General features: G+C 44.6%; 1 protein-coding gene across 1 annotated transcript; it reads left to right on the top strand.

Annotated features, from left to right (window-relative positions):
• The first annotated feature begins 28,730 nt into the window (after nt 1–28,730).
• LOC149438073 (uncharacterized) lies at nt 28,731–67,594 on the top strand. The gene is made up of 12 exons (XM_089660292.1): nt 28,731–28,902; nt 35,630–35,662; nt 44,670–44,795; nt 48,138–48,244; nt 51,905–51,971; nt 54,894–55,064; nt 58,776–59,380; nt 59,724–59,727; nt 60,732–61,417; nt 63,892–64,213; nt 64,683–64,765; nt 67,547–67,594. The coding sequence occupies exons 1-12, from the start codon at nt 28,731–28,733 to the stop codon at nt 67,592–67,594; spliced, it is 2,424 nt and encodes an 807-aa protein (XP_089516418.1).
• The last annotated feature ends 4,495 nt before the right edge of the window (nt 67,595–72,089 follow it).

The raw sequence follows: 72,089 nt of genomic DNA, 5'->3' as shown, positions 1-72,089 counted from the left end.
GCAGCATGAGGAGGCGGTACGGGGGCCCATGGCAGATTACGGGCCTGGCAGCAGCAATGGGAGGCCCGTAATCTGCCAGCACCCTATGACAAAATGGAACCCACCAGCAGTGTGAGGAGACCTGAAAGTGGCACATGGGAGAGTGTGGCGATGGAGACATGGGCCCCATGGCCACGCTTGACTTTCTGGCCACATAGTAGACATACGGCTACGTTTACTTCCTCGGGCGGCTTGACGAAATATTGCCACACCGCCGAGTAGGAAACTTTGCCCCCGATACTCCTCACTGGCTGACTGCTACTTCCTCCGTGCACACCGGCACCACTACTGGCCGTGGTGGTAGGCTGCAGTGGAGCTGGTGCTCTACTCCGTGGCCGTTTGCCTCCACTGACACTGCTGCGACCCTGCTGCCTCCTGGGCAACCCATCGACTGTTTTGCTCGCTGCAAAGCTGGCACCCTCTTCTCCTGATGATGCGGAAGCAATAGCCTGATGACGACGAGGCTGCCAAGTGCGATCAGCCTCATCATCATCAATTAGGGTCTCCGCCTCACTACTAGCCCCCTCGGCTGCGTGTGGGTCAGGAGACAGACCTGTCTCTAGACCGGCTACCGAGCCACTCTCCTCGCCAGTACTTCTTCGCCTGGCTGCTGAAGAGGCGGATGTCTCCCCCCGTTCCTGACCGCCCTCTGTTAGCACTTCCTCACTGTACAGTGGGGCTGAGCCCACAGCATGCGATACTTCGCTTGGTGAAGGAACACCAAAGGACAGGGGCAGGTAGAGGACACGTGATTTCAGTGGGCTTGCTCCCGGGCCATGCCAACTAACGGTTGTGTCTGACGTACCCACCGACCGTTGGCTGTAGGTGTCAGAGGTGACCTGGGAAGAGGAAGATGACCGAGCCAACCAATCGATGACGGCAGGGTTGTCGGTGGAGACACGACCGCTGGATGACACCGGGAGCACTGGCCTCTGGCTGCGACTAGTGCTGCCTCGACCCCTTCCTCTGCTGCCACGTCTACTCGCTCCTGAAACAATGCCTCCTCTGCCACTCCTCTGCATGTTGTCTGACATACTCTTTAATTCAACGATTCTGTGTCCCTGAGTAACAATTCTGTGTCCCTGAGTAACAATTCTGTGTCCCTGAGTAACAATTCTGTGTCTGTCCCTGAGTAACAATTCTGTGTCTGTCCCTGAGTAACAATTCTGTGTCCCTGAGTAACAATTATGTGTCCCTCAGTAACAATTCTGTGTCTGTCCCTGTGTAACAATTCTGTGTCCCTCAGTAACAATTCTGTGTCTGTCCCTGAGTAACAATTCTGTGTCCCTCAGTAACAATTCTGTGTCTGTCCCTGAGTAACAATTCTGTGTCCCTGAGTAACAATTCTGTGTCCCTGAGTAACAGTTCTGTGTCCCTGAGTAACAATTCTGTGTCCCTCAGTAACAATTCTGTGTCCCTCAGTAACAATTCTGTGTCTGTCCCTGAGTAACAATTCTGTGTCCCTCAGTAACAATTCTGTGTCCCTCAGTAACAATTCTGTGTCTGTCCCTGAGTAACAATTCTGTGTCCCTGAGTAACAGTTCTGTGTCCCTGAGTAACAATTCTGTGTCCCTCAGTAACAATTCTGTGTCCCTCAGTAACAATTCTGTGTCTGTCCCTGAGTAACAATTCTGTGTCCCTCAGTAACAATTCTGTGTCCCTGAGTAACAATTCTGTGTCTGTCCCTGAGTAACAATTCTGTGTCCCTGAGTAACAGTTCTGTGTCCCTGAGTAACAATTCTGTGTCCCTCAGTAACAATTCTGTGTCCCTCAGTAACAATTTTGTGTCCCTCAGTAACAATTCTGTGTCTGTCCCTGAGTAACAATTCTGTGTCCCTCAGTAACAATTCTGTGTCCCTCAGTAACAATTCTGTGTCCCTCAGTAACAATTCTGCGTCTGTCCCTCAGTAACAATTCTGTGTCCCTGAGTAACAGTTCTGTGTCCCTGAGTAACAGTTCTGTGTCCCTGAGTAACAATTCTGTGTCCCTCAGTAATAATTCTGTGTCCCTCAGTAACAATTCTGTGTCCCTCAGTAACAATTCTGCGTCTGTCCCTCAGTAACAATTCTGTGTCCCTCAGTAACAATTCTGTGTCCCTCAGTAACAATTCTGTGTCTGTCCCTGAGTAACAATTCTGTGTCCCTGAGTAACAATTCTGTGTCCCTGAGTAACAATTCTGTGTCCCTCAGTAACAATTCTGTGTCCCTCAGTAACAATTCTGTGTCCCTCAGTAACAATTCTGTGTCTGTCCCTGAGTAACAATTCTGTGTCCCTAAGTAACAGTTCTGTGTCCCTGAGTAACAATTCTGTGTCCCTCAGTAACAATTTTGTGTCCCTCAGTAACAATTCTGTGTCCCTCAGGAACAATTCTGTGTCCCTCAGTAACAATTCTGTGTCCCTCAGTAACAATTCTGTGTCTGTCCCTGAGTAACAATTCTGTGTCCCTGAGTAACAGTTCTGTGTCCCTGAGTAACAATTCTGTGTCCCTGAGTAACAGTTCTGTGTCCCTGAGTAACAATTCTGTGTCCCTCAGTAACAATTCTGTGTCCCTCAGTAACAATTCTGCGTCTGTCCCTCAGTAACAATTCTGTGTCTGTCCCTGAGTAACAATTCTGTGTCCCTCAGTAACAATTCTGCGTCTGTCCCTCAGTAACAATTCTGTGTCCCTCAGTAACAATTCTGTGTCCCTCAGTAACAATTCTGTGTCTATCCCTGAGTAACAATTCTGTGTCCCTGAGTAACAGTTCTGTGTCCCTGAGTAACAATTCTGTGTCCCTGAGTAACAGTTCTGTGTCCCTGAGTAACAATTCTGTGTCCCTCAGTAACAATTCTGTGTCCCTCAGTAACAATTCTGTGTCCCTCAGTAACAATTCTGTGTCTGTCCCTGAGTAACAATTCTGTGTCCCTCAGTAACAATTCTGTGTCCCTCAGTAACAATTCTGTGTCCCTCACTAACAATTCTGTGTCTGTCCCTGAGTAACAATTCTGTGTCCCTGAGTAACAATTCTGTGTCCCTCAGTAACAATTCTGTGTCCCTCAGTAACAATTCTGTGTCCCTTAGTAACAATTCTGTGTCTGTCCCTCAGTAACAATTCTGTGTCCCTCAGTAACAATTCTGTGTCCCTCAGTAAGAATTCTGTGTCCCTCAGTAACAATTCTGTGTCTGTCCCTGAGTAACAATTCTGTGTCCCTGAGTAACAGTTCTGTGTCCCTGAGTAACAGTTCTGTGTCCCTGAGTAACAGTTCTGTGTCCCTCAGTAACAATTCTGTGTCCCTCAGTAACAATTCTGTGTCCCTCAGTAACAATTCTGTGTCCCTCAGTAACAATTCTGTGTCCCTCAGTAACAATTCTGTGTCTGTCCCTGAGTAACAATTCTGTGTCCCTCAGTAACAATTCTGTGTCCCTCAGTAACAATTCTGTGTCTGTCCCTGAGTAACAATTCTGTGTCCCTGAGTAACAGTTCTGTGTCCCTGAGTAACAATTCTGTGTCCCTGAGTAACAATTCTGTGTCCCTCAGTAACAATTCTGTGTCCCTCAGTAACAATTCTGTGTCTGTCCCTCAGTAACAATTCTGTGTCCCTCAGTAACAATTCTGTGTCTGTCCCTGAGTAACAGTTCTGTGTCCCTGAGTAACAGTTCTTTGTCCCTGAGTAACAATTCTGTGTCCCTGAGTAACAATTCTGTGTCCCTGAGTAACAATTCTGTGTCCCTCAGTAACAATTCTGTGTCCCTCAGTAACAATTCTGTGTCCCTCAGTAACAATTCTGTGTCTATCCCTGAGTAACAATTCTGTGTCCCTGAGTAACAGTTCTGTGTCCCTGAGTAACAATTCTGTGTCCCTGAGTAACAGTTCTGTGTCCCTGAGTAACAATTCTGTGTCCCTCAGTAACAATTCTGTGTCCCTCAGTAACAATTCTGCGTCTGTCCCTCAGTAACAATTCTGTGTCTGTCCCTGAGTAACAATTCTGTGTCCCTCAGTAACAATTCTGTGTCCCTCAGTAACAATTCTGTGTCCCTCACTAACAATTCTGTGTCTGTCCCTGAGTAACAATTCTGTGTCCCTGAGTAACAGTTCTGTGTCCCTGAGTAACAATTCTGTGTCCCTGAGTAACAGTTCTGTGTCCCTGAGTAACAATTCTGTGTCCCTGAGTAACAATTCTGTGTCCCTCAGTAACAATTCTGTGTCCCTCAGTAACAATTCTGTGTCTGTCCCTGAGTAACAATTCTGTGTCCCTCAGTAACAATTCTGTGTCCCTCAGTAACAATTCTGTGTCCCTCACTAACAATTCTGTGTCTGTCCCTGAGTAACAATTCTGTGTCCCTGAGTAACAATTCTGTGTCCCTCAGTAAGAATTCTGTGTCCCTCAGTAACAATTCTGTGTCCCTCAGTAACAATTCTGTGTCCCTTAGTAACAATTCTGTGTCTGTCCCTCAGTAACAATTCTGTGTCCCTCAGTAACAATTCTGTGTCCCTCAGTAACAATTCTGTGTCCCTCAGTAACAATTCTGTGTCTGTCCCTGAGTAACAATTCTGTGTCCCTGAGTAACAGTTCTGTGTCCCTGAGTAACAATTCTGTGTCCCTGAGTAACAGTTCTGTGTCCCTGAGTAACAATTCTGTGTCCCTCAGTAACAATTCTGTGTCCCTCAGTAACAATTCTGTGTCCCTCAGTAACAATTCTGTGTCTGTCCCTGAGTAACAATTCTGTGTCCCTCAGTAACAATTCTGTGTCCCTCAGTAACAATTCTGTGTCTGTCCCTGAGTAACAATTCTGTGTCCCTGAGTAACAGTTCTGTGTCCCTGAGTAACAATTCTGTGTCCCTGAGTAACAATTCTGTGTCCCTCAGTAACAATTCTGTGTCCCTCAGTAACAATTCTGTGTCCCTCAGTAACAATTCTGTGTCTGTCCCTCAGTAACAATTCTGTGTCCCTCAGTAACAATTCTGTGTCTGTCCCTGAGTAACAATTCTGTGTCCCTGAGTAACAGTTCTTTGTCCCTGAGTAACAATTCTGTGTCCCTGAGTAACAGTTCTGTGTCCCTGAGTAACAATTCTGTCTGTCCCTGAGTAACAATTCTGTGTCCCTCAGTAACAATTCTGTGTCCCTCAGTAACAATTCTGTGTCCCTCAGTAACAATTCTGTGTCTGTCCCTGAGTAACAATTCTGTGTCCCTGAGTAACAGTTCTGTGTCCCTGAGTAACAATTCTGTGTCCCTGAGTAACAATTCTGTGTCCCTCAGTAACAATTCTGTGTCCCTCAGTAACAATTCTGTGTCTGTCCCTGAGTAACAATTCTGTGTCCCTCAGTAACAATTCTGTGTCCCTCAGTAACAATTCTGTGTCTGTCCCTGAGTAACAATTCTGTGTCCCTGAGTAACAGTTCTGTGTCCCTGAGTAACAATTCTGTGTCTCTGAGTAACAATTCTGTGTCCCTCAGTAACAATTCTGTGTCCCTCAGTAACAATTCTGTGTCTGTCCCTGAGTAACAATTCTGTGCCCCTGAGTAACAGTTCTGTGTCCCTGAGTAACAATTCTGTGTCCCTGATTAACAATTCTGTGTCCCTAAGTAACGATTCTGTGGCCCTAAAGTCTCTTTGGCCCTAACTCTGTCCCTAATACAGAGAGGTCTGTCTCTCTTGAATGACCGGAGGCTAATGGAGAATTCTAAGATGGCCGCAATTTATAGCTCGACCATTACACAGTGCTGGCTGGCTGGCTGCTGATTGGCTAATGCGATCACATGTCATGAATGAATGCATTATGGGTCAGCGCGCCTTGTTTGCGCGCCTTCCCAGAGATCCCCACTCCGTCGCCACACATGTCGCCGCCATTTTTGGAAAATTTCGATTCGCGCATCCGAAGTCTGCTAATTTTCGGATTTCCCAATATTCAAAACAAATTCCACTTCGCCATGTTCGATTCGCTCATCTCTATTGATAACATTCATACAAATGGGACATACCTGGCCCAACTGGGTCCTGGGGCTCGTGGGAACTGGAGGACACTTCCCCCTCCTCCAAAGAGTCCTTGTCCTCCTCCTCCTCCTCCATCCATTGCTTCCCGGGGGGCTCGGGAGTGCAGCCACTCCCTTTCAGAGTGCCATGAAACTTGAAAAAAACGCAAGCAAAAGAGCTCCACATGTCAGTATAATTCGAGGCTTTGTAAATTTAATAGTTTACTACACACACAATGTTGAAACCAAGCCTTACATTCTCTCAGACTTGAAGCACAAGGTGCAGACTAACTCCAGATAAGTTTGGATAGTGTATGACCCTAGGGAGCCATGGAATTCAAAGAAAGTCGAACGTGAAATTCTGGCTCCTGAATATCCAAATAGAAGAGGGTGTGCACATGAAAATGAACAAAGTTCAATCTTTATGTTGGATATTGTAAGGGGTTGTGGTGTTAATAGCCACTATACCCTTAGCTGTAACCTTTTCAAAGGTTGACACAAGGGAAAGGCCTTAACCATTCAAAGACACACAACTCGGAACACTTGCCAAACACTAAGAGCTGAGAAGCTCCTCGGAGATAGGCTCTCCCACCCCCCCCAGAGATAGGCTCTCCCACCCCTCTGCTAGTGTATTTTGGGGGCACATATCCTATGTCGGTAGGTCATTGGAAATTTAGGCAAAAGGCCACAGTTTCTTGCCTTCATGCATTCGCAGCATGAAGGCCCCACTTTTTGGCATCCTCCTCAGGCCCCAAAAATACTGACCTGCTGCCAATTATTCCATGCTGTGCTAGAGAGCAGAACTTGGTCTCAGAAAGGTATGGATGTGTACAGGCCAGGGGCGGACTGACCATTTGAAAACTCGGGCACGGCCCGGGGTCAGTAGGGGGCAGGGGCGGACTGACCATTTGGAAACTTGGGCATTGCCCGAGGGCCCGGGGTCAGTAGGGGGCCCCATGAGATGCCCCTGGTACCTTTTTCATAGGCTTTTTTGGGCAAGGATACAGGGGCCCTATGATCCCCTATTGCCCGGGGGCCCCATTAGTTGTCAGTCCGCCTCTGGTAGGGGGCCCCATGAGATGCCCCTGGTACCTTTTTCATAGGCTTTTTTAAGTTTGGGCAAGGACACAGGGGCCCCATGATCCCCTATTGCCCGGGGGCCCCATAAGTTGTCAGTCCACCCCTGGTACAGGCCTACACATATTGAGCTAATAACTGCCTAGCCACTACACTAGGATCCACATTGGAAGCTGTATTCCCAAAACTGCTTGAGCATGTGTGATAAGGAAGCAAGCAATAGTACTTAAACTATTACTAAACCCACAACAGTCAAAGCAGTCTAAATATGCAGTAAAGCATCCTTGTTATACTCGCTGTGTAACCTAAGGGGTTAATACACTGTCTTGTGTAAAAAGGCTGTTTGATCCTGTCTTCTCTGCAAAAATGAACATACACAATCACTTAGTATGAAGATCTATTCACAAAACAGGCTCCAGATCAAAATATCAATAGAACAAGACATAGGTGAAAAAATGAGCCCCTCCCACCTCTACAAATCCCCCACACATACATTGCTCAGCAGGTTTGTCAGAAAAATGCATTGGAGTCTAAATAAGCAGGCAAAATTGAAGCAAGAGCAGATTTAAAACAAAACGATTGACGTGTGTTAGGCTTACAATGCAAAGAGAAAAAACAATCATTGTACAACAACACATAGTACAACACACAATCATTGTACAACAACACACAATCATTGTACAACAACAACACACAATCATTGTACAACACACACAATCATTGTACAACACACACAATCATTGTACAACACCACACAAACACAATCATTGCACAACACATACAATCATTGTACAACACACACAATCATTGTACAACACACACAATCATTGTACAAAACACACAATCATTGTACAAAACACACAATCATTGTACAACACCACACAAACACAATTGCACAACACACACAATCATTGTACAACACACACAATCATTGTACAACACCACACAAACACAATCATTGCACAACACACACAATCATTGTACAACACACACAATCATTGCACAACACACACAATCATTGTACAACACACACAATCATTGTACAACACACACAATCATTGCACAACACACACAATCATTGTACAACACACACAATCATTGTACAACACCACACAAACACAATCATTGCACAACACACACAATCATTGTACAACACACACAATCATTGCACAACACACACAATCATTGTACAACACACACAATCATTGCTCAACAACAATCATTGTACAACAACACACACAATCATTTCACAACAACAATCATTGTACAACAACAATCATTGTACAACAATCATTGTACAGCACACACAATCGTACAACACACACAATCATTGTACAACAACACAATCATTGCACAACACACACAATCATTGTACAATAACAATCATTGTACAACACACACAATCATTATACAACACACACAATCATTGTACAACAACACACAAACACAATCATTGTACAACACACAATCATTGTACAACACACACAATCATTGTACAACACACACAATCATTGTACAACACACACAATCATTGTACAACAACACACACAATCATTGCACAACAACAATCATTGCACAACAACACACACAATCATTGCCCAACAACAATCATTGTACAACAACACACACAATCATTGGACAACAACAATCATTGCACAACAACACACACAATCATTGCACAACACACTCAATCATTGCACAACAACAATCATTGTGCAACACACACAATCGTACAACACACACAATCATTGTACAACAATCATTGTACAACACACACAATCGTACAACACACACAATCATTGTACAACAACACACACAATCATTGCACAACAATCATTGTACAACACACACAATCGTACAACACACACACAATCATTGTACAACAACACACAATCATTGCACAACACACACAATCATTGTACAATAACAATCATTGTACAACACACACAATCATTATACAACACACACAATCATTGCACAACAACACACACAATCATTGTACAATAACAATCATTGTACAATATCATTGTACAACAACACACACAATCATTGTACAATAACAATCATTGTACAATATCATTGTACAACAACACACACAATCATTGTACAATAACAATCATTGTACAATATCATTGTACAACAACACACACAATCATTGTACAATAACAAACAATCATTGTACGATAGCACACAAACACTTTACAAGGCAAAAAAAAAGACCATTTCCAGCCCACTTCCAAACACAGCCTGAGTGGTTTCTGGGGCAATTCAGCACAATATCTCTTCCTCCCCAAACTACCACAAGGACTTGGTACAAAATCACCCGGCCTAGTAACAGGCCAAATCTCCCACTACTGAAGGTCTATATATAAGCTAGGTTGTATCTGGAGATCGCCTAACAAGGCCCCAGCCCCAATTAGGCCACACCCACCACTGTCCTTCATTTGGTCAGGGAAAGTGTTTGCACCTGATGAATCCTCCTCCCACCTTGGCAGGGGCGGACTGACAACTCATGATGCCCCCGGGCAATAGGGGATCATGGAGCCCCTGTGTCCTCGCCCACACTCAAACCACACCCAAAAAAGCCTATGAAAGGTACCAGGGGCATCTCATGGGGCCCCCTACTGACCCTGGGCCCTCGGGCAGTGCCCGAGTTCCCCAATGGTCAGTCCGCCCCTGCACCTGCATTAACCCTTGGTATACAGGCCCCACAAATCAGAGTCAGACAGAAATCCACAGTGAAATGTACGTGTGCAGCATACAACAGAACATTGAGCAGGGATGTGAAAGGGAACCCCAATTGGATCCTTTATTGCTACTATGGTCACAATTCCCTCCAGATTATCGCAGGAGTTAAGGCAGTCACATGACCACATCTCGCATGCAATACTGAAAATGACAATTCGATTTGGCTAGTATGCGGCATTTCCCATAAATCTGCAAAACACTCCAGAAATCAAACATTACACCCCGGTCACATCAAAGCTGATTTACAAATCATGCGACTTACAGTAAAGTTGACCATTTCAATGCAATTTGTAAGACATCTGACACAGATCTCTATGCATGTACTATACATGTACTACTATAGAAACCAGTGTTTGAAACCCACCCATGTGGCCGCTCTAATAGCAGACAATAGGGTGCGACTTTGCATACGATTTGCAACTCACATGTTGTGCAAATCACATGACAAGTCGCACTCAATGTGCCCGCTATTGAAGCGTTCATAGTGTTGTGGTTCAAACTTGGTCGGAGCCGCAAGAAATAATAAAGTAATGAACACACTACTTTTCATGCGATTTGCAGAGAGATCTGTGTCAGATGTCTTGCAAATTACACTTGAAATCACCATGTCCCCCGACTTTGAAATCATGCGACTTCAATGTAAGTCACATGATGTGACTGTAGTGTAAATAACACCACTTAGAAATCTGCTTTAATGTGACCGGGGTGGCCCCCAGTAGCATTGTTTGCGATTTGGCATGCAATTGGCATAACAGGCGACTTGCAAATCATAGACCAAGTCGCACCCAGGGGCGGACTGACCATTTGGAAACTCGGGCACTGCCCGCGGGCCCAGGGTCGGTAGGGGGCCCCATGAGATGCCCCTGGTACCTTTTTCATAGGCTTTTTTGAGTTTGGGCAAGGACACAGGGGCCCCATGATCCCCTATTGCCCAGGGCCCCATGATTTGTTAGTCCGCCCCTGGTTGCACCCTATTGTCCACTGTAGGCTCCATTCACATCCAATTGGATTGTGAACTCGTGCAACTTCACTGTAAGTTGGGCAATTGCCACATCGGATTAGATGTGACAGTGGTGTTAGCCCCCAGTAACATTGTGTGCAATTTGCCATGCAAATGGAAAGTTGCTGGCCATGCCAATCGCATGATGAGTCGCATCCAGGGTGTGCAATTTCAGGTGCGATTTGTGAATTGACATCCTACATGATATCGGATATAATGACTGTGAATGTGAGGGGATTAACATACGCCATTTGTTGCAGCGCCATTTCAAAGGTGGTTCTTGTTGAACTTTTGGGCCATTTAGTAGCAATTTCACATCTAGACTCCAATAGAAATCGCAATGCTAAACACAATTGAAATCACGACTAGTTTGAAAATCTCTAGAAAACGGTGAAATTGGCAACTTAAAGGGCAATTTTCAATTACATCTAGTGTGAACGAAGCAGGCAAATCAACAAAGGAAATAAATCTTTGAAGGCGTGCGGTACCTGCCTGCTGGGATAAGTGTCTGCTATGCATTTGGGGGGATTTCCACGCCAGTATTTGTAACAGTTTTGATTTGTGGATTCCCCACCCAAGCCTTTTCGCTTTCTCTCACTCTTCTGTATTTCTCTCTTTATCACTCTTCTGTATGTGTCTCTTTATCACTCTTCTGTTTGTATCTCTCGCTCACTCTTCTTTGTCTCACTGGCTCGCTCTTCTCTCGCTTCTCTCACTCTTCTGTATGTCTCTCTTTATCACTCTTCGGTATGTATCTCTCGCTCATTCTTCTTTGTCTCACTGGCTCGCTCTTCTCTCACTCTTCTGTATGTCTCTCTTTATCACTCTTCGGTATGTATCGCTCGCTCACTCTTCTTTGTCTCACTGGCTCGCTCTTCCCTCTCATTCACTCACTCTTCCGTATGTCTCTCTTTATCACTCTTCTGTTTGTATCTCTCGCTCACTCTTCTTTGTCTCACTGGCTCGCTCTTCTCTCTCATTAACTCACTCTTCTGTATGTCTCTCTTTATCAATCTTCGGTATGTATTTCTCGCTCACTCTTCTTTGTCTCACTGGCTCGCTCTTCTCTCTCTCGCTCTTCTGTATGTCTCTCTTTATCACTCTTCGGTATGTATCTCTCGCTCACTTTTCTTTGTCTCACTGGCCCGCTCTTCTGTCTCATTCACTCACTCTTCTGTATGTCTCTCTTTATCACTCTTTGGTATGTATCTCTCACTCACTCTTCTTTGTCTCACTGGCTCTCTCTTCTCTTGCTCTTCTGTATGTCTCTCTTTATCACTCTTCAGTATGTATCTCGTGCTCACTCTTCTTTGTCTCACTGGCTCGCTCTTCTCTCTCAATCACTCTTCTGTATGTCTCTCTTTATCACTCTTCAGTATGTATCTCTCGCTCACTCTTCTTTGGCTCACTGGCTCGCTCTTCTCTCTCATTAACTCACTCTTCTGTATGTCTCTCTTTATCACTCTTCGGTATGTATCGCTCGCTCACTCTCCTTTGTCTCACTGGCTCGCTCTTCTCTCTCTCTCACTCTTCTGTATGCCTCTCTTTATCACTCTTCGGTATGTATCTCTCACTCACTTTTCTTTGTCTCACTGGCCCGCTCTTCTCTCTCATTCACTCACTCTTCTGTATGTCTCTCTTTATCACTCTTCGGTATGTATTTCTTGCTCACTCTTCTTTGTCTCACTGGCTCGCTCTTCTCTCTCTCTCTCACTCTTCTGTATGTCTCTCTTTATCACTCTTCTGTATGTATCTCTCGCTCACTTTTCTTTGTCTCACTGGCCCGCTCTTCTCTCTCATTCACTCACTCTTCTGTATGTCTCTCTTTATCACTCTTCGGTATGTATCTCTTGCTCACTCTTCTTTGTCTCACTGGCTCTCTCTTCTCTTGCTCTTCTGTATGTCTCTCTTTATCACTCTTCAGTATGTATCTCGTGCTCACTCTTCTTTGTCTCACTGGCTCGCTCTTCTCTCTCAATCACTCTTCTGTATGTCTCTCTTTATCACTCTTCAGTATGTATCTCTCGCTCACTCTTCTTTGTCTCACTGGCTCGCACGTCTCTCTCTTCTGTATGTCTCTCTTTATCACTCTTCGGTATGTATCTCTCGCTCACTCTTCTTTGGCTCACTGGCTCGCTCTTCTCTCTCTCACTCACTCTTCTGTATGTCTCTCTTTATCACTCTTCGGTGTGTATCTCTCTCTCAGTCTTCTTTGTCTCACTGGCTCGCTCTTCTCTCTCACTCACTCTTCTGTATGTCTCTCTTTATCACTCTTCAGTATGCATCTCTTGCTCACTCTTCTCTCTATCAGCTCTTTGCTTGATAAATCCTTCACAAAAGGGGGTGGAGTGTAAACCAGCATTATCAAATTATTAGTAGTCCAGGCCCTTATCTCACCCCATTGTATGACATTCACATAAGGTGCAGCTTTGAAGGTGTTTGAACAGACAAGGCCTCATTCTAATTCACATTCTAGGGATCATTTAGACAGAAAGCAAAGATGTTGCCAGAACACCTATGTGAAGACAGCCACACAGTGAGATCATGCTACTACTTGCCATGGTTGGGATTCAAACCAACAACCCTAGTGCTGTGAGGCAGCAGTGCTAACCACTAATCCACAGAGCTGCAATGCTAATCTGTCTGTATTTCTGTGGTGTGAATCCACCCTAAGTCCCTGGGCAAGGTCAGTGTAACCAGCCAGATATCTCCGATGTGACACAAATGTTGTGCTATGTTGCCAATTCAGATGTATGTTGGTTCTATGTATCCCAATACACAGGATTACAATACTAATACAATACTAATTGGCATCACCCCTACAGGAGACGTGTTATTACACGAAGCGCGTCTAGGAGGAGCCTCTGCACGCTTTGACGTCACACCACCGGATCAGGAGGTCCGGTGGCCATCATTTTTATCCACTGGTCAGTGTATTCAAGAGCTCATTTACACTATACTTGTATAGGTTATTATCACCCTGTACGTTTACTGTTTACCATAATGATATATACCCTAATAAATACATTTCACAATACTACCTCATGAGCGTTTTCATCTCTATTACCTGGCACTGAGCCTCCACATCTCAGCCCAGCATTGTAGGAGTCCGCCCAGGTTGGATGATTCGGGATATAGGTCCAGACCATCATCTCTGGCAGCCGTCACCCCATTAACCACCAGAGGACACCTTTATCATCAGGCCGCACCTTCACAGGACCTTCGGCTTCATGGAATTTCTATGTGCACATTAAATTGCACTTCCGGTGAGTGGGCAATTTTTCTACACCTTCATGTTGGAATGTTGGAATATACCCATTTGGATTGAAGTCATATATACTCCATCACTGGAATATACCTATCTGGACTGATACCATATCACCTCGGACTGTTTGTCATTTAGTCTATAGGACTTTTTTTACTTTTTGTCATATTTATGACAGTGTGTTTTATTTGTATAGCGCTGCACACCCCATTTTTACGTTATATTCTTAGAAAGGCTCTGTGGTTCCTTTTTGTGCACTAGCAGCTTTATAAGGTGCGCTCGCTAACTCACATATTAATACTAATACAGGCGTACCTTGGTTTACCAACGCCTCGGGGAACGTCATATTTGGTGTACAAATGCCAAACCATTAAAATTAATTGGCCGGTTTACAAATGTTTGAATAATTTGGTTCACATTACAAAGTGTATGTCGGTGCTGATTTTTCAATGCTAATGCCAGCATTTTTTTGTCCTTCACTATAGTTCACAAGCTTAGATGTCACTTTCCCCGAAGTTACAGAACAATTTCTTCATTTTAATTAACTAAAAGTCAACCTTGTTACCTTTAAGGAAATAAACTCAAACAAAACTTTCTCTTTTACCTGAATTTCTGAGCTATAGTGAAGACCAAAAAAAAGCCAGAATTACATTTAAAAACCAGCACCATAATAATAAATATAAACTGCGTGGGGTCCCCCCTCCCATCCACACCAAGCCCTTCGGGTCTGGTATGGACATTAAGGGGTAACTCTACGCCGAAATTAAATAAAAAACAGCATGGGGTTCCCCCCAAAATCCATACCAGACCCTTATACGAGCATGCAGCCTAGCAGGTCAGGAAAGGGGGGGGATGATCGAGCACCCCCCCGAACCATACCAGGCCACATGTCCTCAACATGGGGGGGTGCTTTGGGGCAGGGGGGCTCCCCCCCAAAGCACCTTGTTCCCATGTTGATGGGGACAAGGGCCTCTTCCCCACAACCCTGGCCAGTGGTTGTGGGGGTCTGCGGGCGGGGGGCTTATCAGAATCTGGAAGCCCCCTTTAACAAGGGGGTCCCCAGATCCCCCCCCACGTGAATGAGTATGCGGTACATGGTACCGCTACTCATTCACAAAAAAAGCAAAAGCGTAGTGTAAAAAACCACAGTACAGGGTCTTTGACAAGTCCTTTAATAAAAGAATGTCCTCTGAAGTAGATCCAACGTCAATCACGGTGTCCCGCGGCGGCGACCCGAAAAAAGAAAAAAAAAAGTTCCGCTCCCAATGGAGGCGCACCAGCCTTATGCAATGAGTCTCGCTGACAGCTCTTAAATAGGTAATGTGCAGGATACCCGGGGACATCAAGCATGTGATCCCACCCCATATGACATCAATGATGTCACATGGGGCAGGGTCACCCGGATGATGTCCCCAGCTGGCCCCGCCCCTTAGCTATTTAAGAACTGTCACCCTGGCTCACTGCATAAGGCTGGTGAGCCTCCATGGGGATCTGAAATTTTTTTTTCTTTTTTCGGGTCGCCGCCGCGTGACACCGTGATTGACGTCGGATCTACTTCGGGGGACATTGTTTTATTAAAGGACTTGTCAAAGACCCTGTACTGTTTTTTTACACTACACTTTGTTTTTTTTGTGAATGAGTAGCGGTACCATGCACCGAATGCTCATTCACTTGGGAGGGGCTGGGATCTGGGGGCCCCCTTGTTAAAGGGGGCTTCCAGATTCTGATAAGCCCCCCGCCCGCAGACCCCCACAACCACTGGCCAGGGTTGTGGGGAAGAGGCCCTTGTCCCCATCACCATGGGGACAAGGTGCTTTGGGGGGGAGCCCCCCTGCCCCAAAGCACCCCCCCATGTTGTGGGCATGTGGCCTGGTATGGTTCAGGAGGGGGGGGGTGCTCACTTGTCCCCCCCTTTCCTGACCTGCCGGGCTGCATGCTTGGATAAGGGTCTGGTATGGATTTTGGGGGGGACCCCACGCTGTTTTTTATTTAATTTCATCGTGGAGTCACCCCTTAATATCCATACCAGACCCAAAGGGCTTGGTATGGATGGGAGGGGGGACCCCACGCAGTTTTTTTTTTTTTTTTTATTGCACACATTTATTTTTACATTCAGCTGTCAAAATAAATATTATCTAGACCTTCGAAATAAGTAAAATCATTACAGAAATAATTATAAAGGATAAGAAACAAAAATAGAATCAATAGAACTAAGGAAATCAAATTAGAATACATAAAGATATGCTGAGTGCTGTTTTTTCGAACACAGGAGATGCGACCGAGTGCCGGCTGTCAGAGGACTCCACACACAGGAGACGTGACCGAGTGCCGGCTGTCAGAGGAATCCAGCCAGAGATTTACTATTGAACAACGTCTAAAAAGAAAGCGCCCACGGAAGACGTCTAAAATGTGTTCTGCACATGCGCATTTATATCGGCCATAGACCATGGAAAAGCGCCTAGTTCTTTACTGTGACGACTAGCTTTAAAAAAACGATTTTTTACACATTTTAAAAAATTTTTGAAATGTCAGAAGTCCTGATATTTGGCAAAGCAAATTTCAATGAGAATATGTCTCTGCAGTGATTTTCCATGGTGTTAGACATGCTTCTTAGCAAGTCTGCTTTTTGGGTCTGATTCCTGGACTGTGTCTAGTTAGTAAATTGGATTTGGCGTCTACTTGTTGACGCTTTCTTTAGTAAATGTCTTCGCCATCTAAAAGTAGACGGTCGCTACTAAAAAGTAGACGCTAGCCCACGGAAATGCGCCTAGGCACAATAGTAAATCAGGGTCATAATGTCTACATCTAAGATTTAATGTACTGTATATATAACAAGATCATGGTTGTAACACCCATGCAAGAAGCGAGAATGAAATGAAAACAGGCAGAGTCTATATATGGGATGCCTCTAATTCTACTGCCCCCCCTTATATTCTCCCTTTACGACATCACAATTGCCTTAGGTAGCACAGAACATGACATCATATATTGTCTGTGTGACAGACCCAACTGGGACAGGGGCTTTTGGACCACAGGCTAGCCCTTTGCCTACTGACCATGGGCCCTGGCATCTGAGTGAGCTCTATTCTTTGGGAGATGTGTGCCTGGGGTAGTAGTTTCACTTTAGATTCAAGTCCATGTCTCCCCGAAACGCACAGACTCTGAGAACTGGAGAACCTGGATACAGATTTGGGGCTTCTGCGCCCAAACCAGCATTGACTGCTTCAACCCCCTCCCCCCCCCTGGGTCAGTAGGGGGCCCAATGAGATGCCCCTGGTACCTTTTTCATAGGCTTTTTTTAGTTTGGGCAAGGATACAGGGGCCCCATGATCTCCTATTGCCTGGGGGCCCCATGAGTTGTGAGTTGTCAGTCCGCCCCTGGCTCAAATCAACATGATGCTGAAGCCTCTTGCTATAATCTGTTTATTAAGGTGTTATGTGTTTAATGAACAAAACATAAACAGCATGAATTTGCAGATCTTCCAATGGTGAGGTATGCAACAGAAGACATGAACCAACGCGTTTCGCAGAGAGTTTCCTCAGGGGATCAATTTCTTGGTAACACAAATTGCTAATCAGCCAATCACATGGCAGCAACTCAATGCATTTAAGCATCTAGACGTGGTGGAGATAACTTGCTGAAGTCGTCTTCAACAAGCTTTAGAATGGGGAAGAAAGGAGATTTAAATGACTTAGAATGTGGCATGGTTTTTGGTGCCACACGGGCTGGTATTTCAAAAACTGCTGATCTACTGGTATTGTCATGCATAACCATCTCTAAGGTTTACAGAGAATGGTCTGAAAAAGAGAAAATATCTAGTGAGCGGCAGTTGTGTGGAGGAAAATGCCTTGTTGATGTCAGAGGTCAGAGGAGAATGGGCAGACTGGTTCCAGATGATAGAAAGGCAACAGTAACTCATGTCAGTATGGACCACAATCTCTGAGGAATGTTTCCAAAACCTTGTTGAATTTATGCCACTAAGAATGAAAACAGTTCTGAAGGAAAAAGTGGGTCCAACCCAGTACTAGCAAGGTGCACTTAATAAAGTGGCTGGTGAATGTATTTTAGATTTATTTACATTTTACTGAGATTTGGAGTTACTTATTGATATTTCACGTAAAGTGTGCCATTAATCCCATGGCATCAGTAGAGTCCTTTTCTGAAATCTGACCTAAGAAAATCAGGCAGCTTGGTTACGTCTTCAATGATGATTCCTTTATTACACGGTAGGATCCAGCCCAAAAAGAGGAGGCTGATGCGTTTTATCTGTAAAGCCTTAGTCATGTTGTACTGCGACTAAGGCTCTTTTTTTTAGCTGAAACCTATTAGCTTCCTTTTTTTTGGACTGGATCCTACCATGTAAGCTAATGAAAGTACTTTCCCTGAAGATATTATTGAGTTGCCACCTTTTCTATGGTTGGATTTCTATTTGAAGAGTTAACAACAACCCTTGCCTGTGCACTGGTGATTTTTTGACTTAGGCTAGGAAGCTGAGGATGAGCACTGCCCTTGGGCCCCAGGTGCTTGGGGGGCCCATGATCAGGGCCAAGACAAGGGGACAAAGTGGGAGTTTTGCTAGGGGAGGGGCTCTGGCCATTTGGCCACTCATGAGGCTCCTTTTTGACAGGAGTAACTGCAATGTCACTCCTGTCAGAAGGAGCAGTGGCTGGCTTCTGCTGAAGAGAGGATTCAGCTTTCTCTTCCCTCGTGCAGGGAGCGGAAAAGAGTTGGTGCTGAGACTGAGAACTCCCCTCAGTCTCAGCACGGGAGAGGAAGGAGAAGCTGGATTTATTGCAGGTGGGAACATCATTTGTGAACTGTGAGTACAAGGGCAAAGGTGGGAAAACAACTCTGATGTAAGGGAATACTGTGATGGGGCAAATGTACAGTATATAGGCACTGTGATGGAGAAACCTGATATAAGGGGGCACTATGATAGGGACACCTGATGCAGGCTGCTAGGGATCCGAGTATGTTACTTGGCCCAGGGGGCCATTTTGCTTTTAAGACGGCACTAAGGTTCAGTGCTGCTGTCTTTCCTCATCTATAGCATTTGATTGGATATAGGTTGTGCTATACCTCTCCACCAAAACTGATGGCCTATGAGCAAGCCAACAGTAAACTGTTTATCTAACAATTCGAAAGTAAATAAAAGCAATTGAAAACAACAGAAAAATAATAGCAATTTAAGAGTGAATAGCGTAATGATTGATTCACTGTCAAAGCCAGTTATTGCTTCATTGAATAGGGAAATCATAATTGTTTCTTATTAAGCAGCCTTCATACCTGACATTCCGGTATACTGTGCTATGTTGCTCATCTGAATTAGACAGTTATGTAGTGTGATAGATCATACTTATAGTTGCAATGTTTTATTATATGAGGAGAATGCCATTTCCTCCCTGAACGGTGTCTGTGATAGGTCATCAGATGGGACAACCTCCTTTATAAAAGAGACCACTTACCTGCAATGTCTGTCATTCATCTGTGACTACTGGGAGGACAATACTGGACATATTCATAGGGAGGCAGGTAAGTGGATGTTAACCGACTAACATATCTTTAGATATTTGTTATGTACAGTACTTGTTCCATTGACAATATTTTACATCTACTGACCCAGTTCTTTCCATCTGCTACAAACTCAAAGTTCCTCAACCATGAGCTTCGTAGATCCTCTATTTTCATGGTATACAATATTTGTGCTAACTAGTCTCCAGTACTATACTAATTATCAAGACTTCTCTGAGGACAACTTGATGTACAAATATAACATACTTCCTTAATAAGACACTTTTATGGAGTGAGGCATGAACTGATCTACTATCACATCAGGTCCTCCTTGCCATCCCACACAAGGATGAATGACATAAAAGTACAAGGATTGGTCAAGGCATTAGTTCTAACCAAGGCTGCCAGCTAGACTGTCAGCCTTTTAGATCCACCCATCTGCCAATGAGGTTACGTATTCTTCTTCTCTCCATTTTGTGAACCACTCCTTCCTTAGCTTTTGGGCTTCTTTCCACCCTCTCTCACTTTTTTCAAGACTCAGCTCAACACACATTTTCTGTGGTTATGACCTGGTTTTGACTTTCTCAATGGCCTTTGAAATCCTGGCCATAGAGATAAAATGTCCATTCCTGTTATATAGGTATATATATATATGAACCTTGTTGATCTCTTTGAAAACCAATGAACTTCCCATGCTTTCATTAGGATGGGTGTTGTTTTTGCAAATGGATGTTACCAATGACTGTAATTACTTCACCGGAATATACTCTTTGGCCTTTGGGCCAAATGTATCCATATCTCTTCTCAAACAAAGTATTTGTGGAATTAAAAGTACAAGGATTGGGGGGGGGGTTTAAAAAAGCAGGAAGGTTAGTAAGCAATAGCAAGTGACAATTTGAGAAAGTCATCAGTGTGGATGTCTACCTGTCCTAAATGTCTTCTTGGAAAAACTGATTTATTTCAGTGCCCAATAGTAGAGACATTCTGGCAACATATTACACAATTTATGACCTGGAGCTCTGGGGGTTCATGTTTGCTAAGTGGTACTGCACCGGGACAAGCTGTCCAGCATATTAATACCTTGAACCTTGGGAATTGACGTGCATTATCTGGTGGAACCCTCTGAGGTTTTGAGTTACCAGATTGAATAGGTTTAATAAAGGCATACCCAACTATACTGCAGATGCATAAAGATGCATGCCTGAGATTCTCAAGACAATATATATTTGGGTCAGCAATATTCTGGAAGAAATATAAACCTGACATATACAGGTATACGGGCAGCACAGTGGCTAGATGGTTAACAGTTCCGCCTGGCAGTCAGCCTTTTAGATGCACCCATCTGCCAATGAGGTTACGTATTCTTCTTCTCTCTATTTGTGAACCACTCCTTCCTTAGCTTTTTCTGTGGTTATGACCTGGTTTTGACTTTCTCAATAACCTTTGAAATCCTGGCCATAGAGATAAAACGTCCATTCCTGTTATATAGGTATATATATACCTTGTTGAGCTTTTGAAAACCAATGGACTTCCCATGCTTTCACTAAGATGAGTGTTATTTTTGCAAATGGATGTTACCAATGACTGTAATTACTTGTTACCAATGACTGTATATACTCTTTGACCTTTGGGCCCAATGTATCTATACCTCTTCTCAAGTAAAGTATTTGTGAAATTAAAAGTAGAAGGATTGGAAGGGGTTTAAAAAAAATCAGGAAGGTTAGTAAGCAATAACAAGTGACAATTTGAGAAAGTCATCAGTGTGGCTATCTACCTGTCCTAAATGTCTTTTTGGAAAAACTGATTTATTTCAGTGCCCAATAGTAGAGAAATTCTGGCAAAATATTACACAATTTATGACTCGGAGCTCTGGGGGTTCATGTTTGCTAAGTGGCACTGCACCGGGACAAGCTGTCCAGCATATTAATACCTTGAACCTTGGGAGGTGCCTTGCCTCTTAAGAGAAGTTAATGACAATTGACTGTGCATTATCTGGTGGAACCCTCTAAGTTTTTGAGTTACCGGATTGAATAGGTTTAATAAAGGAATGCCCAACTATACTGCAGATGCATAAAGATGCATGCCTGAGATTCTCAAGACAATATATATTTGGGTCAGCAATATTCTGGAAGAAATATAAACCTGACATAGACATGTATACGGGCAGCACAGTGGCTAAATGGTTAACACTTCCGCCTGGCAGTACTAGGACCGTTGGTTCAAATACCACAGCGCCACCTGCCTGGTGTTTGCATGTTCTCCCTGTGCCTGCGTGGGTTTTCTCCCACACTCCAGACATGCTGGTAGGTGTATTGGCTCCTGTCTAAATTGTCCCTAGTATGTGTATGTATGAATGTGAGTTAGGGACCTTAGATTGTACACCTCTTGAGGGTTAGGGACTGATGTGAATGTACAATATATATGTAAAGTGTTGAGTAGATTGATGTTGCTATATAAGTACCTGAAATAAATAATATACAATATCTGAGAGGTTATCATATTGAGGACATCATTGTTGATCCAGGTAATATCCGATTGCCTCTCAGGGGATCAGGAATTAATTTTTTTCCCCCGCAGGAGCAAATTGGATCGTGCTTTGCTGGTTTTTTTTGCCTTCCTCTGGATCAACTGTGGGTGTAGGATTATAACTTTTTTTTTCTTTTCTTTTTTTTAATGGTTGAACTAGATGGACTTTTGTCTTTTTTCAGCCAGACAAACTACGTAACTATGTAATTGTCTAATGCCCTTCACCTAATATTTTGAGAATGATCCTGGTCGGTTTGGCCTTCTGGCATTCTGCTCGGTGCCCACCCAGGGAGCTTTCTGCATATGTGTCACATGTTATTAGATTGTAAGCGCCCAGGATCAGGGCCCTCCTAACCTTCTTGTATTTTTGCTGTATTGTCTCCCGTTATATTGTACAGCGCTGAGCAAACTGTTGGCGCCATAAATCCTGTATAATAATAATAAGTTACCACTGAAATCTTTCCTCTTCTGTCCTGATGAAGCAATAATGGGAAACTCAATGACTGATGAGGATCATCGTGCTGTAATAATCCTGTATAATAATAATAAGTAACTGCTGCGTATTGTACTTTTATGGAACTACAGGGAATTAATTGCAGTTGAAATTTGATGTACTGTAGCGGTACTGATTTTATGACCTACAATAGGTCTGAATGTGTTTTTTAAGATATTATGATGCAATAAAATTTGTCATACTTTTTAACTACATGAGCAGTTGACAGCAAAGAGGAGGACAGAAATCCTCCTACAGATCCTGCTTCTCTCTGTGCAGCCCTCTTCTCTGAATCCACTGGTCTCAACATGTTGCAGATTCCAGCAGTTGACTCCAGCTCTCCTCTGCTCCTCCTCCAGACCCTTACATCACATGTTAAGAGACCTCCCCACCATCAGAAGTCAAGAGTCCCCCACCCTCCCTTACTGTACATTCAATGTCAAGAGACCTCCCCACCACCAGAAGTCAAGAGTCCCCCACCCCCCCTTACATCAGATGTCAAGAGCACCCCACCCCCCCTTACATCAGGTGTTAAGAGACCTCCCCACCATCAGTAGTAAAGAGTACCCCACCACCCTTACATCAGATGTCAAGAGACCCCCCCTTACATCAGATGTTAAAAGACCTCCCCACCATCAGTAGTAAAGGGTACCCCACCCCCCTTACATCAGATGTCAAGAGACCTCCCCACCACCAGAAGTCAAGAGTCCTCCACCCTCCTTTACATCAGATGTCAAGAGACCTCCCCACCATCAGAAGTCAAGAGTCCCCCACCCCCCCTTACATCAGATATCAAGAGACCCCACACCATCAGAAGTCAAGAGCACCCCACCCTCCCTTACATCGGATGTCAAGAGACCTCCCCACCATCAGAAGTCAAGAGCACCCCACCCTCCCTTACATCAGATGTCAAGAGACCTCCCTACCATCAGAAGTCAAGAGCACCCCACCCTCCCTTACATCAGATGTCAAGAGACCTCCCCACCATCAGAATTCAAGAGTCCCCCACCCTCGCTTACATCAGATGTCAAGAGACCTCCCCACCATCAGATGTCAAGAGCACCTCACCCATTCCCCTTACATCAGATGCCAAGAAACCTCCCCACCACCAGAATTCAAGAGTCCCCCATCCTCCCTTACAGCAGATGTCATCAGATGGCTGCAGGTCGAAACACAGGATCTGTAGGAGGAATTCTGTCCTGTGGGGATGGGGATGGGGGGGTGCAGCAGCTCCAGTAGAGGAGCAAGGGCCACATGAAATGGCCTGGCGGGCCGGATTCACCCCTTGGGCCTTTTGTTTGGCACACGGTACAATATGTAAAAGTTACAGGGTACTTTGGGATGGCGCAAATTAAGTGTAGCAGTTTATTCTTTGTAGTGTTCAGAACTTAACATGGCGAGCTTTCCATTATTACCTTTTTATTGTTGCATTCAAAGTGTGTAATTAGCTAACTAGGTTTTTGTTCGTTCATTATAGTTGTCTCTTTATGCCTCCTAATGTTGCATCAATATTTTTTTTTAGTCTTTTATGGATACTGTTTTAGGCAGAACTTTTATGTTAGATGGGACAGCTAACTATATCTTATTGCAATAATTCTTTGTGTTTTTTGTTATGAAAATAATAATGAAAAGGAAATAAATGATATAATTAAAAAACAGTACCACGAGCAAAAGTGACATAAAATATAGTGTAACAATGGCATTAAGACATATTTTTTGTCCCCCCTTTCCCCCATAACATAGATTTATTATTTGTTGATCCTACCAGCAGATGTTATTTTTCCACTTCCTTTAACAGACCAAGCTGTCCAGCAGAAGCAACAGTTACAGGGGTTGGGATAAACCATTTAACACTGCCAGGGTTTATTTTTAAAATAATGAAAAAAGTCCAAGTAAAGAGTATTCAGAAGAATACTCTTTATTTGAACTTTTTAAAAAATACATATAAAATTATAAAAATCAAATAATGAAAAAAGTCCAAATAAAGAATATTCTTCTGAATACTTTTTATTTGGACTTAAAAAAAATATATAAAATTATAAAAATCAAATATTGAAAAAAGTCCAAATAAAGAATATTCTTCTGAATATTTTTTATTTGGACTTTAAAAAAAAATATATAAAATTATAAAAATCAATTAATGAAAAAAGTCCAAATAAAGAGTATTCTTCTGAATACTCTTTATTTGCACTTTTTTTTTTAAAAGAAATATATAAAAGTATAAAAATCAAATAATGAAAAAAGTCCAAATAAAAAGTTTTCAGAAGAATACAATTGAGTTTTTTCTTTCTCTTTTGGAAACATAGTTACATAGATGGTCTGGCAGAAAAAAGACAAAAGTCCATCCAGTTCAGCCATAGAAGAAAAAAAAAGTTACAATCCTACACCCACAGTTGATCCAGAGGAAGGCAAAAAAAAACCCAGCAAAGCACGATCCAATTTGCTCCTGCAGGGAAAAAATTTCCTTCCTGATCCCCCGAGAGGCAAAAGGATATTCCCTGGATCAACGTCACCTATAAATGTTATATCCATTTATATTCTGTGTATCCAAGAAAGAATCCAGGACTTTCCTACAGCAATCCACTGAGCTGGCCACAACCAACTCTTGAGGGAGTCTATTCCACATTCTCACAGCTCTTACTGTGAAGAAACCTTTCCGTGTTTGGAGATTAAATTTCTTTTCCTCCAGATGTAAAGAGCGCCCCCTTGTCCTCTGTGATGACCTCAGGGTGAATAGACTTTTTTGAAGCAATCCACTTGAACAACTCTTCAAGGATGTTTCATTTTGACTTGTATTTATTTATTTCAGGTACTTATATAGCGCCATCAATTTACGCAGCACTTTACATATATATTGTACATTCACATCAGTCCCTAACCCTCAAGGGGTGTACAATCTAAGGTCCCTAACTCACATTCATACATACACATACTAGGGACAATTTAGACAGGAGCCAATTAACCTCCCAGCATGTCTTTGGAGTGTAAGAGGAAACGAGAGTACCCGGAGGAAACCCACACAGACAGAACATACAAACTCCAGGCAGGTGGTGCAGTGGTTGGGATTTGAACCAACAACGCTAGTACTGCTAGTACCATTTAGCCACTGTGCTGCCCAATAGTATGGTGAGTTGTCCACAAACCTATGTGCAGGACAGAGAATCGATCTGTGATATCAACTCCAGGGAGCACCTTGTGTCTAAATATTACCTAATGAAGGGAATGTTTAGACTCTTGAAAGGTGTATTCCAGCCACCCTTGAGACCCTTGTGAGTAGGAAGAATGTCCAATAGTATGGTGAGTTGTCCACAAACCTTTGATGATATGTTCAGGACAGGGAATCTATGTGTGATATCCACTCCAGGGAGCACCTTGTGTCTAAATATTACCCGATGAAGGGGATGTTTACTCTTGAAAGGTGTATTCCAGCCACCCTTGAGACCCTCGTGAGTAGGAAGAATGTCCAATAGTATGGTGAGTTGTCCACAAACCTATGTGCAGGACAGAGAATCTATGGAGAATCCAGGGAGCACCTTGTGTCTAAATATTACCTGATGAAGGGAATGTTTAGACTGTTGAAAGGTGTATTCCAGCCACCCTTGAGATCCTCTTGAGTAGGAAGAGTGTCCAATAGTATGGTGAGTTGTCCACAAACCTTTGATGATATGTGCAGGACACGGAATCTTTGTGTGATATCCACTCCAGGGAGCACCTTGTGTCTAAATATTACCCGATGAAGGGAATGTTTAGACTGTTGAAAGGTGTATTCCAGCAACCTTTGAGACCCTTGTGAGTAGGAAGAGTGTCCAATAGTATGGTGAGTTGTCCACAAACCTTTGCAGGACAGGGAATCTATGTGTGATATCCACTCCAGTGAGCACCTTGTGTCTAAATATTACTCGATGAAGGGAATGTTTAGACTCTTGAAATGTGTATTCCAGCCACCCTTGAGACCCTCATGAGTAGGAAGAGTGTCCAATAGTATGGTGTCCAAAGTAAATTTGATTTACTAAACTATATGGCTGCTTGGCTCCTCCCCTCAACATTCTTTTATATCCAAATAGAACACTTGGTTACTTTATATCACTTTGAATATGTAAGACTTAGGTGTCTACCACAGACACTGAGTATATTTAGAACATGGTGGAACCTTGAGGAACGCAGTGAAGATGGAATACATCATTGCCGTATAACTGGCTATATAAATATTGGCAGGCGATACTTTACATAATCAGCACTAATCAGCTGGAAAAGCACAACACATTCGTATCTGTGCCATGAGCTCTAATTAACTGGGAGCTGCTTTGAATATAATTCTCTATGAAGGTGTGATAAGAAATCCTACCTGTCAATGAGTCACACACAACATGAATACACATTTATCAGCCACAGAGAAAGTCCTCCACATGTGTGGTATTTTTCTTTAAGTAACATTTTTATTTTCTCCACAGCAGTGGTGGAACTACCAGGGTCGCAAAGGTCGTACTTGCGAACGGGCCCTGGCATTCCGCCACTGTGGGGGGGGCCCAAGTTGACAAAAAGGGGGTCTTCTGCAGAACATATGAAAAGGTCCTGCCTCCCTCCTGTGTCCTTGTAGAAACTTAGAAAAGTGATGGCAAGAAAAGGCTGAGTGGTCCATCTACTCTGCTCATTTTTTTCTTTTTTTTGGGGGGGGGGGGGGGTTGTTTTTGTTTTGTTGTTTTTGTTAACTTTTTTGTCTGAGTATAGATCTATACTTGTTCCAGGCATGTTTGAAGCTATTTATTGTTGACTGGCTCACTACCTCTGCTGGAAGTTTATTTCAAGTATCAACTACTCTTTCAGTAAAATGGTACTTTCTGAGATTAGTTTTGGACTTTCCTCCAGTTAGTTTATGGTCATGTCCCCGTGTTCCTGATTTTGGTTTCATGTTGAAATACTGCCCTCCTGAACCTTATTTGCCCCCTTGATGAATTTAAAGGTTTCAGTCATGTCTTCCCTTTCCCTTCTTTCCTCCAGACTGTACATGTTAAGTTCCTGAAGTCGCTCTTGATATGTTTTATTCCCCAGACCTGAGCCATTTTTGTTCCCCGTCTCTGGACTCGTTCTATCTTATCAATATCTTTTTGTAAGTGAGGTTTCCGGGATTGGACACAGTATTCTAAATGAGGTCTAATTAAAGATTTATATAGAGGAATCCGGACCTCCTTCCTCCTGCCGGTGACCCCTCGTGTGATATAAAGATCTATATAGAGGAATTGGAACCTCCTTCCTCCTGCTGGGGACCCATCTAGTGATCTAAAGATCTATATAGAGGAATCAGGACCTCCTTCCTCCGGCTGGTGACCCCTCTAGTGATATAAAGACCTATATAGAGGAATCCGGACCTCCTTCCTCCTGCTGGTTATCCCTCCAGTGATCTAAAGATCTATATAGAGGAATTGGGACCTCCTTCCTCCTTCCGGTGACCCCTCTAGTGATATAAAGATCTATATAGAGGAATCGGGACCTCCTTCCTCCTTCCGGTGACCCCTCTAGTGATATAAAGATCTATATAGAGGAACCAGGACCTCCTTCCTCCTTCCGGTGACCCCTCTAGTGATATAAAGATCTATATAGAGGAACCAGGACCTCCTTCCTCCCACTGGTGACCCCTCTAGTGATATAAAGATCTATATAGAGGAATCAGGACCTCCTTCCTCCTGCTGGTGACCCCTCTAGTGATATAAAGATCTATATAGAGGAATCAGGACCTCCTTCCTCCTGCCGGTGACCCCTCTAGTGATATAAAGATCTATATATAGAAGAATTGGGACCTCCTTCCTCCTGCCGGTGACCCCTCTAGTGATATAAAGATCTATACAGAGGAATCAGGACCTCCTTCCTCCTGCCAGTGATCCCTCCTAGAATTCTATTCACAATGAGCAATAAAGATTTATATTGTTAATGTGATAGGAGCTTGATCTATATTCTTTTTTTTTTTAAAGGGTAAGTTCCACTTTCTGCTCTCCCTCCCTTCTATTTTTGGCACTTTTTTTGGGGGGGGGGGGGGTTTGACAGGTACCTGCTCCCACTTCTCATTGGATTTCTGTTTCAAATCCACTGGAAGTGCTCCCTGCTGTCCTCAACCTTCTAGGACATGTCACAGGTACCAGAAGGCTACAGAACCATTCACAAAGTGCAGTCCGGCTCACACATACCCAGTGGGAAGCCAAATGTGAAGCTGCAAGGAATCGCAGTGGCTGCCCCAAGTAAACATGCTGGCTCCGGGGACCCGAAGACTGCCGAAGAACCAGTTCAGGTGAAGACAGGTAAGTGTCCCTTTATTAAAACTTAGCAGCTACAAATACTTCATCAGGGCTAAAAAGAACATAAGATTTTCATTTCACTCTGACATCAACACAATATCCCCTCAAAGGAGTCATACTGAATCCAAACAGTCAATCATAAGATTATCAAAAAAAAAGTACCAAAAAAGTACAAACGTTTTTTTTTTTTTTTTTTTTATACCCTTAATAAGGTATAAAAAAAAAAAAAAAACTTTTGTACTTCTCTCTCTCTCTCTCTCTCTCTCTCGCTATACAGTTGCAAGAAAAAGTATGTGAACCCCTTGGGATTACGTGGAGTTTTGCATGAATTGGGCATAAAATGTGCTCTGAACGTCATCTAAGTCACCACAATAGAAGAACACAGTCTGCTGAACATAATACTACACAAACATTAGATGTTGCCATGGTTTAATTGCACATAACATGTAAACATTCACAGTGCAGGGAGGAAAAAGTATGTGAACATTTGGACTTAATAACTGGTTGACCCTCCTTTGGCAGCAATAACCTCAACCAAACATTTCCTGTAGTTGCAGATCAGACCTGCACAACGATCTGGAGTCATTTTGGACCACTCCTCTTCACAAAACTGTTTCAGTGTAGCAATATTCTTGGGATGTCTGGTGTGAATCGCTCTCTTAAGGTCATGCCACAGCATTTCAATCGGGTTGAGGTCAGGACTCTGACTGGGCCACTCCAGAAGGCGTTTTCTATGCTGTTGCAGCCATTGTTTTGTTGAATTACTTGTATGCTTCGAGTCATTGTCCTGTTGCATCCCCCATCCTCTGCGGAGCTTCAGTTGGTGGACAGATGGTCGTACGTTTTCCTGCAAAATGTCTTGATAAACTCTGGAATTCATTTTCCCATCAATGACAACAATCCGTCCAGGCCCTGAGGCAGCAAGGCAGCCCCAAACCATGATGCTCCCTCCGCCATGTTTCACAGTGGGGATGAGGTTTTGATGTTGGTGTGCTGTGCCTTTTGTTCTCCACACATAGTGTTGTGTGTTCTTCCCAAACAACTCAATCTTGGTTTCATCTGTCCACAGTATATTTTGCCAGTAGTGCTGTGGAACATCCAGGTGCTCTTTTGCAAACTTCAAACGTGCTGCAATATTCTTTGTGGACAGCAATGGCTTCCTCCGTGGTGTCCTCCCATGTACTCCATTCTTGTTTAATGTTTTCCTTATTGTAGATGTGTCAACAAAAATGTTAGCATGTGCCAGAGATTTCTGTAGGTCTTTAGCTGACACTCTGGGATTCTTCTTTACCTCATGCAGCATTCTGCGCTGTGCTCTTGCAGTCATTTTTACAGGACGACAACGCCTAGGGAGAGTAGCAACAGTGCTAAACTTTCTCCACTTGTAGACAGTCTGTCTTACCGTGGACACATGAACATCAAGGCTTTCGGAGATACTTTTGTAACCCTTTCCAGCTACATGCAAGTCAACAATTCTTGATCGTAGGTCTTCTGAGAGCTCTTTTCTGCGAGGCATGGTTCACATCAGACAGTGCTTCTTGAAACCAGTAAACCCAAAACAGGTGTGTGTTTTTTAAGGGCAGGACAGCTGTCAGCAACACATCCAATATCATCACACTGATTGGAGTCAAGGTTGGCTCACTCCTGGCTCCAATTAGCTCTGGGAGAAGTCATTAAGCTAGGGCCCCACATACTTTTTCCTCCCTGCACTGTGAATGTTTACATGTTATGAGCAATTAAACCATGGCAACATCTAATGTTTGTGTAGTATTATGTTCAGCAGACTGTGTTCTTCTATTGTTGTGACTTAGATGACGTTCAGAGCACAATTTATGCCCAATTCATGCAAAACTCCATGTAATCCCAAGGGGTTCACATACTTTTTCTTGCAACTGTATATATATATTTATATACACTGCATGGTGAAATGCATTTTTTTATATATTACAAAATATATGAAAACTATTTTTAAAAATATATATTTTTTATATATGTTCTTCAGATTTTGCATATAAAGTCAGATTTTTTTTGTTTTAAACCATTGTTTTTAACTTTTTAAAAATGCAAAAAGGGTACTTTTAGGGTCATTATAAATGGTACAAATTATACAATTAAATACTTTTTTTTATCAACACTAGCTCTGTTTTTTTTAAGTAAAGTGTTACTAAACCCACAACCAGGGGTGGACTGACCATTTGGAAACTCGGGCACTGCCCGAGGGCCCGAGGTCAGTAGGGGGCCCCATAAGATGCCCCTGGTACCTTTTTCAAAGGCTTTTTTGAGTTTGGGCAAGGACACAGGGGCCCCATGATCCCCTATTGCCCGGGGGCCCCATGAGTTGTCAGTCCGCCCCTGCCCACAACATAGCAATGCAGTAAAGAATGCCTGTTATACTCACTGTGGAACCTAAGGGGTTAATCCTCTGCATTGTGTAAAAAGGCTATTTGATCCTGTCTTCTCTGCTCCTCCTTTTGTTGAAATGACCACCTGATACAGACTGAATTCATAGTCACATACACATGCTCAGTTTGGTGTGTATTGCTAGAGAGGTTTTTCTTTTTCTTTGGAGAGTACATGTAATCAGCACAGGGCCAATCAGCACTGTACAGGCAGAGGTCAGGGGTTCTGCATCCTCCTAGAGCAGAAAGAAAACTCCTCCTACAAGCTTTAACAAGCTTTAACAAGCGTTCTGCTGAAGTCACAAGACTGCTATATACTGCTGATGAGAAAAGGTATTTAGCAGTTTATATTTACTAAAATAATTGCATTTCCATGTTCTGTGTACTGTGGGAGACCGAATATAGTGAATGCAGGGTCTGGAGAGACCAGATATAGTGAATGCGGGGTCCGGGGAGAGCGGATATAGTGAATGCAGGGTCTGGAGAGACCAGATATAGTGAATGCGGGGTCCGGGGAGACCAGATATAGTGAATGCAGGGTCCGGGGAGAGTGGATATAGTGAATGCAGGGTCCGGGGAGACCGGATATAGTGAATGCAGGGTCCGGGGAGAGTGGATATAGTGAATGCAGGGTCCGCGGAGAGCGGATATAGTGAATGCGGGGTCCGGGGAGAGCGGATATAGTGAATGCGGGGTCTGGGGAGACTGGATATAGTGAATGCAGAGTCCCGGGAGAGCGGATATAGTTAACGCAGGGTCCAAGGAGACCAGTAATAGTGAATGCAGGGTCTGGGGAGAGCGGATATAGTGAATGCGGGGTCCGGGGAGAGCGGATATAGTGAATGCAGGGTCCAAGGAGACCAGTAATAGTGAATGCAGGGTCCGGGGAGAGCGGATATAGTGAATGCGGGGTCCGGGGAGAGCGGATATAGTGAATGCGGGGTCCGGGGAGAGCGGATATAGTGAATGCAGGGTCCAAGGAGACCAGTAATAGTGAATACAGGGTCCGGGGAGAGCGGATATAGTGATTGCGGGGTCCGGGGAGACTAGATATAATGAATGCAGGGTCCGGGGAGAGCGGATATAGTGAATGCAGGGTCCATGGAGACCAGTAATAGTGAATGCAGGGTCCGGGGGGAGCGTATATAGTGAATGCAGGGTCCGGAGAGAGAGGATATAGTGAATGCAGGGTCCAGGGAGACCGGATATAGTGAATGCGGGGTCCGGGGAGAGCGGATATAGTGGATGCAGGGTCCAGGGAGAGCGTATATAGTCAATGCAGGGTCCGGGGAGAGCGGATATAGTGGATGCAGGGTCCGGGGAGAAAGGATATAGTGAATGCGGGGTCCGGGGAGAGCGGATATAGTGAATGCAGGGTCCAAGGAGACCAGTAATAGTGAATGCAGGGTCCGGGGAGACCAGATATAGTGAATGCGGGGTCCGGGGAGAGCGTATATAGTGAATGCAGGGTCCGGGGAGAGCAGATATAGTGAATGCGGGGGGTTAGGGACACTTTAAGGGTAAAACCTCATCTGGAATATGCAGTTCAGTTTTTGGCACCAATTCACAAAAAAGAACATTGGGGAACTGGAGAAAGTACAGAGAAGGGCAAACAAACTGATTCGAGGCATGGAGGAGCTCAGCTATGAGGAAAGATTAGAGGAACTGAATTTATTCTCTCTTGAGAAGAAGAGAATAAATACACAGAATATAACTGGATATAACATTTATAGGTAAAGTTGATCCATGGAATATCCGATTGCCTCTCGGGGGATCAGGAAGGAATTTTTCCCCTGCAGGAGCAAATTGGATCGTGCTTTTATTGAGGTTTTTTTTTTTTACTTCCTCTTTCTGTTGGTTGAACTTTTTGTAACCACATTAACTATGTAACTATGTGCTCAAATAAAAAGGTGTGTTTTGTGCAATTTTTTGGGTAGAAAAAAAATAATTTTTGCAAGACGGTATCACCAAAAGAAATCCTTGTTTGTTCCAAAAAATATATGCTTTACTTTGTTTTCTTAAGTAATAACAAAGTTATTGACAAAGAAGCACGACCATAACCAGAAAAACGGATCTGATATACAGTTCTGAGAATTGAACTGGTTACTAAAAATAAGTCATTATTAAGAGTGTCAAAGTGTGATTGATTATTCTTTTGTGATGATCAGGTCATGGCATGTATGGGAAGATATTTGTTGTATGTGATAATTCAGCAATTATGATACAGGAATGACTAGCTTCTGCAAATATTCATATAGTTGCAAACGTCAGATCGGAGCAAAAAAAATCAGTTGTCATAACCTGACCCAACCAGGGGTGGCGCCAACACTTACCGCTAATTTTTTCCTCTACAGCAGGGGAGTCAAACTGGCGGCGCTCCAGCTATTGCGAAAACTACAAGTCCCATCATGCCATAATTATTAATAATAATATTAATAATAATAATATATTGAGAAGCTACTTGTAAAGGCACTATATAAAATAAAGTTTTATTATTATTATTATTATTATTATTAATAATAATAATAATAATAATCTTTATTTTATATAGTGCCTCTACAGGTAGCTTATCAATATATTATTATTATTATTATTAATAATAATAATAATAATAATAATATATTGAGAAGCTACCTGTAGAGGCACTATATAAAATAGAGATTATTATTATTATTATTATTATTAATAATAATAATAATAATAATAATAATATATTGAGAAGCTACCTGTAGGGGCACTATATAAAATAAAGTTGTTTATTATTATTATTATTATTATTAATAATAATAATAATAATACTAATAATAATAATAATAATAATAATAAATTGAGAAGCTACCTGTAGAAGCACTTTATAAAATAAAGTTTAATATTATTATTATTATTAATATTACTAAGTTAGCCAGCAGTTAAGGGGGAAAGTCTGGTGTTTTAATGCCCATAGCTGGCTGTCATAAAGCCATTTAGCATTTCAGACAATTCAGCTCTGACATAAAATAATAACTTCTGATTTGACTAAATTACATTAGTAACACTCATCCCCCTGAATGTAGAAGATTCATTTTAGGACTAAATACAAAGGTGTGGGGGGGTGGGGGGCTATTAGAACACGTGATCCCTTTGTAGAGAGCCACACATAGTGGATATACCACGTTTAGTCTCGTCTTAATCATGAGATCATGCTGCATGATAAAATGAATTATGAGGCTGAAAGTGCCAAATGCCAATGCCGTGTCCCCATATTTGTGGAAGTGGCTGGGATGTGATACAGCCGTCAGTCACAATCAGAAAATCAGAAATTAAAAACTTTGAAGTGGTCATCAGAGCAAGATGTAGGGGAAGAAACATATCATATCACACACATAGCGAAGCATTATAGTAATGTCAAGAGGAAACCTTCTTTTCTGGACGTTAAAGATGTTTTATATATTTTTTTTATTTTCTGGCAGGATTCTGTGAGCTGTGTCGGGGCTGAGAAGAGGTCTCAGCATGAGCAATAGAATGGCAGGGGGGCTCCGCCTCCTGCTCCTGGCAGGTAAGAAATCAGGTTGTGTGATCTTCAAATGTTACTTTAATTGGTAGGTTCCGTATTGATTCATTGATCATTCATTGATCATCCACCACGTCATCTAAAGATTGGTCTCATTTTTATTTATCTGCTGTTCTCTTTCAGAAACACATTTTTTTTTAACTAGTTACATTCTGTGCCATTTATCCAAAATCTGGATTCTTTTTCAGTTCTCAGGAACATTTGCTGGTTTTATGATACGGATAATCAGAGGTGTAGCCTTAAGATTGTGGGCCTCGATGCAAAAGTTGACCTGGGGCCCCACACTACCACCCACCGTATTTTAGGTCCCTTTTTTTTCTCTCTCAAATATGACTGTTGGTTTTTATTCCAATGAGATATTCAGATTAAGTAGATGCAAATATTAATTAGTGGATGTCATCTTATATTGTGTTCTACTGACTATAGATTACAATTTCTGATGTAACTTTTAACTGGTTATATTCTAAATAAGTGCCGCTGTGTTAATAAAATATCCATTTCCATTTTTTTGATCCTTTGTTATATCTCAGCGCTGCTGATTCTGCCAGGGAGACCCCTTTTTTAAACACATCCTGTTATGGAGTGACAACGCTCTCTCCCTGTCTCCTAGTGGTGCTCCTGCGTTGTCACCCTATAACAGGCAATGGACTTTTATGGCGGGGTCACCAAGAGTATTTCTAATTTAGCAAAATTGAAGATGACTTTTGAAGTTACATTGACATGGTAAAAATTCTATGAGAGTTCAGTGAAATGACACTTATTTGTTTTTTTTTTCTTTCAGGGCTTATATTGGATACAAACTGCCAATCGACAAGTGAGTTTTTTGTGTTGTGCATTTTAAAAAATATAATGAAAAACACGCTTAGGCCGGTTACATACAATATTCATAATCAATTTTCTGAGCATGTCTAAGAAATTTAAACAAAGAGGTGACGGGAATATCATTATCATAAAGAGAAAATATATATAACAATACATCTAAAGCCAAAAACAAAAATGTATATTAAACTATACATACTATTGTATATAAATATAATTATTATATAGGATTTACAGTATCTCACAGAAGTGAGTCCACCCCTCACATTTTTGTAAATATTTGATTCTTTTCTTGTGACAACACTGAAGAAATGACGCTTTGCTACAATGTGACGTAGTCAGTGTACAGCTTGTATAACATGTAAATTTGCTGTCCCCTCAAAATAACTCAACACACCGCCATTAATGTCTAACCCGCCGGCAACAAAAGTGACTCCACCCTAAGTGACAAGGTCCAAATTGGGCCCAAAGTGTCAATATTTTGTGTGGCCGCCATTATTTTCCAGCACTGCCTTAACCCTCTTGGGCATGGAGGTCACCAGAGCTTCACAGGTTGCCACTGGAGTCCTCTTCCACTCCTCCATGACGTCATCACGTAGCTGGTGGATGTTAGAGACCTTGCGCTCCTCCACCTTCCATTTGAGGATGCCCCACAGATGCTCAATAGGATTTAGGTCTGGAGACATGCTTGGCCAGTCCATCACCTTTACCCTCATCTTCTTTAGCAAGGCAGTGGTGGTCTTGGAGGTGTTTGGGGTCATTATCATGTTGGAATACTGCCCTGTGGCCTAGTCTCATCATGCTCTGCTTCAGTATGTCACAGTACATGTTGGCATTCATGGTTCCCTCAATGAACTGTAGCCCCCCAGTGCCGGCAGCACTCATGCAGCCCCAGACCATGACACTCCCACCACCATGCTTGACTGTAGGCAAGACACACTTGTCTTTGTACTCCTCACCTGGTTGCCGCCACACACACTTGACACCATCTGAACCAAATCAGTTGATCTTGGTGTCATCAGACCACATGACATGGTTCCAGTAATCTATGTCCTTAGTCTGCTTGTTGTCAGCAAACTGTTTGCAGGTTTCTTGTGCATCATCTTTAGAAGAGGTTTCCTTCTGGGATGACAGCCATGCAGAACAATTTGATGCAGTGTGCGGTGTATGGTCTGAGCACTGACAGGCTGACCTCCCACCCCTTCAACCTGAAGCAATGCTGGCAGCACTCATACATCTGTTTACCAAAGATAACCTCTGGATATGACGCTGAGCACGTGCACTCAACTTTTTTGGTCGACCATGGTGAGGCCTGTTTGGAGTGGAACCTGTCTTGTTAAACCGCTGTATGATCTTGGCCACCGTGCTGCAGCTCAGTTTCAGGGTCTTGGCAATCTTCTTATAGCCTCGGCCATCTTTATGTAGAGCAACAATTCTTTTTTTCAGATCCTCAGAGTTCTTTGCCATGAGGTACCATGTTGAACTTCCAGTGACCAGTATGAGAGAATGAGAGCGATAACACCAAATGTAACCCACCCGCTCCCCATTCACACCTGAGACCTTGTAACACTAAGGAGTCACATGACACTTGGGAGGGCAAATGGCTAATTGGGCCCAATTTGGACCTTGTCATTTAGGGGTGGAGTCACTTTTATTGCCAGTGGTTTAGACATTAATGGCGGTGTGTTGAGTCATTTTGAGGGGACAGCAAATTTCCATGTTATACAAGCTGTACACTGACTACGTCACATTGTAGCAAAGTGTCATTTCTTCAGTGTTGTCACATGAAAAGAGAGAATCAAATGCATCAAACACAACCTGCATAGGTGTGAAGCTAGAATTAGATAATGTTGCAACATTTTATTCCATGTATCAATTAAATACAAATGATTGAGGTATGAACAGATGTAACACGTCAGATGGACACATGATGAAATGACACGTGAGCGGTGCGCAGTGCTGGAAATTGTATACTTAGCTACACAAAACTATTTATTTCCCGATACAAAAAATTAATTCTATATATTGCTCAGACTTCTGTTTCAACCAGTGTGGATCTGATAATTATAACTGCAGCCAGCGACACTAAAGGCTTGATAACCTGACACCTGACAGGGCTTCCATCTTTATCCGGCAGGGGCGTCCCTAGGGTTGGTGTCACCCGCTGCGATTACACTTGGTGACACCCCCTCCGACGATCCCCGCAGAATGGATCGGATCTGCGGATTGAGCACAATGGATCCGACTCCGATTCATTATGCTCCCCAGTCCGCAGAACCGATCCATCCTGCGGGGATCGTCAGCATGCAACCTATACGGGGTGACACCGTACCTGCACCATGAAAAAATAAGTTGTAAAGAAAGCAGATGATCCCCGCAGGATGGTTTGGATCCATCCTGCGGGGATCGTCGACTTGCTTTACAACTTACCTTTTCGTGAAGCAGGTCCGGTGTCACTCCGTGTGGTAGGAGTCACCTGGTACGGCGCGCACCTCCTGCACCTGCCTTGGGACACCACTGTCATTCGGTCTTCCTTTCAGGTTTGCATGCTGCAGCCGTTTGAATGGCCGGGACACGATGACGTCACACCTGCACATGTGCCATCCTTTAAGAGCGCAGTGCGCCTGCGCCAGTGACATCACTGGCTGCTAAGAATGTGAATATCTCCTAAACAGTGCACATTTAGAGGATAGTCGATGTACCTACAGGCATTAGGAGATAGTCGATGTACCTACAGCTATTAGGAGATAGTCGATGTACCTACAGGTATTAGGGGATAGTCGGTGTACCTACAGGTATTAGGGGATAGTCGATGTACCTACAGGTATTAGGGGATAGACGGTGTACCTACAGGTATTAGGGGATAGTCGATGTACCTACAGGTATTAGGGGATAGCCGATGTACCTACAGGTATTAGGGGATAGTCGATGTACCTACAGGTATTAGGAGATAGTCGATGTACCTACAGGTATTAGGAGATAGTCGATGTACCTACAGCTATTAGGAGATAGTCGATGTACCTACAGCTATTAGGAGATAGTCGGTGTACCTACAGCTATTAGGAGATAGTCGATGTACCTACAGGTATTAGGAGATAGTCGATGTACCTGCAGGTATTAGGAGATAGTCGATGTATCTACAGGTATTAGGAGATAGTCGATGTACCTGCAGGTATTAGGAGATAGTCGATGTATCTACAGGTATTAGGAGATAGTCGATGTACCTGCAGGTATTAGGAGATAGTCGATGTATCTACAGGTATTAGGAGATAGTCGATGTACCTACAGGTATTAGGGGATAGTCGATGTACCTACAGGCATTAGGGGATAGTCGATGTACCTGCAGGTATTAGGAGATAGTCGATGTACCTACAGGTATTAGGAGATAGTCGATGTACCGACAGGCATTAGGAGATAGTCGGTGTACCTACAGGTATTAGGAGATAGTCGATGAACCAACAGGCATTAGGAGATAGTCGGTGTACCTACAGGTATTAGGGGATAGTCGGTGTACCTACAGGTATTAGGGGATAGTCGGTGTACCTGCAGGTATTAGGAGATAGTCGATGTACCTACAGGCATTAGGAGATAGTCGGTGTACCTACAGGTATTAGGGGATAGTCGATGTGCCTACAGGTATTAGGAGATAGTCGATGTACCTGCAGGTATTAGGGGATAGTCGGTGTACCTGCAGGTATTAGGGGATAGTCGATGTACCTGCAGGTATTAGGGGATAGTCGATGTACCTACAGGTATTAGGAGATAGTCGATGTACCTACAGGTATTAGGGGATAGTCGGTGTACCTAAAGGTATTAGGGGATAGTCGATGTATCGACGGGTATCAGGAGATAGTCGATGTACCTACAGGTATTAGGAGATAGTCGATGTACCTACAGGTATTAGGAGATAGTCGATGTACCTACAGGTATTATGGGATAGTCGATGTACCTACAGGTATTAAGGGATAGTCGATGTACCTACAGGTATTAGGAGATAGTCGATGTACCTACAGGTATTAGGAGATAGTCGATGTACATACAGGTATTAGGAGATAGTCGATGTACCTACAGGTATTAGGGGATAGTCGATGTACCTACAGGTATTAGGAGATAGTCGATGTACCTACAGGTATTAGGAGATAGTCGATGTACCTACAGGTATTAGGAGATAGTCGAAGTACCTACAGCTATTAGGAGATAGTCGATGTACCTACAGGTATTAGGAGATAGTCGATGTACCTACAGGTATTATGGGATAGTCGATGTACCTACAGGTATTAGGAGATAGTCGATGTACCTGCAGGTATTAGGAGATAGTCGATGTACCTGCAGGTATTAGGAGATAGTCGATGTACCAACGGGTATTAGGAGATAGTCGATGTACCTACAGGTATTAGGAGATAGTCGATGTAGCTACAGGTATTAGGAGATAGTCGATGTACCTACAGGTATTAGGAGATAGTCGATGTACCTACAGGTATTAGGGGATAGTCGATGTACCTACAGGTATTAGGAGACAGTCGATGTACCTGCAGGTATTAGGAGATAGTCGATGTACCTACAGGTATTAGGAGATAGTCGATGTACCTACAGGTATTAGGAGATAGTCGATGTACCTGCAGGTATTAGGAGATAGTCAATGTACCTACAGGTATTAGGGGATAGTCGATGTACCTACAGGTATTAGGAGATAGTCGATGTACCTACAGGTTTTAGGAGATAGTCGATGTACCTACAGGTATTAGGAGATAGTCGGTGTACCTACAGGCATTAGGAGATAGTCGATGTACCTACAGGCATTAGGGGATTGTCAATGTACCTACAGGTATTAGGAGATAGTCGATGTACCTACAGGTATTAGGAGATAGTCGATGTACCTACAGGTATTAGGAGATAGTCGATGTACCTACAGGTATTAGGGGATAGTCGATGTACCTACAGGTATTAGGGGATAGTAGATGTACCTACAGGTATTAGGGGATAGTCGATGTACCTGCAGGTATTAGGAGATAGTCGATGTACCAACGGGTATTAGGAGATAGTCGATGTACCTACAGGTATTAGGAGATAGTCGATGTACCTACAGGTATTAGGAGATAGTCGATGTACCTACAGGTATTAGGAGATAGTCGATGTACCTACAGGTATTAGGAGATAGTCGATGTACCTGCAGGTATTAGGAGATAGTCGATGTACCTACAGGTATTAGGGGATAGTCGATGTACCTACAGGTTTTAGGAGATAGTCGATGTACCTACAGGTATTAGGAGATAGTCGATGTACCTACAGGTATTAGGAGATAGTCGATGTACCTACAGGTATTAGGAGATAGTCGATGTACCTACAGGTATTAGGAGATAGTCGATGTACCTACAGGTATTAGGGGATAGTCGATGTACCTACAGGTATTAGGAGACAGTCGATGTACCTGCAGGTATTAGGAGATAGTCGATGTACCTACAGGTATTAGGAGATAGTCGATGTACCTGCAGGTATTAGGAGATAGTCGATGTACCTACAGGTATTAGGGGATAGTCGATGTACCTACAGGTTTTAGGAGATAGTCGATGTACCTACAGGTATTAGGAGATAGTCGGTGTACCTACAGGCATTAGGGGATTGTCAATGTACCTACAGGTATTAGGAGATAGTCGATGTACCTACAGGTATTAGGAGATAGTCGATGTACCTACAGGTATTAGGAGATAGTCGATGTACCTACAGGTATTATGGGATAGTCGATGTACCTACAGGTATTAGGGGATAGTCGATGTACCTACAGGTATTAGGAGATAGTCGATGTACCTACAGGTATTAGGGGATAGTCGATGTACCTACAGGTATTAGGGGATAGTAGATGTACCTACAAGTATTAGGAGATAGTCGATGTACCTACAAGTATTAGGAGATAGTCGATGTACCTACAGGTATTAGGAGATTGTCGATGTACCTTATGATAGGCTTACCTTCCCTTTAAGTGAAAAAACAAACTTTGTTACCGCCTTCATATCCTCAGGTGGGCAGTGCAAAAAATGATGCAAAGAGGTAAAAGTTACAAAATGGAAGACAGAAAATAACAGGAAATGTGACTATTTGCTATGAAAAAGGAAGAAAAACAAAAATAAAATGTATCGGGCATTCTTCCATTGACGTGTTTTTAACCCCTCGCCCTCCTGAGGATTTCCCCCCCTTCCTGACCAGGCCATTTTTTGTTGTACTTTAACTGACAATTGCGCGGTCAAGCAACGCTGCACCCAAATAAAATGTATGTCCTTTCTTTCCCCACAGAGCTTTCTTTCGGTGGTATTTGATTGCCTGTGCATTTTTTATTTTTTGAGCTATAAACAAAAAACATCTGACAATTTTGAAACAAAAAATATATTTTTGACTTTTTGCTATAAAACATGTCCAGTAAAAAAATTCAATTTTGTCATAAAATTTAGGCCAAAATGTATTCTGCTCCGTGTCTTTGCTAAAAAAAAATCCCAATACATGTAAATTAATTGGTTTATGTGAAAGTTATAGCGTTTACAAATGGCGGTATAGATATTGGGATTTTAATTTACTTTTTTTTATACTAGTAATGACAGTGATCACCGACTTATAGAGGGACTGCGGCAGGCATTCTGACACTGGGGGGGGGAACTAACTGCCACTGACATCCCCAGTGATACTAATACAGTGACCAGTGCTAATAAAAAGCAATGACACTGTACTAATGGCACTGGGCAGGATGGGGTTAACATCTGGGGTGATCAAAGGTTTAACTGTGTGCTGTTTTACTAGGGAGACATGCTGTGCAGAGAAATACACAGCAGCATGTCCTTGCTGGCAGGAGAGAGACCTGTGTTGTTTACACACAGGTCTCTCTTCTGTCAGCTTTCCCCGACAATCGCCAGGTGCCGGTGGGAATCTCTTTCCGGGACCCGGTGATTGAAATCCATAGCCACCAATGGCAGCGCGGGAAGGGCGGCGCACCTGCCCCCTACCCAGGAATGCAAAATCACGTATAGGTTCATGACTTTGCACAGCCCTGCTGCCCTGTAGCAGTATTTCTACTATAGGCGGGCAAGCGGTTAATGTGTTCTCCAGGCGAACTATCATGTTAATTTTCAGTCTGCTTAAAGCGATTCTAAAGGCTTGGTTTTTTTTTTAACCACATGCCGCCCAGCCACCGCATATAAACGGTTGCAGGGCGGCGCTCGTAGGCAAAAGCACGTTTTAAAACGGCTGCCTCCAAAACAGGTAGGGGGCGCGCGCGAGGCACGTGCCCGCCCTGCCTGTCCCGCGGGTGTCAGCAGCGGGTCTCCGCCGCCGGGTCACGGACGGTTTTTACCGGCCGTTTTTCTGCGTTGAGCGGTAATCACTGACACAGAGCAGGGCTGCATTGTTTACACACAGCCTGCTCTGTGACAGTTCGCTGACAAGCTGCAGAGGGAGAGAAGAGTTTCTCTCCCTCGATCAGCTCCCCCCTCCCTCCCCCCCCCCCATACAGTACACACCCCCGCCCCCTAGTAAAACACTCCCCTTACACAGCAAATTCTAAAAATGTTAACCCCTTCCTCCCCAGTGACATTAGTACAGTTTCAGTGTTTTTTTTTCACTGATCCCTGTATTGGTGTCACTGGGGATGTCAGTGACCCCAAGTCAGTTCCCCCCCAGTGTCAAAATGTCCGCCGCAGTCCCGCCATAAGTCGCTGGTCGCCGCCATATGTCGCTGATTGCCGCTATATGTCGCTGATCGGCGCCATTATTAGTATAAATAAAAATTTTAAATCCCAGTATTTTTCCCGTCATTTGTAAATGCTATAACTTTCACGTAAACCAATTAATTTACACGTATTGGGATTTTTTTTAGCAAAGACATGTCGCAGAATGCATTTTGGCAGAAATTTATGACTAAATTTGATTTTTGCATTTTTTTTTTACTGGACATGTTTTATAGCAAAAAGTCCAAAATATTGTTTTTTTTTCCTCAAAATTGTCAGCCTTTTTTTTTATAGCGCAAAAAATAAAAACCGCACAGGCGATCAAATACCACCGAAAGAAAGCTCAATTTGTGGGGAAAAAAAGGATGTAAATTTCATTTATGTACCGTATTGCATGACCGTGCAATTGTCCATTAAACTAGCGCAGCGCTCTATAGCAGAAAAATGGCGTAAATTGCAGTATTTATACCATAGTTTGTAGACGCTATAACTTCACACAAAGCAATCAATAGACACTTATTGGGATTTTTTTTTACCAAAAACATGGAGCAGAATACATTTTGGCCTAAATTTGGCCTAAATTTATAACTAACTTTGAGTTTACGATATATTTTTTATAGCAGAAAGTAAAAAATATTGTTTTTCTTCAAAATTTTTGGCCTTTTTTTGTTTATAGCGTGAAAAATAAAAAGCGCACAGATGATCAAATTAAGCTCTATTTGTGTGAAAAAAAGGACGTAAATTTCGTTTGGGTGCAGCATTGCATGACCGCGCAATTATCAGTTGAATTAGTGCAGCGCCGAGTAGCAAAAAGAGGCGTGGTCATTAAGGGGGGTAAATCCTCTGGAGGGCAAGTGGTTAAGAAACAAAATATCAAACATGTCTAAACTTATCTGTGTAATGGTTGTACACAGAGCAGCCCGGATCCTCCTCCTCTCGGGTCCCCTGAAGGCTCTCCTGACCCCTCCCTCCTGTTGGGTGCCCCCGCAGCAAGCTATTGGGGCACCCACTGCTCCATGTGTCCATTCACCCACAGAGGCGAGGCTCCGCTCCGCCCCCTCTCTCTTTTCATTGGTGATTGACAGCAGTGGGAGCCAACGGCTCCTGCCTCTGTCTCAGCCAATCAGAAGAGGGAGTCCCGGGACAGCGGAGACTCCAGTGCACATCTCTGGATGGAGAGGGGGCTTAGGTGAGTATTAGGGGGGCTGCTGCACACAGAAGGAGTTTTACCTTCATGCATAGAATGAATGAAGGTAAAAATCCTTGCACCTTTCCAACCACTTTAATCTGTAGACTGGAATGGATGTGGGAACGAAGTCTTAGCCGGCCATAGACAGTTCAAATCTCAAGGACCAGCTGAGATTCACACCATGTGTGGGCAGCCTGAATGTCCTCAAATTGTTGGATCGATCAACTTGGGTACAAGCAGTCGGATTCAGGGGCAGACTGACACCTCATGGGGCCCCCGGGAAATAGGGGATCATGGGGACCCTGTGTCCTCACCCACACTTAAGCCACACCCAAAAAAGCCTATGAAAGGTACCAGGGGCATCTCATGGGGTCCCCTACTGACCCCGGGCCCCCAGGCAGTGCCCAAGTTCCCAAATGGTCAGTCCGCCCCTGGTCGGATTTTACTTGCGATTATTGCTAGTGACTGTTATAGAGGCTAGCAGTAATCACTGTGTTCTCCTCCTCCCCGGCAGAACACAATGGCTCCGTGGGAGGGAATCTCCTATCAACGCTGACTGTGTTGATGGGGGAATCAACCTGTGGTTGTAGGAAAGAAAATCGCTCCATCTATGGCTGGCTTAAGGCGGGCCATAGATGACATCATTTTATTGCTTTATTCCCTCATTAACACAGTCAGTAATGATGGGGGAATCCCTCCCACAGAGCTTTTGTGTTCTCCCGGCGAGGGGAGGATGCGGGGAGCCATCCCTGCTGGGAGGATACAATGATTACTGCTAATGGCTGTAGCTGCTGGCAATAATCACATGCTAAAAATCCAACATGCTGGTTGTACTCAAGTCCATGGATGGATCAAGTTTGATACAAACAGTCTGCCAATAGATGGATCGAATCTCAGAAGGTCCCTGCTGAACCGGCTGAGATGCGATCTGTCTATGGCTGGCATAACCCCTAGCCAATCACCTTTGGAGATGGTATCTCACCTCCTGTGAGGAGAGTTTGCGACTCCTGAAGTGGCTGTAGGTTGTGTGGATCAGCAAGTTCTGATGTCTGAGTTGATGTTAAGGATTCCGGCACCAGCTCATCATCCTGATCACAGGAGGTCCAAACACCATGACGCTGCTGCAGGTAAGTTCCATTACACTGTTAAATCAAACCCTAGGTGGTTCTACGAGGTTGCGTCGTATCATTTTGCATCTGCACGCAGCTCATAGTTCGTTCTCTTTCACGCATTGGTCAAACTCTTTTCTCACTATGACTAATAATTTGGTTCTTATGAAAGACAAAACATATTCCCTCTGATCTGGTCTCCTGAAGTGGCTATAAGGCCCCTTTCACACTGGTGGTCCTATAGAGTCCGCTTGTCAGTTTTTCAGAAGGACCCGATCGGACCATCCATAGACCTCTATGGACAATTGTCCGCTGACACCCGCTGGTATCCGATCTGATCCTGTAGACCAAAAGCAGATGGATGGGGATCTGCTCCTCATCTATCCAGCAGATCGGATGGCAGTCAGGGGGAAACAGGCAGGCGGTCCATTTCCATCCAACCACCCCATAGAAGACAGCAGGCAGTGTCTGCAATAGCAGACATAGACTTCTCAATCGCCTGCTCAACAGGGACCAGCAAAGAGATCCTCCGATGAGCAGATGGAGTCCACCACGCCTGAAAGAGGCCTAGGTTGTATGGACTAACCAGTTAAAATGGCATGGTCGGAGGTAGGGGGGGGAAGTTAAAAGCCAGGACATGCCATTTTGCACCTGCATGCAGCTCATAGTTCAGACTATCAGGAGGAATAACACTCATTACCCTGTGATGAATATTTTGGATCTTATGATAGATGCTTCTGCTAGATAGACAAGGCTCAAGCTGTCTATTCATTTTTTAAAAATTAAATTGTGAACATTTGTCCAAACTTTTGACCGCTAAATTATTAAAATTTCTGTTACCTTCTCACTTCTGTATTTAATGTTCCAATATAATTTTAGCAATTCAACCAACCACAACTCCAACACACAACACTACAGCAACAACAAATATTTCAGCAAAAACTACACTGAGTACAACTGGAGCAGCACTGACCACAACAGCCGCAACCACATCTTCTACAACTACAAAAGTACCACTAACAACAACTGCTCCACCTACAACTACAGCAGTACCAACTACAACTGTCCCACCTACAACTACAGAAGTAAAAACTACAACTGTCCCACCAACAACTACAGAAGTGTCAACAACTTCCCCACCTACAAATACAGAAGAACTAACTACAACTGCCCCAGCTACAATTACAGCACCACCAACTACAACTGCAGCACCTACAACTACAGCAGCACCAAATACAACTGCCCCACCTACAACTACAGCAGCATCAACTACAACTGCAGCACCTACAACTACAGCAACACCAAATACAACTGCCCCACCTACAACTACAGCAGCACCAACTACAACTGCAGCACCTACAACTACAGCAACACCAACTACAACTGTCCCACCTACAAATACAGAAGTATCAACAACAACTGCCCCACCTACAACTACAGCAGCACAAACTACAACTGCAGCACCTACAACTACAACAGTACCAACTACAACAGCCCCACATACAACTAAAGCAGCACCAACTACAACTGCCCCATCTACAACTACAGAAGTAAAAACTACAACTGCCCCACCTAAAACTACAGCAGCACAAACTACAACTGGCACACCTACAACTACTGCAGCACAAACTACAACTGCCCCACCTACAACTACAGCTGCAATAACTACAACTGTAGCACCTACAACTAAAGCAGCACCAACTACAACTATCCTACCTACAACTACAGCAGCACAAACTACAACTGCAGTACCTACAACTACAGAAGCACCAACTACAACTTCAGCACCTACAACTACAGCAGCAAAAACTACAACTACCCCACCTACAACTACAGCAGCACCAACTACAACTGCAGCACCTACAACTACAGCAATACCAACTACAACTGCAGCACCTACAACTACAGCAGCACCAACTACAACTGCAGCATCTACAACTACAACAGCACAAACTACAACTGTCCAACCTACAACTACAGCAGCACAAACAACAACTGCCCCACCTACAACTACAGCAGCACCAACTACAGCAGCACCAACTACAACTGCAGTACCTACAACTACAGAAGCAAAAAGTACAACTGTAGCACCTACAACTACAACAGTACCAACTACAACTGCCCCTCCTACAACTACAGCAGTACAAACTACAACTGCAGCACCTACAACTACAGCAGCACCTACAACTACAGCAGCACCAACTACAACTGTCCCACCTACAACTACAGCAGCACCAACTACAACTAGCCTACCTACAACTACAGCAGCACCAACTACAACTGCCTTACCTACAACTACAGCAGCACAAAGTACAACTGTAGAACCTACAACTACAACAGTACCAACTACAACTGCCCCTCCTAGAACTACAGCAGTACAAACTACAACTGTAGCACCTACAACTACAGCAGCACCTACAACTACAGCAGCACCAACTACTACTGTCCAACCTACAACTACAGCAGCACCAACTACAACTAGCCTACCTACAACTACAGCAGCACCAACTACAACTGCAGCAACTACAACTACAGCAGTACCAACTACAACTGCAGCACCTACAACTACAGCAGCACCAACTACAACTGCCCCACCTACAACTACAGAAGTACCAACTACAACTGCCCCACCTACAACTACCGAAGCACTAACTACAACTGCCTTACCTACAACTACAGCAGCACCAACTACAACTATCCTACCTACAACTACAGCAGCACAAACTGCCCCACCTACAACTACAGCAGCACCAACTACAACTGCCCCACCTACAACTACAGCAGCTCCAACTACAACTGCCTTTCCTACAACTACAGCAGCACCAACTACAACTGCAGCACCTACAACTACAGCAGTACCAACTACAACTGCAGCACCTACAACTACAGCAGTACCAACTACAACTGCAGCACCTACAACTACAGCAGCACCTACAACTACAGCAGCACCAACTACAACTGCAGTACCTACAACTACAGAAGCACCAACTACAACTTCAGCACCTACAACTACAGCAGCACCAACTACAACTGCCTTATCTACAACTACAGCAGCACAAAGTACAACTGTAGCACCTACAACAGTTCCAACTACAACTGCCCCTCCTACAACTACAGCAGTACAAATTACAACGGCAGCACCTACAACTACAGCAGCACCAACTACAACAGCGCAAACTGAAACTATCCCACCTACAACTACAGCAGCAAAAACTACAACTGCCCCACCTACAACTACAGCAGCACCAACTACAACTAGCCTACCTACAACTACAGCAGCACCAACTACAACTGCCTTACCTACAACTACAGCAGCACAAAGTACAATTGTAGCACCTACAACTACAACAGTACCAACTACAACTGCCCTTCCTACAACTACAGAAGTACAAACTACAACTGCAGCACATACAACTACAGCAGCACCTACAACTACAGCAGCACCAACTACAACTGTCCAACCTACAACTACAGCAGCACCAACTACAACTAGCCTACCTACAACTACAGCAGCACCAACTACAACTGCAGCAACTACAACTACAGCAGTACCAACTACAACTGCAGCACCTACAAATACAGCAGCACCAACTGCAACTGCCCCACCTACAACTACAGAAGTACCAACTACAACTGCCCCACCTACAACTACCGAAGCACCAACTACAACTGCCTTACCTACAACTACAGCAGCACCAACTACAACTATCCTACCTACAACTACAGCAGCACAAACTGCAGCACCTACAACTACAGCAGCACCAACTACAACTGCCCCACCTACAACTACAGCAGCTCCAACTACAACTGCAGCACCTACAACTACAGCAGCACCAACTTCAACTGCAGCACCTACAACTACAGCAGTACCAACTACAACTGCAGCACCTACAACTACAGCAGCACCTACAACTACAGCAGCACCAACTACAACTGTCCCACCTACAACTACAGCAGCACCAACTACAACTGCAGTACCTACAACTACAGAAGCACCAACTACAACTTCAGCACCTACAACTACAGCAGCAAAAACTACAACTACCCCACCTACAACTACAGCAGCACCAACTACAACTGCAGCACCTACAACTACAGCAGCAAAAAGTACAACTGTAGCACCTACACCAACAGTACCAACTACAACTGCCCTTCCTACAACTACAGCAGTACAAACTACAACTGCAGAACCTACAAGTACAGAAGCACCTACAACTACAGCAGCACCTACAACTACAGCAGCACCAACTACAACTGTCCCACCTACAACTACAGCAGCACCAACTACAACTAGCCTACCTACAACTACAGCAGCACCAACTACAACTGCCTTACTTACAACTACAGCAGCACAAAGTACAACTGTAGCACCTACAACTACAGCAGTACAAACTACAACTGCAGCACCTACAACTACAGCAGCACCTACAACTACAGCAGCACCAACTACAACTGTCCAACCTACAACTACAGCAGCACCAACTACAACTAGCCTACCTACAACTACAGCAGCACCAACTACAACTGCAGCACCTACAACTACAGCAGCACCAACTTCAACTATTCTACCTACAACTACAGCAGCACCAACTACAACTGCAGCACCTACAACTACAGCAGTACCAACTACAAGTGCAGCACCTACCACTACAGCAGCACCAACTACAACTGTCCCATCTACAACTACAGCAGCACCAACTACAACTGCAGTACCTACAACTACAGAAGCACCAACTACAACTTCAGCACCTACAACTACAGCAGCACAAACTACAACTACCCCACCTACAACTACAGCAGCACCAACTACTACAGCAGCAAAAAGTACAACTGTAGCACCTACACCTACAACAGTACCAACTACAACTGCCCTTCTTACAACTACAGCAGTACAAACTACAACTGCAGCACCTACAAGTACAGAAGCACCTACAACTACAGCAGCACCTACAACTACAGCAGCACCAACTACAACTGTCCCACCTACAACTACAGCAGCACCAACTACAACTGCCTTACTTACAACTACAGCAGCACAAAGTACAACTGTAGCACCTACAACTACAACAGTACCAACTACAACTGCCCCTCCTACAACTACAGCAGTACAAACTACAACTGCAGCACCTACAATTACAGCAGCACCTACAACAACAGCAGCACCAACTACAACTGTCCAACCTACAACTACAGCAGCACCAACTGCAACTAGCCTACCTACAACTACAGCAGCACCAATTACAACTGCAGCACCTACAACTACAGCAGCACCAACTACAACTATCCTACCTACAACTACAGCAGCACCAACTACAACTGCAGCACCTACAACTACAGCAGTACCAACTACAACTGCAGCACCTACAACTACAGCAGCACCAACTACAACTGCCCCACCTACAACTACAGAAGTACCAACTACAACTGTCCCACCTACAACAACAGCAGTACCAACTACAACTGCCCCACCTACAACTACCGAAGCACTAACTACAACTGCCTTACCTACAACTACAGCAGCACCAACTACAACTATCCTACCTACAACTACAGCAACACAAACTGCCCCACCTACAACTACAGCAGCACCAACTACAACTGCCCCACCTACAACTACAGCAGCTCCAACTACAACTGCAGCACCTACAACTAGAGCAGCACCAACTACAACTTCAGCACCTACAACTACAGCAGCAAAAACTACAACTACCCCACCTACAACTACAGCAGCACCAACTACAACTGCAGCACCTACAACTACAGCAGCAAAAAGTACAACTGTAGCACCTACACCAACAGTACCAACTACAACTGCCCTTCCTACAACTACAGCAGTACAAACTACAACTGCAGAACCTACAAGTACAGAAGCACCTACAACTACAGCAGCACCTACAACTACAGCAGCACCAACTACAACTGTCCCACCTACAACTACAGCAGCACCAACTACAACTAGCCTACCTACAACTACAGCAGCACCAACTACAACTGCCTTACTTACAACTACAGCAGCACAAAGTACAACTGTAGCACCTACAACTACAGCAGTACAAACTACAACTGCAGCACCTACAACTACAGCAGCACCTACAACTACAGCAGCACCAACTACAACTGTCCAACCTACAACTACAGCAGCACCAACTACAACTAGCCTACCTACAACTACAGCAGCACCAACTACAACTGCAGCACCTACAACTACAGCAGCACCAACTACAACTATTCTACCTACAACTACAGCAGCACCAACTACAACTGCAGCACCTACAACTACAGCAGTACCAACTACAAGTGCAGCACCTACCACTACAGCAGCACCAACTACAACTGTCCCATCTACAACTACAGCAGCACCAACTACAACTGCAGTACCTACAACTACAGAAGCACCAACTACAACTTCAGCACCTACAACTACAGCAGCACAAACTACAACTACCCCACCTACAACTACAGCAGCACCAACTACTACAGCAGCAAAAAGTACAACTGTAGCACCTACACCTACAACAGTACCAACTACAACTGCCCTTCTTACAACTACAGCAGTACAAACTACAACTGCAGCACCTACAAGTACAGAAGCACCTACAACTACAGCAGCACCTACAACTACAGCAGCACCAACTACAACTGTCCCACCTACAACTACAGCAGCACCAACTACAACTGCCTTACTTACAACTACAGCAGCACAAAGTACAACTGTAGCACCTACAACTACAACAGTACCAACTACAACTGCCCCTCCTACAACTACAGCAGTACAAACTACAACTGCAGCACCTACAATTACAGCAGCACCTACAACAACAGCAGCACCAACTACAACTGTCCAACCTACAACTACAGCAGCACCAACTGCAACTAGCCTACCTACAACTACAGCAGCACCAATTACAACTGCAGCACCTACAACTACAGCAGCACCAACTACAACTATCCTACATACAACTACAGCAGCACCAACTACAACTGCAGCACCTACAACTACAGCAGTACCAACTACAACTGCAGCACCTACAACTACAGCAGCACCAACTACAACTGCCCCACCTACAACTACAGAAGTACCAACTACAACTGTCCCACCTACAACTACAGCAGTACCAACTACAACTGCCCCACCTACAACTACCGAAGCACTAACTACAACTGCCTTACCTACAACAACAGCAGCACCAACTACAACTATCCTACCTACAACTACAGCAACACAAACTGCCCCACCTACAACTACAGCAGCACCAACTACAACTGCCCCACCTACAACAACAGCAGCTCCAACTACAACTGCAGCACCTACAACTACAGCAGCACCAACTACAACTGCAGCACCTACAACTACAGCAGCACCAACTTCAACTGCAGCACCTACAACTACAGCAGTACCAACTACAACTGCAGCACCTACAACTACAGCAGCACCTACAACTACAGCAGCACCAACTACAACTGTCCCACCTACAACTACAGCAGCACCAACTACAACTGCAGTACCTACAACTACAGAAGCACCAACTACAACTTCAGCACCTACAACTACAGCAGCAAAAACTACAACTACCCCACCTACAACTACAGCAGCACCAACTACAACTGCAGCACCTACAACTACAGCAGCAAAAAGTACAACTGTAGCACCTACACCAACAGTACCAACTACAACTGCCCTTCCTACAACTACAGCAGTACAAACTACAACTGCAGAACCTACAAGTACAGAAGCACCTACAACTACAGCAGCACCTACAACTACAGCAGCACCAACTACAACTGTCCCACCTACAACTACAGCAGCACCAACTACAACTAGCCTACCTACAACTACAGCAGCACCAACTACAACTGCCTTACTTACAACTACAGCAGCACAAAGTACAACTGTAGCACCTACAACTACAGCAGTACAAACTACAACTGCAGCACCTACAACTACAGCAGCACCTACAACTACAGCAGCACCAACTACAACTGTCCAACCTACAACTACAGCAGCACCAACTACAACTAGCCTACCTACAACTACAGCAGCACCAACTACAACTGCAGCACCTACAACTACAGCAGCACCAACTTCAACTATTCTACCTACAACTACAGCAGCACCAACTACAACTGCAGCACCTACAACTACAGCAGTACCAACTACAAGTGCAGCACCTACCACTACAGCAGCACCAACTACAACTGTCCCATCTACAACTACAGCAGCACCAACTACAACTGCAGTACCTACAACTACAGAAGCACCAACTACAACTTCAGCACCTACAACTACAGCAGCACAAACTACAACTACCCCACCTACAACTACAGCAGCACCAACTACTACAGCAGCAAAAAGTACAACTGTAGCACCTACACCTACAACAGTACCAACTACAACTGCCCTTCTTACAACTACAGCAGTACAAACTACAACTGCAGCACCTACAAGTACAGAAGCACCTACAACTACAGCAGCACCTACAACTACAGCAGCACCAACTACAACTGTCCCACCTACAACTACAGCAGCACCAACTACAACTGCCTTACTTACAACTACAGCAGCACAAAGTACAACTGTAGCACCTACAACTACAACAGTACCAACTACAACTGCCCCTCCTACAACTACAGCAGTACAAACTACAACTGCAGCACCTACAATTACAGCAGCACCTACAACAACAGCAGCACCAACTACAACTGTCCAAACTACAACTACAGCAGCACCAACTGCAACTAGCCTACCTACAACTACAGCAGCACCAATTACAACTGCAGCACCTACAACTACAGCAGCACCAACTACAACTATCCTACCTACAACTACAGCAGCACCAACTACAACTGCAGCACCTACAACTACAGCAGTACCAACTACAACTGCAGCACCTACAACTACAGCAGCACCAACTACAACTGCCCCACCTACAACTACAGAAGTACCAACTACAACTGTCCCACCTACAACAACAGCAGTACCAACTACAACTGCCCCACCTACAACTACCGAAGCACTAACTACAACTGCCTTACCTACAACTACAGCAGCACCAACTACAACTATCCTACCTACAACTACAGCAACACAAACTGCCCCACCTACAACTACAGCAGCACCAACTACAACTGCCCCACCTACAACTACAGCAGCTCCAACTACAACTGCAGCACCTACAACTAGAGCAGCACCAACTACAACTTCAGCACCTACAACTACAGCAGCAAAAACTACAACTACCCCACCTACAACTACAGCAGCACCAACTACAACTGCAGCACCTACAACTACAGCAGCAAAAAGTACAACTGTAGCACCTACACCAACAGTACCAACTACAACTGCCCTTCCTACAACTACAGCAGTACAAACTACAACTGCAGAACCTACAAGTACAGAAGCACCTACAACTACAGCAGCACCTACAACTACAGCAGCACCAACTACAACTGTCCCACCTACAACTACAGCAGCACCAACTACAACTAGCCTACCTACAACTACAGCAGCACCAACTACAACTGCCTTACTTACAACTACAGCAGCACAAAGTACAACTGTAGCACCTACAACTACAGCAGTACAAACTACAACTGCAGCACCTACAACTACAGCAGCACCTACAACTACAGCAGCACCAACTACAACTGTCCAACCTACAACTACAGCAGCACCAACTACAACTAGCCTACCTACAACTACAGCAGCACCAACTACAACTGCAGCACCTACAACTACAGCAGCACCAACTACAACTATTCTACCTACAACTACAGCAGCACCAACTACAACTGCAGCACCTACAACTACAGCAGTACCAACTACAAGTGCAGCACCTACCACTACAGCAGCACCAACTACAACTGTCCCATCTACAACTACAGCAGCACCAACTACAACTGCAGTACCTACAACTACAGAAGCACCAACTACAACTTCAGCACCTACAACTACAGCAGCACAAACTACAACTACCCCACCTACAACTACAGCAGCACCAACTACTACAGCAGCAAAAAGTACAACTGTAGCACCTACACCTACAACAGTACCAACTACAACTGCCCTTCTTACAACTACAGCAGTACAAACTACAACTGCAGCACCTACAAGTACAGAAGCACCTACAACTACAGCAGCACCTACAACTACAGCAGCACCAACTACAACTGTCCCACCTACAACTACAGCAGCACCAACTACAACTGCCTTACTTACAACTACAGCAGCACAAAGTACAACTGTAGCACCTACAACTACAACAGTACCAACTACAACTGCCCCTCCTACAACTACAGCAGTACAAACTACAACTGCAGCACCTACAATTACAGCAGCACCTACAACAACAGCAGCACCAACTACAACTGTCCAACCTACAACTACAGCAGCACCAACTGCAACTAGCCTACCTACAACTACAGCAGCACCAATTACAACTGCAGCACCTACAACTACAGCAGCACCAACTACAACTATCCTACATACAACTACAGCAGCACCAACTACAACTGCAGCACCTACAACTACAGCAGTACCAACTACAACTGCAGCACCTACAACTACAGCAGCACCAACTACAACTGCCCCACCTACAACTACAGAAGTACCAACTACAACTGTCCCACCTACAACTACAGCAGTACCAACTACAACTGCCCCACCTACAACTACCGAAGCACTAACTACAACTGCCTTACCTACAACAACAGCAGCACCAACTACAACTATCCTACCTACAACTACAGCAACACAAACTGCCCCACCTACAACTACAGCAGCACCAACTACAACTGCCCCACCTACAACAACAGCAGCTCCAACTACAACTGCAGCACCTACAACTACAGCAGCACCAACTACAACTGCAGCACCTACAACTACAGCAGCACCAACTACAACTGTAGTACCTACAACTACAGAAGCACCAACTACAACTGCAGCACCTACAACTACAGCAGTACCAACTACAACTGCAGCACCTACAACTACAGCAGCACCAACTACAACTGCCCCACCTACAACTACAGAAGTACCAACTACAACTGCCCCACCTACAACTACCGAAGCACTAACTACAACTGCCTTACCTACAACTACAGCAGCACCAACTACAACTATCCTACCTACAACTACAGCAACACAAACTGCCCCACCTACAACTACAGCAGCACCAACTACAACTGCCCCACCTACAACTACAGCAGCTCCAACTACAACTGCAGCACCTACAACTACAGCAGCACCAACTACAACTGCAGCACCTACAACTACAGCAGTACCAACTACAACTGCGGCATCTACAACTACAGCAGCACCTACAACAATAGCAGCACCTACAACTACAGCAGCACCAACTACAACTGTCCCACCTACAACTACAGCAGCACCAACTACAACTGCAGTACCTACAACTACAGAAGCATCAACTACAACTGCAGCACCTACAACTACAGCAGCACCAACTACAACTGCCCCACCTACAACTACAGAAGTACAAACTACAACTGCCCCACCTACAACTACCGAAGCACCAACTACAACTGCCTTACCTACAACTACAGAAGCACCAACTACAACTATCCTACCTACAACTACAGCAACACAAACTGCCCCACCTACAACTACAGCAGCACCAACTACAACTGCCCCACCTACAACTACAGCAGCTCCAACTACAACTGCAGCACCTACAACTACAGCAGCACCAACTACAACTGCAGCACCTACAACTACAGCAGTACCAACTACAACTGCGGCATCTACAACTACAGCAGCACCTACAACTACAGCAGCACCTACAACTACAGCAGCACCAACTACAACTGTCCCACCTTCAACTACAGCAGCACCAACTACAACTGCAGTACCTACAACTACAGAAGCACCAACCACAACTTCAGCACCTACAACTACAGCAGCACAAACTACAACTACCCCACCTACAACTACAGCAGCACCAACTACAACTGCCTTACCTACAACTACAGCAGCACAAAGTACAACTGTAGCACCTACAACTACAACAGTACAAACTACAACTGCCCCTCCTACAACTACAGCAGCACAAATTACAACTGCAGCACCTACAACTACAGCAGCACCTACAACTACAGCAGCACCAACTACAACTGCAGCACCTACAACTACAGCAGCACCAACTACAACTGCAGCACCTTCAACTACAACAGCGCAAACTGAAACTATCCCACCTACAACTACAGCAGCAAAAACTACAACTGTCCCACCTACAACTACAGCAGCACAAACTACAACTAGCCTACCTACAACTACAGCAGCACCAACTACAACTGCCTTACCTACAACTACAGCAGCACAAAGTACAACTGTAGCACCTACAACTACAACAGTACCAACTACAACTGCCCCACCTACAACTACAACAGTACCAACTACAACTGCCCCTCCTACAACTACAGCAGAACGAACTACAACTGCAGTACCTACAACTACAGAAGCACCAACTACAACTTCAGCACCTACAACTACAGCAGCACAAACTACAACTACCCCACCTACAACTACAGCAGCACCAACTACAACTGCCTTACCTACAACTACAGCAGCACAAAGTACAACTGTAGCACCTACAACTACAACAGTACCAACTACAACTGCCCCTCCTACAACTACAGCAGTACCAACTACAACTGCAGCACCTACAACTACAGCAGCACCCACTACAAGTGTCCCACCTACAACTACAGCAGCACCAACTACAACTAGCCTACCTACAACTACAGCAGCACCAACTACAACTGCAGCACCTACAACCACAGCAGTACAAACTACAACTGCAGCACCTACAACTACAGAAGTACCAACTACAACTGCCCTACCTACAACTACCGAAGCACTAACTACAACTGCCTTACCTACAACTACAGCAGCACCAACTACAACTATCCTACCTACAACTACAGCCGCACAAACTGAAGCACCTACAACTACAGCAGCACCAACTACAACTGCCCCACCTAAAACTACAGCAGCTCCGACTACAACTGCAGCACCTACAACTACAGCAGCACCAACTACAACTGCAGCACCTACAACTACAGCAGTACCAACTACAACTGCAGCACCTACAACTACAGCAGCACCAACTACAACTGCAGCACCTACAACTACAGCAGTACCAACTACAACTGCAGCACCTACAACTACAGCAGCACCAACTACAACTGTCCCACCTACAACTACAGCAGCACCAACTACAACTGCAGCACCTACAACCACAGCAGTACAAACTACAACTGCAGCACCTACAACTACAGAAGTACCAACTACAACTGCCCTACCTACAACTACCGAAGCACTAACTACAACTGCCTTACCTACAACTACAGCAGCACCAACTACAACTATCCTACCTACAACTACAGCCGCACAAACTGAAGCACCTACAACTACAGCAGCACCAACTACAACTGCCCCACCTAAAACTACAGCAGCTCCGACTACAACTGCAGCACCTACAACTACAGCAGCACCAACTACAACTGCAGCACCTACAACTACAGCAGTACCAACTACAACTGCAGCACCTACAACTACAGCAGCACCAACTACAACTGCAGCACCTACAACTACAGCAGTACCAACTACAACTGCAGCACCTACAACTACAGCAGCACCAACTACAACTGTCCCACCTACAACTACAGCAGCACAAACTACAACTGCAGTACCTACAACTACAGAAGAACCAACTACAACTTTAGCACCTACTACTACAGCAGCACAAACTACAACTACCCCACCTACAACTACAGCAGCACCAACTACAACTGCCTTACCTACAACTACAGCAGCACAAAGTACAACTGTAGCACCTACAACTACAACTGCCCCTCCTACAACTACAGCAGTACAAACTACAACTGCAGCACCTACAACTACAGCAGCACCTACAACTACAGCAGCACCAACTACAACTAGCCTACCTACAACTACAGCAGCACCAACTACAACTGCAGCACCTAAAACTACAGCAGCACCAACCTCAACTATACTACCTAAAACTACAGCAGCGCAAACTACAACTGCAGCACCTACAACTACAGCAGTACCAACTACAACTGCAGCACCTACAACTACAGCAGCACCAACTACAACTGCCCCACCTACAACTACACTGGTACCAACTACAACTGCCCCACCTACAACTACACTGGTACCAACTACAACTGCCCCGCCTACAACTACAGAAGTACCAACTACAACTGCCCCACCTACAACTACAGAAGTACCAACTACAACTGCCCCACCTACAACTACAGGAGTACCAACTACAACTGCCCCACCTACAACTACACTGGTACCAACTACAACTGCCCCACCTACAACTACACTGGTACCAACTACAACTCTCCCACCTACAACTACACTGGTACCAACTACAACTGCCCCACCTACAACTACAGAAGTACCAACTACAACTGCCCCACCTACAACTACAGGAGTACCAACTACAACTGCCCCACCTACAACTACACTGGTACCAACTACAACTGCCCCACCTACAACTACACTGGTACCAACTACAACTCTCCCACCTACAACTACACTGGTACCAACTACAACTCTCCCACCTACAACTACACTGGTACCAACTACAACTGCCCCGCCTACAACTACACTGGTACCAACTACAACTGCCCCACCTACAACTACAGAAGTACCAACTACAACTGCCCCACCTACAACTACAGGAGTACAAACTACAACTGCCCCACCTACAACTACTCTGGTACCAACTACAACTGCCCCACCTACAACTACACTGGTACCAACTACAACTGCCCCACCTACAACTACAGAAGTACCAACTACAACTGCCCCACCTACAACTACAGGAGTACAAACTACAACTGCCCCACCTACAACTACTCTGGTACCAACTACAACTGCCCCACCTACAACTACACTGGTACCAACTACAACTGCCCCTCCTACAACTACACTGGTACCAACTACAACTGCCCCACCTACAACTACAGAAGTACCAACTACAACTGCCCCACCTACAACTACAGCGGTACCAACTACAACTGCCCCACCTACAACTACACTGGTACCAACTACAATTGCCCCACCTACAACTACAGAAGTACCAACTACAACTGCCCCACCTACAACTACAGAAGTATCAACTACAACTGCCCCACCTACAACTACAGGAGTACCAACTACAACTGCCCCACCTACAACTACACTGGTACCAACTACAACTGCCCCACATACAACTACACTGGTACCAACTACAACTGTCCCACCTACAACTACACTGTTACCAACTACAACTGCCCCACCTACAACTACACTGGTATCAACTACAACTGCCCCGCCTACAACTACACTGGTACCAACTACAACGGCCCCACCTACAACTACAGAAGTACCAACTACAACTGCCCCACCTACAACTACAGGAGTACCAACTACAACTGCCCCACCTACAACTACACTGGTACCAACTACAACTGCCCCACCTACAACTACACTGGTACCAACTACAACTGCCCCACCTACAACTACAGAAGTACCAACTACAACTGCCCCACCTACAACTACAGCGGTACCAACTACAACTGCCCCACCTACAACTACACTGGTACCAACTACAACTGCCCTGCCTACAACTACACTGGTACCAACTACAACTGCCCCACCTACAACTACAGAAGTACCAACTACAACTGCCCCACCTACAACTACAGCGGTACCAACTACAACTGCCCCACCTACAACTACAGCAGTACCAACTACAACTGCCCCACCTACAACTACAGCGGTACCAACTACAACTGCCCCACCTACAACTACAGCGGTACCAACTACAACTGCCCCACCTACAACTACAGAAGTACCAACTACAACTGCCCCACCTACAACTACAGAAGTACCAACTACAACTGCCCCACCTACAACTACAGAAGTACCAACTACAACTGCCTCACCTACAACTACAGCGGTACCAACTACAACTGCCCCACCTACAACTACAGAAGTACCAACTACAACTGCCCCACCTACAACTACCGAAGCACTAACTATAACTGCCCCAGCTACAACTACAACAGTTCCAACTATAACTGCCCAACATACAACTACAGCAGCACCAACTACAACTGTAGCACCTACAACTACAGCAGCACCAACTACAACTGCCTTACCTACAACTACAGCAGCACCAACTACAACTATCCTACCTACAACTACAGCAGCACCAACTACAACTTCAGCACCTACAACTACAGCAGCACCAACTACAACTGCAGCACCTACAACTACAACAGCGCCAACTACAACTATCCCACCTGCAACTACAGCAGCACAAACTACAACTGCCCCACCTACAACTACAGCAGCACCAACTACAGCAGCACCAACTACAACTGTAGCACCTAAAACTACAGCAGCACAAAGTACAACTGTAGCACCTACAACTACAACAGTACCAACTACAACTGCCCCTCCTACAACTACAGCAGTACAAACTACAACTGCAGCACCTACAACTACAGCAGCACCAACTACAACTGTCCTATCTACAACTACAGCAGCACCAACTACAACTAGCCTACCTACAACTACAGCAGCACCAACTACAACTATCCTACCTACAACTACAGCAGCACCAACTACAACTGCAGCACCTACAACTACAGCAGCACCAACTACAACTGCCCCACCTACAACTACAGAATTACCAACTACAATTGCCCAACCTACAACTACCGAAGCACTAACTACAACTGCCCCAGCTACAACTACAACAGTACCAAGTACAACTGCTCCACCTAAAACTACAGCCGCACCAACTACAACTGCCCCACATACAACTACAGCAACACCAACTACAACTGTAGCACCTACAACTACAACTGCACCAACTACAACTGCAGTACCTACAACTAAAGAAGCACCAACTACAACTTCAGCACCTACAACTACAGCAGCACCAACTACAACTGCCCCACGTACAACTACAGCAGCACCAACTACAACTATCCTACCTACAACTACAGCAGCACCAACTACAACTGCCCCATCTACAACTACAGCAGCACCAACTACAACTGCAGCACATACAACTACAGCAGCACCAACTACAACTGCAGCACCTACAACTACAACAGCGCCAACTACAACTATCCCACCTACAATTACAGAAGCACCAACTACAACTGCAGCACCTACAACTACAGCAGATCGAACTACAGCAGCACCAACTACAACTGTAGAACCTACAACTACAACAGCACCAACTACAACTGTTCCACCTACTACTACAGCAGCACCAACTACAACTGCAGCACCTACAACTACAGCAGCACTAACTACAACTGTAGCACCTACAACTACAACAGTTCAAACTACAACTGCCCCTTCTACAACAACAGCAGCACCAACTACAACTGCAGCACCTACAACTACAGCAGCACCAACTACAGCAGCACCAACTACAACTGTAGAACCTACAACTACAACAGCACAAACTTCAACTGTTCCACCTACTACTACAGCAGCACCAACTACAACTGCAGCACCTACAACTACAGCAGCACCAACTACAACTGCAGCACCTACAACTACAACAGTACCAACTACAACTGCCTTACCTACAACTACAGCAGCACCAACTAAAACTATCCTACCTACAACTACATCAGCTCCAACTGCAGCACCTACAACTACAGCAGCACCAACTACAACTGCCCCATCTACAACTAAAGCAGCACCAACTACAACTGCAGCACATACAACTACAGCAGCACCAACTACAGCTGCAGCACCTACAACTACATCAGCGCCAACTACAACTATCCCACCTACAACTACAGAAGCCCCAACTACAACTGCAGCACCTACAACTACAGCAGCACCAAATACAGCAGCACCATCTACAACTGTAGAACCTACAACTACAACAGCACCAACTACAACTGTTCCACCTACTACTACAGCAGCACCAACTACAACTGCAGCACCTACAACTACAGCTGCACCAACTACAACTGCAGCACCTACAACTACAGCAGCACCAACTACAACTGCAGCACTTACAACTACAACAGTACCAACTACAACTGCCCCTCCTAAAACTACAGCAGCACCAACTACAACTGCAGCACCTACAACTATAGCAGTACCAACTACAGCAGCACCAACTACAACTGTAGAACCTACAAGTACAACAGCACTAACTACAACTGTTCCACCTACTACTACAGCAGTACCAACTACAACTGCCCCACCTACAACAGTGCAAACTACAACTGCCACACATACAACTACAGAAGTACAAACTACAACTGCCCCACCTACAACTACAGAAGTACCAACTACAACGGCCCCACCTACAATTACAGCAGTACCAACTACAACTGCCCCACCTACAACAGTGCCAACTACAACTGCAACACCTACAACTACAGCAACACCAACTACAACTGCAGCACTTACAACTACAGCAGCATCAACTACAACTATCCTACCTACAACTACAGCAGCAGCAACTACAACTGCAGCACCTACAACTACAGCAGCACCAACTACAACTGTCCTACCTACAACTACAGGAGCACCAACTACAACTGCCCCACCTACAACTACAGCAGCACCAACTACAACTATCCTTCCTACAACTACAGCAGCAGCAACTGCAACTGCAGCACCTACATCTACAGCTGCACCAACTACAACTGCCCCACTTACAACTACAGCAGCATCAACTACAACTATCCTACCTACAACTACAGCAGCACCAACTACAACTGCCCCACCTACAACTACAGCAGCACTGACTACAACTGCCCCACCTGCTGCTGCAGAAGTACAAACTACAACTGCCCCACCTACAACTACAACAGTACCAACTAGAACTTCAGCACCTACAACTACAGAAGTTCCAACTACAACACCAACAACGACATCACCTAAACCCCCAACTGAAAAAACCTATACTTGCTTTTTCACTATAGAAATGGATCTGGACTTCATACCAGAATATTGCGATCCTTTATCTCAGGAATACATGGAACTTGTAGGAAAAATTCAGTATTATGTAAGTATAAGAACATCTGTTATTGGCCTAAATATTATCGGGAATTTCTCGCCATTCATGAATTTAATCTTGTAGACAGTTTACAGGGAAACTATAATGGTATCGGGTCATTTCCATGAATTTCACAGCAAGTCTCCAGTAACTATTTAGAACATAATTGGGGGAAGCCCGTGTGCTTTAAAAAGATAGAGCCGCAACTCGCATCCTGTGAGTGATGGATGTAGAAGTATTGCTCTCACTTCAACATCTGCCTCCATACCTCACATGTGTGGGGTAATATAGACATGTGTGGGGTAATATAGACATGTGTGGGGTAATATAGACATGTGTGGGGTAATATAGACACGTGTGGGGTAATATAGACATGTGTGGGGTAATATAGACATGTGTGGGGTAATATAGACACGTGTGGGGTAATATAGACACGTGTGGGGTGATATAGACATGTGTGGGGTAATATAGACATGTGTGGGGTAATATAGACACGTGTGGGGTGATATAGACATGTGTGGGGTAATATAGACATGTGTGGGGTGATATAGATATGTGTGGGGTGATATAGACACGTGTGGGGTAATATAGACATGCCTGGGGTGATATAGATATGTGTGGGGTGATATAGACATGCCTGGGGTGATATAGACATGCCTGGGGTGATATAGACATGTGTGGGGTAATATACAGTGAGGAACAGAAGTATTTGAACACTTTGCGATTTTGCAGGTTCTCCCACTTAGGAATCATGGAGGGGTCTGAAATTCACATTGTAGGTGCATTCCCACTCTGAGAGACAGAATTTTAAAAAAATATTCAGGAAATCACATTGTATGGTTTGTAAAGAATGTATTTGTCTCGCACGGCTGAACAGAAGTATTTGAACACCTGAGAAAATCAGTGTTAATATTTGGTACAGAAGCCGTTGTTTGCAATTACAGAGGTCAGACGTTTCCTGTAGTCCTTGTCCAGGTTTGCACTGCAACAGGGATTTTGGCCCACTCCTCCACACAGATCTCCTCTAGATCTGTCAGGTTTCGGGGCTGTCGCTGAGCAACACGGAATTTCAGCTCCTTCCAAAGATGTTCTATTGGATTTAGGTCTGGATGGGATGGGATTGTGTTCTTGGGATGCAACTCATCCTTCTTTCTCCTCCAAACACGACGAGTAAAGTTTAGACCAAAAAGTTCTACTTTGGTCTCCTCTGACCACATGACTTTCTCCCATGCCTCCTCTGGATCATCCAGATGGTTATTGGCAAGCTTCAGACGGGCCTGGACATGTGATGACTGGAGCAGGGGAACCTTCCGTGCAATGCATCATTTGAAACCATGACAGCGTAGTGTTCTACCGACAGTGACCTTTGAAACTGTGGTCCCAGCTCTCTTCATGTCATTGACCAGCTCCTCTCTTGTAGTTCTGGGCTGATTCCTCACCTTTCTTATCATCAGTGATACCCCACGAGGTGAGATCTTGCATGGAGCCCCAGTCCGAGGGAGACTGACAGTTGTCTTTAGCCTCTTCCATTTTCTAACAATTGCTCCAACAGTTGATCTATTTTCACCAAGTTGCTTGGCAATTGCCCTGTAGCCCTTTCCAGCCTTGTGGAGGTCCACAATTTTGTCTCTGGTGTCTTTTGACAGCTCTTTGGTCTTGCCCATGGTAGTAGTTGACGTCTGACTGACTGTGGGGTGGACAGGTGTCTTTAAAGAGCTCAGACAGGTGCTACTAAGTTAGATTAATGAGTGGAGTAGAGGTGGACTTTTTAACTGCACAGTAACAGGTCTTTGAGAGCCAGAATTCTTGCTGTTTCTTAGGTGTTCAAATACTTCTGTTCAGCAGTGCAAGACAAATAAATTCTTTAAAAACCATACAATTTGATTTCCTGAATTTTTTTTTTGAATTCTGTCTCTCAGAGAGGGAATGCACCTACAATGTGAATTTCAGACCCCTCCATGATTTCTAAGTGGGAGAACTTGCAAAATCGCAGGGTGTTCAAATACTTCTGTTCCTCACTGAAGTCTGGCTGAAAAAAGACAAAAGTCCATCCAGTTCAACCATTAAAAAAAATAATAAAAAGTTATAATCCTACACCCACAGTTGATGCAGAGGAAGGAAAAAAAACCCAGCAAAGCACGATCCAATTTGCTCCTGCTGGGAAAAAGTTCTTCCTGATCCCCCGAGAGGCAATCGGATATTCCCGGGATCAACTTTCCCTATAAATGTTATATCCAGTTATATTCTGTGTATCCAAGAAAGGATCCAGGACTTTCCTACAGCAATCCACTGAGCTGGCCGGAACCAACTCTTGAGGGAGTCTATTCCACATTCTCACAGCTCTTACTGTGAAGAAACCTTTCCGTGTTTGGAGGTTATTTGAAGTCCCAGATAGTACTGATCTGGGACTTCAGTTAGATAGAGGCAGTCAACCAGCGTGCAGGCCAAGCTGACCATCCACAAGTCTGCTGCAAACTGATGTTTAAAGGTAAGAAATGATTATTTATAAAATAACACTTGCCGATGATAAAATAATAGAGAAATCATCATTTTGTAAATGTTTAAGTGCTAATAAATAATGACCGATATAAAATAGCAAAATAAAAATGATAATTTCTCTGTTAAAATAAAATAAATAAATCTACAAGTGTGATGCAAACCGATGTTATAGAGGTATCTGGTATTGAATACTTATTTCTGAAATGATGGCGATATCACCGTTATATAAATCTGTATGAACTCTAAAAAACAAATCTTTGTCCTGACTTATACTTGGAATGAAATTCTCAGATGAATATTAATCCTGTAAATGTAGACGTGACGGATCCAGAATACTAATGATGGACATTCTCCCGGCAGGCTCTCATAATCATCCAAGTAACGGACCCCGACTGTATGGCTATCCGTGTACTTAGCTTCCGGTAAGTCACCCCAATGTCATTCTATAGGGGAGGGGGGGTGCAGTATAGAGGAGGGGGGTGTGCAGTATAGGGGAGGTGGGTGTGCAGTATGAGGGAGGGGGGTGTGCAGTTAGGGGAGGGTGATGCAGTATAGGGGAGGGGGTGCAGTATAGGGAAGGGGTTCTAGTATGGGGGGGTGCAGCATGGGGAAGGGGGGTGCGCAGTATAGGTGCGTGGTGTTCAGTATAGGTAAGGGGGGTGAGGTATAGGGGAGGGGTATGTGCAGTATAGGGAAGGGGTGTGCAGTATAGGGGAGGGGGTGTGCAGTATAGGGGGGGGGTGTTCAATATTGGGGAGGGGGGTGCAGCATAGGGGGTGGTGGTGTGCAGTATAGGAGAGGGGGGGTGTAGTATAGGGAAGGGGGTGCAGTATAGGGAAAGGGGGGTGCAATATAGGAGGTACAGTATAGGGAAGGGGGGGTGCAGTATAGGGGAAGGGGGGTGCAGTATAGGGGAAGGGGGATGTGCAGTATAGGTGGGTTGTGTACAGTACAGGGGGTGGTGTGAAGCATAGGAGAGGGGTGTGTAGTTTAGGGGGTGCAGTATGGGGAGGGTGTTCAGGGGTCTGGGTAAGACCTTCCTAATGTCCAGCTCACAGGACAACAATTGAATCCCCGGCAGACTGAGGCGTCCATCACTGCAGCATATCCACCGAGCACTTCACACACACATGGGGGTTGCTTTACTAAAGGCAAATAGACTGTGCACTTTGCAAGTGCAGTTGCTCCAGAGTTTAGTAAATGAGGTGAAGCTCCCCTTTGCCAAGAATACCCAATCACATGCAAGGGAAAAAAAAAAGCATTTTTACTCACACATGATTGGATGATGGAAGTCAGCAGAGCTTCTGCTCATTTACTAAGCTCTGGAGCAACTGTTCTTACAAAGTGCACAGTCTGTTTGTCTTCAGTAAATCAGCCCCTAAGTATTTATTATTATATAATAGTCTGCCGGTGACGCAGAGCGAGTGGCCAATGGCTCCTGCTGCCATCAATCCGCTCAGAGAGGAGGGAGGCAGTAGTGAGAGTTGCTGCTCTCGGGCACATCAATGGATCAGATTGGGCTCAGGTAAGAATAAGGGGGTGCTGGGGGGGATACAGCCAGGGTCGTAGATAAGGGGGGTACCACCAGTCCTACTGGCCAGGACAGCAGGGGGGCTCAGGCAGCTGGGTGAGTCCAATATGGGCAGGGAGGGTAAAGGATGAGGCGGGGGGGGGCAATTACTGGAACCGTGTTCATTCATAAACAAAGCATAGTAAACTGTATTTTTTTGGGGGGGAAGGGGGCCCTGTCAGGTTGGTTGTATGGGGCCCCGTGGTTGCTAACAGCGGTCCTGGATACAGCAGCACAGCACAGAAGTTTTTGCACCTTAATCCATAGAATGCATTAGGGTGAAAATCTTTAAGGGTGCTTTCACACGGGCGTTCTGTTTTTTTCATCAGTTCAGTCATGTTTTTTCAAAGAAAAAAACAGATCAGTTTACATTCGTTTTTCATCCGTTTACATCCGTTTCTTTCATTCTTTTTTCATCCATTTACGTCAGTTTTCTTCCATTTACATCTGTTTTTCATCCATTCCGCTTTTTTTGTTCATTAGAAAATATATTTCTTCCGTTCAAAAAAACGGACATTAACGGATGTGAACGGGTGATCCTTCACTAGTCGGACAGATGAAAAACGGACATCCGGAACGCCCGTGGGAAAGGAGCCTAAGACTTTAGATCCACTTTAAACTTTGACAAAAACCTGGAAGCTGATTGGTTTCTATGCAGAGCTGCAGCAGATTTCTCTCTCTCCAGTTTTAGTAAATCACCCCGATATGTCTGTGTGGAGACCGATCTGCCCGGGAAAAAAGGCAGCAAAGCTGAGATATTTCTGTGTGTTTTCTTTATAGCCCGGGTTCCACCATCGGCACCATCGCCGACACTTCAGCTGAATACCCGGCTAACAATCATACCGATTCACAAGTACAGTCAACCTTTGACGAGTATGCGCAATATAATTGCACCCTGGGGGACATCCCGCTCATTCCGCCAAACACAACTCCAGGTAGGTGAAACCATAATGGAATATTCATTAAAGTGGATGAGTGGCATCCAATAGAAACCATTATCCTACAAAATATGGGAGCGTAACAAGAAGCCCCCAGGTATCAAATCCCCCTGATTGAAGCGTCACCCTTGTGTGTTGCAGTAACGGCCAGTAAAGGGGAAGTTTTACTGCTCAGTAATACCTGACGAGGAGATTCTGGAAAGGTCACATTACCAAATAGGTAGAGTAGGCACCGGCCCCGCGGGCTCTTTTTTTTGCTGTAGAAGTTTTTAAGGATTCCATTCATTTTGCACTTAGGACTTTGTCCATACACATATGTGGGATTAATTTGCCAAAATGCTGGCCTGCAGAATTACCCTTCAAAAAGCTGTCGGTGGGGTTTCTCTTTCAGGTGGAACATATATTTGAGCTAAATTTGGATAAGTATATCCATAAGTTTTCAGAAGGAAACTTTTTTTAACCATTTTGGAAGGAGGGTAAGCGCTCATCTTAAAGGGAAACTGTTCCTTCTATTGTTACTCCTGTAGCCACGAGACAGTCCTTTTGTCACTTGCAGGCTTCGATCTCCAGGGCGAAGCCTGTGGACAGTTCCATAGAAATATTGGTCCTCTAAGTCAGACAAGGTGGACCCTAAGTCTCCAGCTCAATAAAGGAGGCACCCCCACTGGCTCGGGTGGGAGGACATTTGTGGAAGTGTGGCAGGGGGAGAAGATTGGGTCTGCTGTATGATCGCTCACAGATACAAGCTGGAATTCTGAGAATTTTGCACTCTTTTTTTTAATGCTTTTATACTTTCTATTAATCCCAAAAAAATATTATTGCGGTTTCAGGCTCTCGGTAAACTTCTGTCTCAGGTAGTGATCATGCCAATTCTGGATTATAAAAGATTTCAAGAATTTAACCTTTCCAAAGCTAAACAGCGATGTTCAGCCTACACTGTTCCTGCAAGTACCTCAACAAATTTCAGATGGAGGGAACACTGGAGATTCTGATTGTACCTGCTTGGCCCAGGAGAACATGGCATTCAGACATTGTGATCATCTCAGTAGACAATCCTTGGAATCTTCAGGCTCAGCCAGACTTCCTGGCACAAGGTCTGATCCTCCACCTTGTTGTTACAGCCGCTGGCTGTATTGGAGTCTTGCAGAATAGAGGGGGCTGTCAGATACAGTCATATCCACCCTACTAAGAAGTAGCCAGGGTGGCTACTTCTATGAAGATTTACCATAAAACCTGGAAATCATATGTAGACTGGTGTGAGGTGGGGTCAGATCTTGGCTTTCCTCCAGTATGCAGCTGATTTGAGAATGGCCTTGAGCACAATCAAGGAGCAGATTTCGGCCTTGGCAGCCCCTCTACATAGGCCACTTGCTTCTCATTCCTTAGTGTGTGCTTTTGTTCAATGTGTCACACATATGGTTCCTCCATGCATTCGCCATGGGATATTATGATTATTATTATTATTATTATACTGGACTTATATAGCGCCAACAGTTTGCTCAGCGCTTTACATTATGGAGGGAGACATTACAGTAACTATACAGTTCAATACAGGAGGGCTCTGCTCCTTGGAGCTTACAATCTAGGAGGGAGGGGATAATGGTAAAAGAGGTAATTAGCTGTGGGGGATGGAGTGGCAGGAAAAGTAGAGGATTCCAGTATTAGCTGGGGTTGGGGTAGGCTTCCCTGAAGAGATGGGTTTTCAGAGTGCGCCTAAAAGTGAGCAGATTAGGCAATAACCTGATAGATTGGGGTAGGGAGTTCCAGAGGATGGGTGAAGCCCTTGAGAAATCCTGAAGATGAGCATGGGAGTAGAAGACAAGGGAGCTAGAGAGTAGGAGGTCTTGCGAGGAGCAGAGAGTATGGTTTGGGTGGTATTTAGAGACAAGGTCGGTGATGTAGTTTGGGGCGGAGTTATAAATGGCTTTATACATCAGTGTTAGTGTTTTGAATTTTATCCGTTGGGCAATTGGAAGCCAGTGGAGGGATTGGCAGAGAGGGGTGGAGGACACTGAGTGGAGGTCAGTGGAGGGATTGGCAGAGAGGAGTGGAGGACACTGGGTGGAGGCCAGTGGAGGGATTGGCAGAGAGGGGTGGAGGACACTGGGTGGAGGTCAGTGGAGGGATTGGCAGAGAGGGGTGGAGGACACTGAGTGGAGGTCAGTGGAGGGATTGGCAAAGAGGGGTGGAGGGATTGGCAGAGAGGGGTGGCAGATACAGAGCGATTACTAAGGTGAATGAGTCTGGCAGCAGCATTCATGATGGACTGGAGTGGGGATAGCCTGCGATGAGGTAGGCCAGTGAGGAGGGAGTTACAGTAGTCGAG

The sequence above is a fragment of the Staurois parvus genome, unplaced genomic scaffold (genome assembly GCF_062004578.1).
Source record: "Staurois parvus isolate SC_StPar_1 unplaced genomic scaffold, SC_StPar_1.0 ptg001221l, whole genome shotgun sequence".
Lineage (NCBI taxonomy): Eukaryota > Metazoa > Chordata > Amphibia > Anura > Ranidae > Staurois > Staurois parvus.
This window is presented reverse-complemented; position numbering and strand designations above follow the sequence as displayed.

Coding starts and splice junctions, on each gene's coding strand:
- LOC149438073 (XM_089660292.1), top strand. CDS start 28,731: ATGTCACAGGTACCAGAAGGCTACAGAACCATTCACAAAGTGCAGTCC. Junction 35,663..44,669: donor TACAAACTGCCAATCGACAA/GTGAGTTTTTTG, acceptor TTTAATCTGTAG/ACTGGAATGGATGTGGGAAC. Junction 61,418..63,891: donor CCCCACCTACAACTACAGCG/GTACCAACTACA, acceptor AGAACCTACAAG/TACAACAGCACTAACTACAA.